We start from the raw sequence: 72,089 nt of genomic DNA on the forward strand, positions 1-72,089 counted from the left end.
ATTCTTATAATTCTTAAGTTTATCAAAGGAAGCTTTTCCATGGAAAGGCTTATAAAACAAGTTACTTTTGTACTTCAGCCTTCATTTGTTACTGCTTAAGATCTTCAAGAAAGTTTAGCAAGAAAATTATAGGCCTCAGTAATTCTGTCGGTTCTTTGTCATTAGGTATTTTGTCATCAGACTACTACACTTTGTCATCAGGGCACGCTACATCATAGAGTCTAAGAATGTTAATATGTGAGCCATCTCACTTAGCAGGAGGGTTCTTAGTGAATGAATTGATCAATTAGGAATGCTTTCATCTGCAAGTAACAGAAAGATGCGACCAGCAGGGTCTTAGTGATAAGGATGTGGAATTATTTTACATGCCGAGGAGTCTAGAGATTGGTAGACCAAGAATGGTGTTATGGTTCAAAGATCAGAGTCCTGGGGCAATTTGCATCTTCCTATTAGTGTGCTAGGTTCTCAGTATTACGCTGCTTATCGCATAGTCACAAGGTGGTTGCTTATCTCGTAGCTCTGGGACATTACATCCTCATGGTAATCACATTCAGAAAAGTTGTGGTAGGAGAAAAAGATGCTGTGTTCACCAAGCTTGCTCTTTATATCTCAGAAGGGAAGCCCCCAGTAGACATCCTTCACGTCTCACTAATCAGTATAGGACATGACACTTCTAGACCCTTTTGCTTCATCCTTAAAGGAAATGATCACCACGCTGACTATAGAGCAATCACATGAACTATAGAGGAGCTGACTATAGAGGAGAGAAGCCTGCATTCCCGGAGATCAAGATCTTGTTTGCTCTTAAACATGCAACCAGGATTCTTTTAGCAGGTAGGAAGTGCACCTGTGTTTGTGCGTGGAGCCACAGCAGGGCTGGCAGTTAGGCAACAGAGGGCCTGAATGAAGACTTTGGATAGGATAGTGTTGGCTAGCTTTCCTGGAAGGGACATTTAAGAGATGATCTGAATCCCTCCAACCTGATATGTTAGAGGAACAGGATTGTATCCAGGGTGGCTGGGGACGATGGTAAATGAGGCTGACAGGTCGGCAGGGCCACGGTAAGAGTTTAGATCTCACTCTCAGTAAAACGGGAAGCCGTTGGGGGTGTTTTAAGCACAAGAACGACAAGATCTGATTTAGGTTTTCAAAAAGATACTTCTGGCTTCTGAGTGGTTAATGAATGGAGATGGCAGGAGAAGCAGGGAGATGGATTAGGAAGCTATTCCAGGCCCCTAGGCAGTCGAGGGTGGAGGTGCGGGCTAGAATGACATGGTAGCCAACCTCCACCTTTGCCCCCAGTGAGCCCCTCCTCCGGGGACAGGCATCTCTCCTTTTACTGCACTTTATTGTACTTTGCAGATATTGCATTTTCTTAACAAGCTCAAAGTTTGGGGCAGCCCTGCATCAACTGAGTGTATCAGGACCATTTTTCTAACAGCTTTTGCTCACTCTGTGTCTCAGTGTTACATTTTGGTAATTCTTGCAATATTTCAAAATTTTTCATTGTTATTACATCTGTTATGGTGATCTGTGATCGTCCTCTTTGACGTTACTATTGTAGCTGTTTGGGGGCACCATGAACCATACCCAAATAAGACAGAGAACTTCATCAATAAATGTGTGTGTGTTCTGACAGCTCCACCAGTCATCTGTTTCCCATATCTGTCCCTGTCCTCAGGCCTCTCTATTCCCTGAGACACAGCAATATTAAGACTAGGCCAATTAATGACCCTACCATGGCCTCTAAGTGTTCAAAGAGAAGGAAGAGCAGCGTGTCTCTCACTTTAAATCAAAAGCTAGAAATGACTGAGCTTAGTGAGGAAGACACATCAAAAGGCAAGACAGGCCAAATGCGAGGCCTCTTGCCCAAAACAGTTAGCCAAGCTGTGAATGCAAAGGAAATGTTATTGAAGGAAATGAACTGTGCTACTCAGTAAACACATGAATGGTAAGAAAGGGAGGCAGCTTCATTGCTGACATGGAGAAAGTTTTAGAAGTCTGGTTGGAAGCTCAGATCAGCCACAACATTCCCACAACAGCCTAACCCAGAGCAAGGTCGTAGATCTCTTCAACTCTGTGAAGGCTGAGGGTGGCGAGGAAGCTGCAGAAGAAAAGTCCGAAGCTGGTAGAGGTTGGTTCATGAGGTTTAAGGAAGGAATTCGTCTCCTTGACATTAAAGGTGAAGAGCAAGTGATGATGCGGAAGTTGCAGCAAGTTATGCAGAAGATCTAGCTCAGGTCATTCATGAGGATGGCTACACCACAGGAGAGATTTTCAATTCAGACACAACAGCCTTCTATTAGAAGAGAGACCATGTGGGATTTTCATAGCTAGAGAGGAGAAGTCAATGCCGAGATTCCAAACTTCAAAGGACGGGGTGAATCTCTTGTTAGAAGTTAACATAGCCGGTGACCTTAGGATGAAACCAATGCCCATTTAACATTCTGAAAACCCTAAGCCCTTTAGAATTATGCTAAATCTACCCTGCCTGTGCTTTGTGAATTATACCACAAAGCCTGGATGACAGCACATCTGGTTTATAGAGTGGTTTACTGACTATTTTAAGCCCTCTGGTTGAAAACATGGTTTACTTAATATTTCAAGCCCCTTGTTGAGACCTATTGCTTAGAAAAGAAGATTCTTTTCAAAATAGCACTGTTCATGGACAATGGACCTGGTCCCCCAAGAGCTTTGATGGAGATGGACAATGAGATTCATGCTGTTTTCATGTCTGCTAACACCACATCCATTCTGCAGCCTGTGAGTCAAGGACTCATTTCAACTTTCAAGTTTTATTATTTGAGAAATACACTTTGTAAGGTTATAGCTGCCAAAGACAGTGATTCCTCTGATGGATCTGGGCGTCAATTGAAAACCTTCTGGAAATGATTTGCCATTCTGGGTGCCGTGAAGAACATTTGTGATTCATGGGAAAAATGTCAAAACATCAACCTTCACAGGAGTTTGGAAGAAGTTGATTCCAACACTTATGGATGACTTTGTGGGGTTCAAGACGTCGGTGGAGGAAGTCTCTGCAGATATAGTGGAAAAAGCAAGAGAAGTGGGATTAGACACAGAGCCTGAAAATGTGACTGAGTTGCTGAAATTTCATGATGAAACTTTAATGGATGAGGAGTTGCTTCTCATGGATGAGCAAAGAAAGCGGTTTCTTGAGATGGAATTTACTCCTGCTGAAGATGCTGTGAAGACTGTTGACGTGACAACAAATGATTTAGAATATTACATAGACATAGTTGATATGCAGGGATGGGCTTTGAGAGGATTAACTCCACTTTTGAAAGAGGTCTGCTGTGGGTAAAATGCTATCAAACAGCCCTGTGTGCTACAGAGGATCTGTTTGTGAAAGGAAGAGTCAATCCACGCAGCAATCTTCATTGTCTTATTTTAAGAAATTGTCACAGTTACCGCAAAGCTCAGCAGCCACCGTCCTGATCAGTCAGCAGCCATGAACATCAAGGCAAGACCCTTCACCAGCAAAAAACATTACAACTAACTGAAGCTTCAGATGATGGTTAGCATTTTTCAGCAAATAGAGCATTTAAATTAAGGTATGGACATTGTTTCCTTTTTAGATCTAATGCTATCACACACTTAATAGACTACAGTACAGTGTAAACATAACTTGTATTTTTGGGAAACCAAAAAGTTTGCATGACTCACTGTGAGAGTCACTTTATTGTGGTGGTCTGGAACCAAACCCACAAAATCTTCCAGGTAAGCTTGTATTGACACCCTTTCACGGTCACCTCCCACATTTCATCAGGGTTAGTCAATGTGACCAGTAGAATGTAGCATATAAGTAATATTCTGTTGCTTCTGAGATTAGGTTATAAAAGACTGTAGCTTCCATCTTGGTCTCTCTTTCTTGGATCTCTCCCTCTGAGGGAAACAGGCTACCATGTCGTGAGCTTCCCTAAAGAGAAGCCCATGCAGCGAGGTACTGAAACCTCCAGCCAGCGGCCAGTGAGGAACTGAGGCATGCCAGCAACTACCTGAGGGACCTCGGAAGCTCATTCTTCCCCGGCTGATGTGACTGCCACCTGGCCCACAGTTTGCAACCTCATGAGAGACCCTGAGCCGGAACCATCCGGCAAAGTCCATCCCGGATTCCTGATCCTCAGAAACCACGTGAGATAATAAATGCTTATTTTCGTATGTTCTGAAATCATTTATTATGCCAAACAGATGATAAATAAAGGTGGTATCAGTGGAGATGGAAAGAATTAGGATTTTAGAGAATTTGATGCTGAGACAGGAGGAGAGGGGGGAGAGGCACAATCATTAAAAGAACGACACAGCAATTAGCACCAAGATGGTGGAAGATTCAACTCCCAGTAGACCTTGACTTGCAGTAAACACTCACTGAAATACAACAGCTGCTCACTGCCACTCCCGCAGGTGCCCTGACAGTTTCAAGGCTGCCCATAAAAGGTCAAAAAGCGGGTGATGGTACAATTCCTGGGAATCCCAGCCCCTTCCCCAAAGTATTTGGAATAATCCTCCCACTTGTTAGCATATGAAGTTACTGGGCCGGTAAAACAACCCCCTACACCTCATGGCCCATCTCCCCTTTCCTAGCTGACTCTGCTTTGAGGCTGCCGCTCTCCCTTCTGAGTAAGATGGCCTGCATTCTGTTTATGGAGTATCTCTTTGAATACATCGACCCTTACTCAACTATGGTTCACTCTTGAATTCTGTCCTGCATGAAGCCAAGGACCCTCTCTTGGTGGGGCACATGTCAGGGTCTCAACCAAGACCTGGGACACGGACATCGTCTCACACCCCATTTTCTTCCTGTATCAATGCCAAGGGATTCAGCAAGAATTCCTATATGAAGAGTGAGAGTAAAGAGTCCGATCCAAGTTAGCTTCCAGAATTTTCCCTTGTGCAACAGTGGGGTTTTAATGCTGTTTACTGAGAAGAGGAAATTCAGAGAGAAGAGTAGGTCTGGGGAATGTAATTAAGAGTTTGGCTCAAGTCATGTTATGTTAAGGATGCTGATTATTTCTCAGATGGGCAGTTGGCTATGAATCTAGAGTTCTGGGGAGAAATCAGAAATGGGGAAATAGATTGAAGCATCTCTAGACTATAGGTGGCATTTAAAGGCTGTGGAACTGGATGCGGTAACTTAGACCCAGCGCACAGAGAAGAGAAGGGTGCGGGGAGTGGCCTTGGGCCCCTCAACATTGCTGTTTTTATTGGGAGCATTGACTAGGGAATGAACAGTGAATATCTCTATTAAAACACAGCTCATCTTACAAATTAAAACTGAGGATACATGTTAAATGTTAAGTTGTCCGTGCTGGGCCCTATTCAGTATTGGGCATTCCTACTGAAGAAAGCTTTTAACTCTCTTTATGATGTGGCATTTGTGCACAGTGGGGGGTGTCTTAAGATTATTATGGGATCTTAACTCTTCAGCTTCCTGACACTGGCCATACTTTCATTTGCAACCTTCCTATTGTGTGACCATAAATTTACAAGTTAGACACGTGTAGCTGTGCCTGGCGGCTTCCAGTGTGTCTGAATTTCCAAGGAAACATGTCCCATGGTATTGGCTTTTTATGAGTGTGGAGGAATCTAAGGAAAGGAACTTCCATTTCATATTATACAGCACATTATAGCTCGGTATGTGCCTTTAAAAATAGATTTGCTTTACGTCAGACAACTTGCTTGTTCTGAGTTTTCTGGATGTGTTTTCACATACATATATACTTCTGAGGACTCTTTTTATAAATGATGCAGTGTTCCAGAACCCTGTTACCCTCAGGCTCCTTGGAAACAGGCAGAAGAGGTTATCCTTTGCCTTGAGGGTTTACTTACAGAAAACTAAATGCAATCTCATTTGCGGCCAAGTTCCATTGCACTGAAAACGTTTAGTCTTCAAGATGCAAAATTAATATAGCAAGATACAAAATTATATCTCCAGGGATCAGAAGGAGGTCAGAAGGAGGCACGTCCATCAGACCCCACAGAGAGAAAGGATGATGGCTGGTGACTGAGTCCCTTGTGTTGGTGAAGTAATGGGACTGAAACATACCAGGACTTCTTGAAAGTCACGTGTGAATAGGATTTATTCCCCCTTTGCTTTCAGGACTGTTCTTTTCCTATCTCAGGGAAGAAGGAGTTCCCGGGGTAAAAAGATTCCTGATTCCATCTTAAGCTTGCCATTTGAATACCCCCACCACCATGCCCTATGTGTCAACCATGATATGCCACCAGCAGGTGGCAACAGCGAGTGCAATAGAGCAACAACAGAAAAACCACGCCAGGTCAAGATCTCTGCAGATAACCGGGAGGGGGGCATGGCATTGTATGCTGAAGACAAAAGACTGCTATTTATTTAGTAAGAAATGTGTTTTAGCACTCTATCTCTCCTCTCAAAAAGCCCATTTTTCTTTCTTCCATCAACATAGATTTGTACCACAGCTTGGTTATTCTATTAACCAGAGGAAGGTTCTTTTAACAGCCTGTAGATCTTTCCCTTTACGTCAAGGGAAGGGTGCTTTGCCAGCGTTTGTTGGAGTTCTCATTTTCTGACTTGCCTGCCCCTATGGGCCTCTTAAAACAACTTTGAAAGCAAGGGGCAAAGAATAATGTACTAGTTAGAAGACTTAGCAAACGCTAACCAATTTGACCCTGTTAAGTGAAGTATCAGAGAGCTAGGAAGGGATGACTGGGTTATTGCCAATACGTAAGAACAGCAGAATCCATTGGTTTTTAAGGCTGGCAGCAGGTGTGGTCAGTGAGGTTCACTGGCATTGGCTCCCCACTGGTTGATGAGAAGTCCCACTTCTTTATGGGTACCATCTCGGAGAGGGGGAACTGTACCCCTGCAGTGGCCTCTCTGAGTTCAGAGCTATTGTCATGACAGCCAATACAGCAGAATGGATATTATTGGGCTCAAGGTCTCTCTCAGGTCCAAGGAGCAAGGTAATTTGAGTAAAGGTCAACTGGGGGTGAGTGTTCTCGAGGGAACATCTGTTCTATAAGGATGCAGACCCTGGGAAGGGCATCCTTTGCAGGCTGTGGGTGGGACCACCCGTAATGAATAAGGACGTGCTCGCCCTGTGCTTGGGTCTACTGTGAGCTCCAAATTGTGATAAACTTAATAAGTTAGTGAGACCTCAACCATCCTAATGCATCAAGGAAAACAGATACAGAAATGTGAGAATGTGGTTGCAGGCACAGCCTTATCAGGGCAACTCTAAAAAGGACATTTCATGTTTCCCTGAAAGCAGATGTGTGACAATTTTGTAGAAACCTCTTGCCTCCATTCCACTTCAAATCCGAACCGTCAGTAGCTTCCTGAGATGCAATTCGAGTCTCCCATGAAGGCTCTTTCCACTTCACTTGCTCTTGAAGACCAACAACTTGTCATGTTTTTAAGGAGGTGGGGGCTGTACTTACTGCGCTACCTGAAGAAGCTCGTTAGAGGAGGTGGAGCTATGGCTTTGGTTTTCCTGTAACTGACATTTAAACCGCTTATAAATCACAACATTTCTGCATTTCCATTCAGTCATCTGTCAAATAGTAAATATCAAGGTAATGACTCTGCCTTGGATACACTACAGGATACATAACCGTAACTAATTATGATCATTACCTATTCATGTGCTAATTGTTGGACCATGTGGCTTGGCACTTCACCCATCTCTCTTGGAGAAGAGCCAGCGTACCACCACCACCATCACCTCCAGGGTCCTGTACCATCTCGCTTCCTGACCTCTGACCTCTGACTCTCCTTTCACGTGTTCATGTCACATGTCACCACACTGGGCTTCTTGCTATGTCTTGAGTCTGCTGGGGTCTCTCTGCCTGGACCGCTCTTCCCCCAGATGTGCACATGGTGAAATTTCTCACCACTTCCCATTATGTGCTCAAATGCTATCTTCTCAGAAAAGTCTACCTGGGCCACACTTTAAAAAATTGCATCCTGCCCCTACTCAAACTCCTAACGTTACTGATAACCCATGTCTGGTTCTACGTTTACCTATTAATTATGATTATTGTCTGTCTTCCCCAACTAGAATCTAAGTTCTATGAGTGCAAGAATTTTTGTTTGATTTTTTTTCTCAATGAAATATTCCAAGTAACTTAAAGGTGTCCCACATACAAAGGGATTCAATTTAATATTTGGTAAGTAGATGACAATACAGCAGTCCTGCAGTGAGTTACACACACATCACACACACTCATACACACTCACACACACTTCCATAAAAGATTTAGATTTGTTTTAGATCTTGATGAAATTGGCAAATAACTTATTTTGTATTCCCACTGTAAAGGTAGCACAAATAAAACTACTTAAATATGCATTTAGGTGAGGTGGCTAGGTTTTTCTCCCTGTAACTATTTTTGTAAAAGGAAATACTTTTGTATTACAGAAGAAGTGTACTACTTAATACTTAATGCAAGTATTTTTGGGGAGTATTACCTTTCTAGTATGAAATGACTATGAGATTGTCAGTATGACTATGAAAAATCAAAATATAGGGCTATTTCACAAGATAAATATGGTTTTTTAATGCTTTCAGTATACAAAGTAATAGTAAGCAGGCTATTAAGCTATTCCAAATCAAAACTCTGAATGGATACATAAAGATCAACTATAATGAACATACTGTATGCAGTTGGGTAGTTGTAAGTGTGTTGGAAAACAATTTGCTATCTTAAGGAAATCTGAACACCTCCCACTCCACTTTTGCTTGCGTTATTCATTTGTTTAAACAATCTGTTTTTATAGGAATGATAGAAAGATAATAGAAAGGTAAATTGTAGAGACGCAGACAACAGACAAAGTTGTCTTTGAATTGTCACAAATCATAAATCACAAGGAATCTTAATTAATGATATTCTTTTTCTCCTGAAAAAGTGTTACTTCATAATATAAATGTCAGGTATTTTGCTTTGGTGGTTACTTTTGCCCTATTCATATTCACACGTCTTTTATCCAGAATCCTTCCAAATACGGCATTCAGAAAATGACTGAGCCACAAAAAGTGTAGGTTTTTGTTTTGTTTGCAATGGTTACAGAGGTGAGGGAGGACTTCTCAGCTCTACTGAGTTCATCCGATACCTGGCTTGATTTTCTCGGTTTGTAGCTGGGCATTGTGTCTAAGAAGCCCAGCTACTTTCGCTGGGTGCTTTGCACCTTCTCCTGTTTGGAGGGGGAGGTTCTAGAGTTTCTGTGTCTTCTGCAGCTGCCTCAGGGTGGCCATCTGGCCTTGGCTGGATCACTCTCGCAAGGCCTATTTGCCCAAACAGGGCATTACACAATTGCACATTTACAGGTGTTAGAAAGTTCTTCCTCATCTACAGCTAACATCTGACTCCCTGGGGTTGCCCCCATTGGTGGTACATCTGTCTAATGATGTAATAAGGTCCTATCTACCTCTTTCTTCCCCCACATGTCAAGATCCTTTTCTCAATAAAGTAAGAGTGACATTATTCCTTAGGTTTTTCTTCCCCCAACTAAATATATCCATTCCATCAATATGTTTTTAAAAATATGGCCATTGCACAGAAATAAACCCACACACCTATGGTCAATCATCAGCGAAGAAGGCAAGAATACACAATAAACAAAAGACAATCTCTTCATCAAGTGATATTGGGAAAACTGGAGAGTGGCATGTAAATCAATGATGTTAGAATACTTCCTCATGCAATACAAAAATCAACTCAAAATGGCTTGAAGACTTAAATATAAAACATCACACCATAAAACTGCTAGAAGAGAACATAGGCAAAACATTCTCTGACATAAATCGTAATAATGTTTCCTGAGGTCAGTCTCCCAAGGCAAAAGAAATAAAAGCAAAAATAAACAAACAGGACCTAATTAAACTTATAAGGTCTTACACAGCAAAAGAAACCATAAACAAAATGAAAAAAAAAACCTATGGAATTGGAGAAAATATTTGCAAATAATGCAACTGACAAGGGCTTAATCTCCAAAATATAAAAACAGCTCATACCACTCAATATCAAAATAAACAAACAACCCAATGAAACAATGGTCAGAAGACCTAAATATACATTTTTACAAACAAGACATACAGATGGCCAACAGGCCCAACATTGCTAATTATCACAGAAATGCAAATCAAAACTACAATGAGGTGTCACCTCACACCAGTCAGGATGGCCATCATTAAAAAAGTCTACAAATAATAAATGCTGGAGAGGATGTGGAGAAAAGGGAACCATCCTACAATGTTGGTAGAGTGTAAATTGGTGCAGCCACTATGGAGAACAAATGGAGGGTCCTTAAAACACTTACCATATGATCCAGCAAGCCCACTCCTGGGCATACATCCAAAAGAGACAAAAACCCTATTTTGAAAAGATACATGCACCCTCATGTTCATATATCCTTCACTATTTACAGTAGCCAAGACAGGGAAGCCACCTGAATGGCTATCAAGAGATGAATGGATAAAGAAGATATATATATATATATATATATATATAATGGAATACTACTCAGCCATAAAAAAGAATGAAATGACACCATTTGCAGCAATGAATAGACCTAGAGATTATCATACTAAGTGAAGTAAGTCAGACAAACAAAGACAAATATCATGTCACTTATATGTAGAATCTAAAAAAATGATACAAACAAACTTATTTAAAAACCAGAAACAGACTCACAGACACAGGATACAAACTTATGGCTGCCAAAGGGAGAAAGGGAAAGGGATAAATTAGGAGTATGCGATTAAAAGATTCACACTACGCTATAAAAATTAGATAAACAATAAGGACCTGCTTTATAGCACAAGGAACTAACTTAAATAACCTATAATGGAAAAGAATCTGAAAAAGAATCTATATATTCTGAATTACTTTTCTATACACCTGAAACTAACACAACACTGTAAATTAGCTATTCTTTGAAAGAAAAAGAAAGTGACTAGTTATATGCACGCACACACACACACACACACACACACACACACACACACACACACACACACACACACACACACACACAATAGTTCATGTCATCATTTTTTGGTGGTTTACCTCTTTCTTACATGTGATTTTGTACTTCATGCCTCCGGCAAGAAAAATTCTCTAGTTGGTAAAAAGTCAAAGGGAAAAGGAAGAGGAATTTGCTTTGCAGAGGTTTTTGTCCAGGCAGCTTCTCAGGGACACCCATCATCTGTACAATGAGGCACAAGACTATCTCATGGTGAAATCTATGCGGGCACCCGGTTACTGCTGTTTCCCCTTTCAGGTCAGATTCTAGACATTCTTACTGACATCATTGGTCCTCAAAACATCCCTCAGCCTGATCATTGCTTCTACTGTTCTAGGGAGGAGAATTCTGAAGTACAGATTGACCAAGAACCTATTCAAATACTATGCACATCTAGCCAAGAATCAAGCCCAAATCTTTGTACCTACATGGACAACTGCAAGGGAAGGCAAGTGGAGTGTGTGTGCCTGCAACAGAGGACTGCATTCCTGTCAGCAGTGATGACTTTAACCCTTAGTTGGGATGCCTCAACTTTTTAAAATTGATCAAAAGCAAGGGGATGCAGAGGAAGTTCGCTACCTTGGCAACGTCTTTGATCCTCAGTTGACCTCCAGATCCTGGATTGCTTTGAGAAATAGCTGAACACTTAGCAATGATTAACAAGATATCACATACCCTTGCTGCGTAACAGGGAAAAGCTAAACCAAAATACAAAACCCTCTAACGAGACATCAACACAGCATACTTAGACCAAATGTTCCTCTTTGCTATTTCTGAATAAGCCAAAGTAACACACGGTTAATGGGATGTTTTAGCTGCGGAGACAGCATGTTTTTGCACCCAGGACTTTGAGACTTTTGGATTTGCGGACATTACCCTGACCACTTTGTTCTGTAGGTTGCTATCCTAAAGCTTCAAATACACTTTTGAGGTGATTAAAAAGGTGCTGACCCAATTGAGAGGTGCATTAATTCCTCTGTTTCAGAGTTTTGAGAAAAGACACTAGACATGGGTTCCTGCTTGGAAATTTTAGTTCCTGATATAAACATTTAAGACCTGGAAGATGCCTGAGCCACCTCTGTCTTGTCCAAACCAATCTTTATTTTCCTAAGAGTAAAGTCTCAGTTTACTTAGGACCATGTGTCAGTTTGCCTAGGTCAGTCCCAATGTATGCCTGTCATCCCTGTGTAATTATAACAGCACCTCCTCTTACTCTCAGAGTTTCTGGTTTAAATGATAAATTATATAATAATGAGAGAACTGAACCTTAAGTTTTGAAAGAGCTGAACAAGTTTTTAACGAGATCAAACTAAGTTTATTGCAAAGTTTAGAGATGAATCCTTCTAACTTCCCGACCAGGGTTAAACTTGTCACACTGATGCCATTCGCCATCAGCGTCATCTGGAGATTGCTGGAAACAGTCAGGAGATGCCAGAGTTCCTATGAGAGCATCCAAACTCGATCCTGTTTAATTTGCTACAGTGAGTGATTGTGGAAGAAACTGAGATGGAAGGTGGCATCTAAAGTTTACCGTGATATGGAGGAGGCATCAAAAAAGTCTTTTCTACTGAGGCATTGACTTCAGAGAGTCTCTGTTTTCAAGCCACTATGAAGGAAGATTAAAGTTTACAATCAATTGATCGGAACTAGTCCTGCAGTTTAATCACACAATCAAATCCTGAACCAGAAATCTTCCGGGGAGGGATGAACTGCACCACCCTCTTTCATTTGGAAAAAAATACCTAACTGGAAATAGATGGGAAACTAACAACAGGGTAAGAAAATAGAGGAAGGTCAATGAGTTTAAAATCATAAGGAATGCATCATGTCAGTCAAGGAAAATTTTGTCTCAACAACTGCTTAAGCCAAGGTTGGAAGAATCCAGCTGGTGAGAATGAAGTTATGCATTGATAAGCACCACAGAAATTAGACTCACCAGGACCTTCTGAAGGTGGAGTTAATAAGAATTTCCAGGAGTGTAATTTCACGTACTTCGAGCTTTCCAGGAATAATTAGATCCAAATGATAAGACAGGAGATTCTTATTCCCTGCTTTTCTTTAGCAACAACAAAATGGGAAAATACATGTTAAAAACAGAATTCTGTGCAAGTAGAATCACCCTTGCAACTGGAGCAATGGTGTGGTGAGTCACCATTTTAAATGACTTGTCAACTCTCAGAACCCTGTGGTTGCTATGAATGACAGCGCCTTTCCTGGAGCATGCCCCGGAGATAGTCTGCCCCAAAGAGCACCGTTTTTTCCCTCTGCCTTTTAAGAGGCCAAGCATTCAAAATGCACTTTTCCTTTGTGCACCTGCAGTTCTGAGTCAACAAAAATCACCAACCCAGGGTGATAAGCTCCATATAAATAATTAATGACATGGAACTAATTACTCCTGCATTAGGCCACCTGCACCCTCAAAGCTCAAGAGCTCCAGGTGTGAAAATTGCAGGGGCAACTAATTGTGAGCTGCATTTCATCACGTAAACCCCGCAGAGGGGGCCCTGGCTGTTTCCTGCTCAGGTGTTTTCAGGGTTCAGCAGGCCGAGCCTGGGTGGGACCAGCAGCATTTGTAACCATCTCAGAAGGTAAACCAGACGACACAGTGGCTCTTGAAAACCGAACCCTTAGAGGCCACCAGGAGGTAATAGGGATTAGGTTTAATTAGAGGAAAATATGCCTTGAAGGATATGGTTGGAAATTGTCCCTTGAGGTATGTGAAACCTCCTGTTACAACCCTAGTGAGAAGGCTACACTCGGGAGCTCTGGGGCTTCTGTTTGATTATTCAGCTAGAAGATTTCAGCATTTCACTCTCCAAATATGTGAATTACTGTAGATCTATACAGGGGAAGTGTTTATTTTGGTGGGGGTTTTGCTTTAGTGCATTGGTGTTCTTCCTGTGTGTGTGTATATGTGTGTGCAGAGAGTCTGTTGGAGATACAGACTCTCCAACAAAGATCTTAAAATCTTTTTTTAAAGAAATCTAAAGTGAAGAACTCTCTGCTGAGTGAACACGAGGAGAAGCTCTAAGGTTGCCTTGTAGTTATTATTATTTTGTGTTGGCTTTGGAGTGAGGAAGAAAAAGAAAACAAAAACATGATTAAACTACTACCAATTTCAAATTCACATTTGATTCTATTTGAGGCAAAGCAGAGTCTGAAGATCCATCTCTTCATGGGATGATAAGTTTCTTACCAATTATTATTCCCATTTCATGGTTTGAAGGTGAGATGAAGAAAGGACCACTTATGAAATGATAGAATGAAGGCATCTAAAGGTACTTGGAAAAAAAAATCCCAGCTGGGTCTGTCCACCTGTGTGTCTCCCCTTCTGCACAAACACACACACACAAACACAATTTGACATGAATTTAGTCGTAGAATAGAGTGTTTATTGTTTTCATCTTGTAAGTATAAAAATTGTAAAAAACCTGCCTCTTTTTTTGGCTTAACTCCCTTATCCATGTCTTTTCTGCCCCTTAACCCTGCAACTGAGGTTAACAACATACAGTATTCACTATACTCACTATTATATTTGAATGTATATTTAAATAAATAGTGGTCTCTAATATTTTTTTAGTTAATAGACTTTTTTGAGTAGTTTTAGGTTTCCATACATATTGAGTGGAAAGTACAGAGAGATTCTATATATCCTTCAGCTCCTTTTCCCTGTGGGTAACATCTTGTATGAGTGCAGTTCATTCGTTAAAATAAGGAGTCAGCTCCAGTACATCATTATACATTGTTATTAACTGAAATCCATGGTTAGTTTCTCTCTTGTGCTGTACAGTCTTTGGGGTTTGACAAATATGAAATGACATGTATCTACTATAATGGTATCATACCGAAGAGTCTCACTGCCTTAAACTCTCTGATCATGTGTTGACAAAAATTGGATCTATGTTGCATCTTGCGTTTCTCTCAGTAGCTTTGAGTCACCTGGCTGGGTGGCTGTGTCTCACCCCTGTTAATGGCTGTGTTGTTTTTCACGGGATGACTCTGCCCTGGTTTATTCAACATTCCCCCACGCGGAGTAGAATTTGCATTATATCCTTGTGCATACAATGCTTTTACACCTACAGGACTAATTCCTAGGAGAAGGGCTGCAAGGTCAAAGGCTATGTGCACTATTAATTTTAATAAGCATTGTCACATGGCTTTTAAAGATATCTACATCAAGGGACATTTCTGTGAGCCATGTGAGTACTTTTTTTGGGCTCCAATCCCCACCAGGAACAGAGTTTCTTTGTTTGTTTTAACAGCTGGTATTTTTAAACACTTGGTAATTTTCATTTGAGAAGGATACATAATGTGCTAGTTACTTACGCTGGCTCTGAATTCTGCTTGGGTGAGAGGTCTGGCTCTGCCACTTACTGCTCAGCAACCTCTGGCAATTCACTCCACCTCCCAGCGCCTCCGTTTCCTCATCTACAGGATGGATGGTAATGACTCCACTACATCATAGCCTTGACTACATGACAGGGCGATGAGACAAATGATGCACATGATAGGCTTCACTCATGCCTGCCTTAGACAAAGCATTCAATGAATGATAGCTTTTATTATTAGTGTGTTATACACTCATCATCAGACTTTTGGAGCAATATCCAGGAATATTGATTCATTACGTATATTCCTGGATGAATTATAGAATTTTACCAAACCTGACTATAATTAGATGTGATAAAAAGCAGGTGCAAATGTTCCCTTAATGGCAAACCACAGAATATAGTGCCCGCAAACAGAAGGCCATCTCTGATCACCATTTCTCTGCAAATGTGCAAAGAAGAAAAGAAATTAAATAAAATCCAGGATGTCATAGAACCTTGCTCTGTACAAGCATAAACCTTTGGAGTGGAAGCTACCACCTTGGCATATCAAATTTATTCAAGTGTTATTTCTTCTTTTCCCATATTTAAAAATTCGATAGAGAGGGGAGCGTATAGCTCAAGTGGTAGAGCGCATGCTTAGCATGCACCAGGTCCTAGGTTCAATCCCCAGCGCCTCCTCTAAAAATAAATAAACCTAATTACCTCCCCCTGCCCAAATAAAATAATTAAATAATATAATAATGAATAAAAATAAAAATATTAAAAAATAAAATGAATATTAAATACTTAAGTAGTATATTTGTCTTCAGGTTTTATTTTCAGTCCTCTATGTAGGCAGTCTGCAGATTGTGCCTCAGGGTACGTTCTGTGCTCCCTATGATTCTTTGGGCCTAATACTGTTTCCCTGACTCTTATCTTATCACATGCTGTTTCTGCTACTCACTCACCAAAAATTATTCCTTACTGGAAGCTGGGAGCATCTCTGGGAAGAGAGGAAGGAAGAGGGAGTGGAGAGGCAGGTGGAGGGGTGGGCGGGGACGCGTCATCCTTCAGGACCCTCTGGGCCGATGGCAGACAGGTGTTCTACTCTAGTCCCAGGTGGGATGGTCCCACACTCAGGGGTAAGGCCTTATGAGAGGTTAGACTGTGAACGCCTTGATGGGGCAGCTTCTGGTCTGGTGCCGGTCAATGTCTAGTTAGGCAGAAAGCTGGTTATACTGGATAAAGGCCTTGAAAATCGTGAGGGTTTCTGCTTGTTGTCTGGGGGCCTCTGGTCTATACAGAGGCAGGAAATGTGGCTCATGAACTGAATGACCACCTGGGAAGCACACCCTGCTACTTGGGCCCTCAGTCCTGAACCCAAAGTCAAGGGATGTGTTCTGCCCAGGAGTTTTCATTAGCCGCTGTGACTAATGCCACATGTTGAAATATCCAAGACCTTTTCACTGTTTCATGGGATATGTGGAAGTGAGTACTCTAATCAAAATTGGTATTGACTTGAAAAATCAATAAAGTGCAGTTTCTGAAAAATAAAATTGAAAATTAGATGTGTTTCTTTAAAACGTCTAGCTATTTCTGGTATGACTCCAAACCCGAAAGCAGTATGTTATATTTTAAATTATTAATTCAGGGACACCCACTGAATGCCCATGGGATGTGAAAAAAAGGGCAACCAAAGTCTAACAGGCCTGATCTAATTCCCCTCTATGCTTACCACCCAGAATGAGAAACACAGCGTTTGCTAATAATTTTAATACATATAAAGCTCTGAGCAAGTAGTATGTTTGACTCTTAGTGAGTGTGAGAAGAAGGAATAACTTTTGCTTAGAAGATCAGCAACGGTGTCACGTGGGCAGAGAAAGGGGCCAGACTTTGAATGATGGGTATGATTCCAGCGTCGTCAGTGAGAGCGATGATGAGTGGGAAGGCTGAGGGTGAGGCATGTTCTACAGAGAGTGAGTAGATTGCTTCAAATCCCAGATGTGTGGGGCCAGTCTTCATTTCAAATATTCCCTTTCATTGTCTTTTCATCCAAATTAATTCGTGAATCAATAAAAAGGAAAAGCCCTTGCATCTCCACTCTGGGCTGACAAAGTTGGTTCACCCGAGTCCAAGAAAAATGCAGGAAGTAACTCTTAAATTGTGGAGAGACTGTAATGTTCAGCATCTTAAGCAACAGTAAAAGAAAAAAAAAGTAGACTTCGATTCTGGAGTCCACAGGGAATTATTAAAATGTTTTGAGTAGGCATGATGGTGGAATTGTCAAAGATGAGACAGTCCCTAAAAAATTCACAGGAAAAAACAAGACTTTCCAATCATTTATATGGAAGGGACCATGAAATGGGATAAACCTCACTTTCCTCTGTTTCTAAGAGTATAACTTTGGGAAAGTTTCCTTATTTTTTAAAATAAAAATCCTAATAGAATCCATATTATAGAGTTGCTTAAACAAATCTGTGATCTAAAAATTGTAGTTATGTTACTAGGAAAATATTTCTGACAAGAAAGCCTAGGTATTCTCACTGAGCTGCCCAAGACTGTCCCACTTATTGGGGTCAGCATATCAGAGGTAGAAATTAAAATCAGCATGAAATAGTGGGTAGGATTTTGCCTTGTTTCCCCGTTTGTAAATTGCCTATAGACTTGCCTGGATGGTTTATAGAAGTTCTGGTGGTGAAGGAAAGAGAGTACAAAGAAAGAACAAGAATGCTAGGGTGGGACATCCTGAGCCAAGGGAGAGAATTATCACCAGGGAAATGATGTGTGATCAGGGGACGGGAAGCCGGCGGAGGAAACCTGCCCTGTGTGTGGACTCACTACATGGCTTATTTTGGAAAAGATGTGGAAAATTACATGCAGAGTTGGAAAATGACTGTCCCAGCTATGATTCACTGAAGAAGTCCCTCTCAGCATCATCGACCCTGGCATTTTTTCAGAGGTCAAGTTTACACACAGTTTATAAAGTTGTAACATGCGGTTGAAAGTTTCTCTGGCATATTTAGAAATGTCCGGGAGGGCACTTCTCACCATTTCCCTCTGCCTGCCTTTGGCTTATGCTTATGTTTTAATGCAGTAAGTATTTATTGTGCTTAGAGCAGAGAAGGGCTTTAGTTTTGCAGGCTATGGAACCGCAAATCTGGAGCCTTCCCCCATTAGTTCCTGATGTGTCTGCCGACTGGTTCTCACCTGGTCAGTTTTAAAAAATGAAGAAATGTCTGCACCATGGACTCTGAGAACACCGTTCATGTGGCACGTCTCATGGGTCGTCTTCGTTTCCTGGGTCATAAATGAGGAGAAAGTTTTTCAAATGCTCTGAAGGAAAATCCTCAGGTTGGCTGTATTATGGAATCCCACCTGGCTGCTTCTTTTCCCTTGTGATTTGGTACCATGTAAAGGAAGGTCAGTGCTCCCAAGGACCTGTCTCATCCATAGGGAATTCCAGTGGCTACCATGCTCTTTCTTAATATCTGTGTCTGTTTAATATTTGCTTGTTACCCCTGGAGCTCATCAGAATGAATCTCTTCTCTCTTTAGTATTAAGAGAGAATTGATTTGGACTACGTTGTTTCCATATTTTTCCTTTTGGTTTTTCTTTTACGAGCTAATCCTACCGTAGTCTCTTTAGTAAATTCTCATGTGACGTGGTCACGACTGTTTTCTCTTTTCTCTTTCCAACCCCTGAAGTCTGATCTATCGGTCACAGTCTAGTGCTATGTCTTCAGGATAACTTATCTTAATAGGTATTCTAGGCTTACACATAGATGAGCAAATAATTAAAAAAAGTTAGTTTCCCTCTGAAAATGAATGTGTTGACGTGTGGAGCTGATAATTTCAATGAACTTGAAGACTTTCTTAAGGAAAAGTGTTTTGGCACAATTTGGAGGGTTTGCCCCTCTGCTTTCCAAAGAGGTAGCTGGTGACCAAGTCAGATTTGGACATGCTTCAGATTTTATGAAAAAGGAATTTCTAGCTTTGGGGACAAACTTGTTTTGTGTTATTAATTCTCTTACAGCAGTATCAAAGCCTACCCCTTCATTCATTTGTTCATTAAACATTTACTGACTGCGTGATACACGTTGCGGGAGAGAAAATGGTAAAGGATGAAGGAAGTTACCAAAAGCTCTCCCGATTTCAGATGGTTTTGCTCTGCCACTGATACCACCCATTACTCCATTCAAAGTGCTTTCACATGCACTATGGTATTTGAATCATGGACTCTGGAGGAACAGAGAAGATGGGGTCTCGGTTGAGAGCTGAGGTACTTGAACCCCAGAATAATAAAGCCATTTAGCTCTGCTAACAGCTGGTGACTTTGAATCCAAAAATGATGTGAGGCGGTTTAAAAATCACAAATAAGTTATTCCTCATATATTTGATAGACTATGTCACTCTCCATAGGGCTTAGAGACTCTTTCTGGTGTTAACTAGAGAGGGACATCTCTTAGGGAAATGCTTCAAGGCCATTATTAAACTTCCTGATACTTCTGAGATCACAGCACATATTTATTATAATTTAGCATCAAATTTATCTGTAGGATATTTTTCTCGCCACCGCAACGTTGGGAACAAAGACAAAAACCCAGAGGGAATCATAAAATCTCTTGCAGCAGCCAAACAGATGTTACAAGTTCTATAATTGAGTTTTAACAAGAGGACTTTGCAAATTCAAGAAACAGCTACATGTTTATGCATTATCCTTAAGATAGAAGAGAATAATTTAATCAGTTTTAGAAAGATGGCTAACAGGTATATCTTTCAATGATACTAATAGAGAGAAATCTTCAGTTAGGTGGAAAAATTACTAAATAGAATGACATTGGGTACCTGAGCTATTACTATGAGCTATTTAGTGGAGCATGAAAAAGTTGGATTTGAAATTGAAGACAAATTTGGAAAGAGACAGTGATTAATAGAGGCCTAGGGTTTTAGTTTTTTTTTTTTTTAAAGTAATATTGTTAAGTAAAAGGACATTTGAATGTAAGCCTTGAGAACGTGCCCCAGCCCTTTGAAGCTGTAATTCAGGCTCGCGGCTATGTGATGCATGTCTTCTACCTCCTTTCATTACCACTTCTGGACCCCATCATTAAGCACATTATTTAGCAGTATAGGTCAAATTCTTTTCAAACAAATGCCACTAAAATGCACAAAGATTCCCAAGTGTCATTGATTTTACACGGCGTTGCATACAATAAAATTTCAGAACGATAAAATAACTTGGTTAAACATGAGAGTTTATTGTATGAGAGAATTTGGACTGTGCCCAAGTTATCTGAAGTTTAATACTGTTATCCACCTGGATTGAGCCTAACTTCCCGTGAGCTTTGGCACTGAGGTAGGGGGTCTTGAGCTAATTAGTCACTTCTTGCCGGAGGCCAGGGATTAAATCAGGTTTCCAAGAAACTGTATAATTCCATAGATCTGTTTTCAAAGTCTTGTACCTCTCGTCAGTGTCACCCATCTGCAAAGTTACATGGTATTTTTCCACCAGTATTTGACTGCCTGGGTGTCAAAGGAGAAGAACGTCTGGTTGGATTGATCTAGGGTTTGGAGGTGCAGAAAAAAGGACAAGGCAAGAAAGGAGTTAATAGGTAAAGTGGAAGCTGAAAGGCCAAACCAGGATAGCTAGGCTGCTTGGAAAAGGAAGCCAGGAGGAGGCTCTTGGAAGGCAGGGAACGGGGAGCAACCAGGCTGGAGGAAAGACTGAGGAAGATGGAAGAATGGGTTCAGAAGGAAGGGTATTTGGAGGTAAAATTTCAGAAGTGGAGCAATCTTGAAATTCAGGCTCTGGCCATGGAAATAGATTGGCAAATGCAGCAGAACTTTAAGTCACGGGATTCAAGCAGATGGAGCATCGTGGGTGTCTGATAATAGCTGCGTCATTTACTTGCATGTTGCCAGCTGATTTAAGAAGACTGCGGCCCGGGTACTAAAGACTTCAGTGGATGGAGGGAGTATCCTGGGAGCCAATAAGTATCCACCCTGCTGGGGGATGAGGAGTGATGGAGTTAGGTGTCATGAAGCTTTGTGGGGAGGGAGTTTCGCAGGAGGTTGGAAGGCGTTGAGGACCAAGAAGGATGTTGCTGTTGAATTTGCCCACAAGTGGCTGGAGACTGGTCTTCCCTTGGGAAAGTGGCAAAGGGGAAAGGAGTGAGCTTGTGAAGGACAGCTGTTGCTTAGCAGGGGGACACATGTTTGATCTCCACTTTCCTTCATCATTAAGACTCTTAGGGTCTGTTTTCCACATTCAGACTTCTTTCCAGTGTCTATGGCAGAGCGGTCAATGCTACAACCTGTTAAAGGAAGAGATACAGGGGCTCGGTTTTAACGCCTGGTTGGAAATCAGCAGCCGGAGTCGGCAAGCCTCATCCTTCCCCAGAAATGTCCCCCAGCTGTGAGCTCTCCAGTAATCACACGTCGGGTAATGAGGTTTGCTTTTATCTGTACTAAATTTCAGTTTTAAGCTTTATTAATGGACTTTCATTTCGGCACTTGTGGGAAGAGGGCATGGAAGAGGCCTCTTAAATTTTCTCTTGGGTCTTTAATACATCTTCCTTCCAAATAGAAAAATAAAAAGTGTGGGGAGGGTGCAGCTCAAGTAGTAGGGCGCTTGCTTAGCATGCGTGAGGTCCTGGGTTCGATCCCCAGTACCCCCTCTAAAAATAAATAAACCTAGTTACCTACCCCCTACCAAAATAAAATAATACAATAATACAATAATACATAAAACATAGTTACTTTAAAAAAAAAATAAGAATGGGCTTCCTTTCTTCTCCTGTAACGCCCTCTTCATCCATTTCACCCAGATGCTCCCCCTGCACTGTTCCTGAACTGAAGGGGCGCCACTGATGAGTCCTCAAGCTTCTCTGAGCCAGTTTCCTCGTTTTTAAATTGATGATAATCGTGTTATTCACCCCAGAGGGTGGTTATGAGTTATAAGTGGGGTAACATTTGCAAAGTGATGAGAACAGGGTCCAGCAATAATCAGCCTGATGAAAAGTGTCGCTTAAATAAAAATTCTGTGTTAGGAGTGCAACTTGCTGGGAACTTGCCCACGGAAAAAAGTAGCATAACATTGTTGACGAACGCCGTCCCCTGTTAAAGATGCAGGGCTTCTTTTTCCTGGAGCTCCCTGCTGTGGCTCCGCAGCTCTGTGTATCTCCAGCACAATCTTGTGAATAAATGCAACCTCGGTTATCAGCCTTGTAGCTTCCTCTGCCTCTGCCACCGAGGGCCACTATCTCTCTCCTGTCTCACACTTGTTCCAGCCAAAGTCCGTCAACGTCTGAGCAGCGGATTAGGAAGCCTTCCTCTGCTCCGGTGTGTTATCCCACAGCCTCCCAAGCCTAGTGGTTGGGCCATTGAAGGTCCTGAGCTGCTCTTAATTGTCAACCCACTTCCTAACCAAACCTCTAATACAATTAGCTCTTATTTGACTGTCTAAATCTTTGGCTTGAAGCACCCCGGCCAGTTTGGGTGGGAGCTTTTGGTATGAAAGACACCCTTTTCCTGGGAACTCGGCCCAGACAAACCAATTCATTTCACACTTTTTTTTTTTTTTCCCCCAACTTACTACCGCTGGGAAGCAAATCTTTGTTACACCTCGTCTGTTGGGATCGCAGCCAGCGAAGCAGATAGATCCATCTCTTCAGTGACCAGGTCTCTTCATGCTTGTAATGGCTTTTGAGTCACACCTTTGCTTTGAATACCAATTTCATCGCTTCCCTCGCTTGTGGGCAGTTCCTCTGGGCAGAGCAACAACTTGGAAGATGACACTAGTGTCCCTCTTTGTGCCATTTTATAACCTCAGCATTAAAGATTGTTAAGCAAACAAGCACAGCCTGGAGTTTTGTGCTAACATTTTATGACTGCTGAATTCAGTGACCTTCTACTGAGGCTTTGATCTTAATTATTTTAAATATCATAGGGTCTGATTCACAAGGCAGTAACGGCGGGTCATTATTTCTGGCATGATTAGTCTAGGTTAGAAATTAGCTTTGAGGCCCCCCGGCTCTGTGCTCCAATACTTTCTGAAACGGAACACCTGTGTAATGGCTGCACAAATCGTTTGGTTAAATCAGTCTCTAATTTAATGAGCTCTGACTTCACATTCGTGTTGTGATCTTTCAGGGTTAAATACGCACAGCTGGGAGTTTGCCATGTCGTGCAACAGTCTGCACACTCAACTCACGTCACTTACTGCTACCAATTTGTGTAAGAAATCTTTGCGTGGGTCAGCCTCTGTAGATTGAATATCAGCCTTTAAAAGGAGAAAAATAGAAATCCGCAGAAATCTACCTACGTAAAGAGCACAAATAGAACGTCCTCATGATTTATCCTCAGAGACTTTGGATGAAGTCACAAGCGAATATGAGATTTTTAGTATCTACCCCAGAGGTCCCAGATTGTACGTGGCCAATGGCCATTTAGTAAGTTAGTCTTTTATTTTGTGGTCTCTGGACCATCACATCACCTGGGAACTTAGAAATGTAGCTGCTCAGGCCCCACCCCAGGTCTGCAAGATTAGAATCTACATTTTAACAAGATCCTCAGATGATTTGTGGACACAGTGATGCTTGAGAAACACGAATTAGTTCATTCTCCTTAAACTGCTATTAAATTCTGCTTCCATTGTTGATATTTAGGGCGCAAAATTCCTAGAGAGAGCAAATCAAACGATGCTAAAAAAAAAAGTCAATATAATGTGGATCCAGAGAAACATCAGAAAAATCCTGAATCCAATCGCATCTCACCAGGGCCATCCTACCATCTTTTTTTTAAGCCCCCATCACCTCTTGCCTAGATTATTGCAAGAGCTTCTTAAGTACTCTTCCTGTTTCGCCCTTATTCTGATCAAAATTGATTTTTCCCACTGCAGAGCAATTCTTTGAAAGCTTGAGTTAGATCTACCCCTCTCTGCCTAAAACCTTCCATTGGCTCCTAACGCCACTCAGAGTAAAAGCTACTGTTAACATGCAGATGTGGTCTGCTGGAACGTCTCATGTCAATGCACATTCTTAGAATCATGTGGCGTCTTCCTGGAGTGAGTGGCTATTGGACATCACGTGGTGCCCACTTCCTTAGTCGTACTTTAATACAGAGGTACTTTTCACTTTCCCTAAATCTTGGAAACTATTAGAGTGTGTGTGTCACTGAGTTTCCCTCATTGAGCAAGAGAAGGAATTGCTACTGGCTGCCCAGTTCTCCTTTCTCAGGATTCTGGGAAATTGGGTGTGGCACATGTTAAAGGGAGTGAGAACGTCTTGGATGTCTGGTGCCTGGAATCGGTCAGTTGTTTAAACAACCACCTGGGGAATCCTTGTGTGAGGCTGATAAAATTGCACTTCTTGCCCTTCCCTCTTGCTGTACAATTTTTCTTTCTTTTCTTTTTCTCTTTCTTTCTTTTTCTCTTTCTTTCTTTCTTTCTTTCTTTCTTTCTTTCTTTCTTTCTTTCTTTCTTTCTTTCTTTCTTTCTCTCTCTCTCTCTCTCTTCCTTCCTTCCTTCCTTCCTTCCTTCCTTCCTTTCTTTCTTTCTTTCTTTCTTTCTTTCTTTCTTTCTTTCTTTCTTTCTTTCTTTCTTTCTTTCTTTCTTTCTTTCTTTCTTTCTTTCTTTCTTTCTTTCTTTCTTTCTTCTTTCCTCTTCTTTTCATTCCTTCCTTCTTTTCTTCCTTTTTCTCCTCTGTTTCCCTTCATACCTTCCTCAGGTTCCTTTGAGAACTGAAGCATACTTTGAATTGCTGACTATATTCAAACGTCCTCATATTCCTTTTCTTATCTTAATGATAATTTGAGTTATTGTTCATATTTCTAGATATCCCCTAGCACTCAAAGAGCAAGAATTTTTCTGCAGCAATTTAATGGATCTCGAAAGAGGAAAACCCACATCTCTGCTCTGAATCTTCAACTGTGTTTGAGCAATGCTACTCATTTAGTTCATCTGGAAATACCTGTCTGTGACTGATATCATAGGTCAAAGTTTTTGCAATCAGGTTTCATAAAAAAAATCACTTGAGATTTGTGCAGGTTGTATTTTTTCGTTGATGTTAACAAAGATATTTCTCATCCCGCATGTTCTGGAATCTTGACAATGTATCATCAAGAGGTGAAGTCGACATTGTCTCTCCTTGGAATCTGGATGGGCCATTGTAATCATCTCAAGGAATAAATAACATGCAAGCAACCACTTTGTGATTTCTGAGGCGATGGCATAAAAATGTGTACTTCAGAGCATCTGGGATGTCCGTGCTGTGAGGAAGCCCAAGCAGCCCATGTTGAGATGAACCATGGCCCCCAGCCCCAAGCTAAGATCCCAGTCACCAGCTTGCACAAACTGAGTGAGCCATGGGGTCAGCATCCCCCCCAGTGCCTCCTCCAGCCCCACAGTGGAGTCTCATTGAGCAGACATGAACAGTCCACACCAAACCATCTCCAATTGTGTATTTGGGAACAAAATAAATAATTGTTATTGTCTTAAGCTACTAAATTTTAGGGTGACGTCTCAGAAATAGGCAACTGATCAAAATATATATATATATATTTTTTATACATATATGTTAGAAATTCATCTTTGGATTTAGCCAAAGAATTTGAAAAACACTTAATAATCAAATAGTGCAACCCACTGATTTTAAAACCACCCACAAAGAATAGCCGATGTCTCACTTTTTCTGAAGCATTTGCTTTGTCCCAGAGCCAGAATTTGAAAGCAAAAATCTCTGGAACTCTGCCCAGGATTAGATTAACTTTCTAATAACTTATCACATAAGGAAATGACGCACTACTGTGCTCAGGCCCATTTCAGACTCCTAGAAGAAAGGATGGATGGCCCCTGAGAGACTTCGCATCAGGGATGAAAGCAGTAAGTGTGAATTCCAAGTTCAATCACAGCCATCCTGAGGGAGGCTTTAACGTTGTCAAGAGGCAAGAAGTTCCTTAAAGAAGGGAACGCGTCTTCAGGGAGGGTAAGATGAAAGATAGCAAGACAGCTGCTCTTCAGGGCTGGTCCCCAAAGAACTTGGAGGACAACTAGGTTGAGAGAAGGGTGGTATATTAACCATCCTGACAGTCCTCCGTAGCCCAAGGAGACGATCTGTTAGGAGACGTTCTAGTTTTAGGAACCTATGGGCAGAGGCAGTGCTCAAGGCCAGGCCACCATAAGCAAAGTCCATCCACGTGGAGGGAAAGCTCTCCCCCAGCGTTTGCAGTCCAGCCTTCCTTGGCCAGAGACCAGTCAGGATCAGGAGCCTGTCTGAGCTGTGGTTCAGAACAGCACTCCCAACCGGAAGGAGAAATGAATGGCCAGCCCGTGAGGAAGCCAGCTAGAACGCACTTCCCCCAAGGGGGCTAATTTGTGTTATTACTGTTGCTCTATTTATTGCACAATAGTCTTCAAAATATTTTCCAGGCTCTCAAAAGCAAAATGGAAAAGTATATTGGTCCATAATACTGTCAGCTCTTTCCCAAGGTGTTTGCCTTGGCTGTCATTCTTTTCTTAATGCTCTTCTGATGTCAACAGAAGCTCTCAATCACTCATTGATTTGTCCCTGAAAGTTGCATGGACTTATATTAATTATAGATCCACAAGACTTGACAGAGGCCATCCCTTGGGGAAATGGGTCCTTCTGCCAGTGTGCAGAGCAGGTGGAGGCAGGAAGCAGGCTAGAGGCAGGTGAGCAACAGAGAGGGTTACCTGGTGATTTTACTGCAGGAAGAGGCACAAGAAGGGGGTCTGAGAACACCAGGCAAATGCAGAAACAGCCCTAAGCGCAATCTGGGGCTGTTTGGTACCCCTGCAGAAGAAAATAAAAGATGAAAAAAGTTCATGTATATATTTAGTTACTGTTGCATCTCCAGAAACTGGGCAATGCCTGGCATGTAGTAAATATTCAGAAATATTTACTGGAAGAAAGGAACACATACTAACCCTACTGCACCCCCAGCACATCGCTGGGGTAAACCAGGCCCTTGGCCATAAGTTTTCAGTCCCTGCAACCATCTTCCAACATCTCTTTTGTTTCTTTCTTTAAAATTATTAGTGATGACAGCAGAATAAGAACTCTCTTTATCAGAAATTCTTGTGAATATATCAGGGAAGAATACAGTCTTTTAGTCATTCTCTAATTGATAAATTGGATCTTCCAAAGGCAGTGGGCTAAAAACTATGCATTCTAAGGCATAAAAATCAAGCAAAATGTTCCCAGCCCCCTTCTTAAAGTAATGTAGATTATAATCAGGCACTATTCTTTTGAGATCCTTAGCCTGTGTTGGGGAGGCTTCTTCCTCTTGTTTCAAATGTCCAAAGACTAGGGACCTGCCCCACCTCTCACCCCCTTAAATAAAGAAAAACAAAAATTAATTCACTGGAGAGATCTGTGGACATGGCCAGGTTACAGCTTCCCGGGGGCAAAGGAAACCTGACTCTCTCTTTAATAAGCAGATGGTTGACCTTGGTGACATCCACTTACCACTTTTCCTTTCTCATTTGAGGCCCTAGGAGGTGGGTTTCCTCTCCTCGCTAACAGATATATTGTGAAATTCCAAGCGGGCACAATTTCAGGAGAGACAGCAAGGTATTAAAATGAGGCCCAGCATCCCCTGCTTCACATTGTCTCACGTGGAATATTCACAGGTCATATTCTTGGATGAAGCCATCCTGGCCTTGTGCTTCCATATTCCAGGGATGAGTGTCCTTTTAGGAAGCTCACGTTGTCTCTGGGCCAGGAAGATTCTAATGTGTAGGAGTTAGTTTTGTGCTCACGTTCCCTCTGAAGACCTTGGGTTTCAGCTATGGCACATTCTCTGCCATTCCTTAGAGGGTCCCCACAAGATGCAACTTCATTGCAGCAGTGTAAACAGATCAGTTCACCAGCTTTTATCTCACTTTCCTTCATTCCTTATTTCTGTCTCCTGGGATCATTCCTACTTCCTATGGGATCACCTCTCTAATAAGCTACCTGTACCCAAGTCTGTATCTCAGGCTGTACTTTTGGGAGAACCAAAACTAAGACAGATGGTCACAAGCAAGGGCATGGATAGTATTGTAACTTTTATATGAATCACACAGGCAGTGGTTTGCTCTTTCTCAGCTCCCCCCACCCCAAATCCCCTGATTTTTAGCATTTGCTGAGTTCTGTAGTGTAAATATTTCCATCATGGCCAATTTCTAGCCACTAACATGCTATCCCTAAACTCAGAGTCTATGAGATCTGTGCCACCAGCTCCCCAGATGCAAGCTGGTTCCAGCACATTCCTGCCAGAGCCCAGATAGATGCAATTCACAAAACTGACCATCAAGAAATACCAGTTAAGAGTGTGGATCTACTGAATGTGCTGTTTTCTGTTAGATGCCAGAACACATTGCACTGCATTACTGCTTTATTTATTTTCTGCGTTAAAATGCATATTTTACCCAGATACCTATATTCAGAATGTAAGTCACTATTTGGAACTATCTTTATATAGCATCATGTCATCTGCATATGATGACAATTTTACCTCTTCTCTTCTGATTTGGATCCCTTGTATTTCTTTTTCTTGCATGATTGCTATGGCTAGGACTTCCTTGCGTAATCATGCTGCATAAAAAGCAGTTACTATTTCCCCAGAGAGAAGCAGGTGATACACTCAGTTTAGGCTCATTTGAGGAGAGTTTAGTGAAAGGGTTATTTATAAAGGTAGAGGCAGGGTATAAAGGCGGTTGGATTTGTGCAATAGCCTTTGGTCTATGTTATTAATCCAGGACACTAGGAGCAAAAAAAAAGATACCTCTAGGAGGACAGAGAGGGCTGCGTGAAAAGGATCAGGTGACATAATTTGTGTTGAAAATTTGCAAATGACACAGCTGGTCCACAATAAGTCACCAGGAGATTGCAGGGGTAATTACTCCTTTCAATCTCCTACTCAGGCCACCCATTGGCGAAGCCATCCCTGCCCTTGAGACACTTCCACTCTGGTCCTCGTGGGGGTCTGTCCACTCCTTTGTGCCTCAGAAGATGAACCACGTTGGCATTAGAGCATGATTTCCCCAAAATGAAGAACCAACTGAGGCCACAGAGAACTAGGTTACAATCAAGTTAGGTGGCCATGTGAAATCATACTGGCGCTTGGGCTGTTTGGAATGATCGGGGGAAGTGGACTCAAATGCCATGCTGATCCCTGTGCTGGGAAAGCTGTACTTTAACTAATGAAAGTAGCACAATCGAAGTTGGAAGAGTGGAAATTTATGAGGCAAGTATGCCAGGGAACATTCTGAAGGAAATCCAAGGGAAAGGTGTCTAGACAATCTTAAGGAGTGGCTGGACAACGCCGTCAGTTGGTGACACAAATAACTATCCGTAAAGTTAGCGGCTCAAAATGGTTGCCATAGATACTTCTGGAACGGAACAATAGGGTTTCTAGCAATGCTTTCTTTCCAACTTATTAAAATGTTTGACAGAAATCTTCTCGATTTTATTTTTTAATTCTTGACTACTGACTTGCAGAAAGCCCTGGGTTTTAGAATACGGGACTGGGAGCAGTATTCTACCCTGACCTAGATTTTGACCTCATTTTCCTTTTCAATCTTTGGTCAACAGGTTTCAGGGGAATTACAAAGTTCGAGACTTGAATTTTGAGCTTCAGCATTGCTTTCCAATGGTGAGAATTTGGGGGTAGGGCGAGGTGGAAGAAGGGTTGCTCTGAGTAAGAATTTTTTGAAAGATATTCAAAGAAACAAACAAGTGCCAGCAAAGTTTAACTTGAAGTCCTTGGACTCCTGGCAGCTGAAATTTCTATTTGAGTTTCAATCCATATTGCTTGTAGGACATACAACATCCTGAAGCTTTAGTAGTGCTTGCTTGACTGTCATAACCCACAGCTCCTCCTTCCTGGGACCACAGCTTTTACATAAATAACGTTTTTCTTGGGGTCGCCGGGAATGTGGTTTAAGCTCCTCTTTTATAACAAAGAAGAAAGAGAAGATGATTACATGCAGAACGAAAGAGCAAGAAAGTCGATCAGGATGCTTTTGGTTACAATTAAGAGAAGACCCAACCCAAGCTGGCTTTAACAATTTGGTATTGGTTTTCACATCTGGAAAGTTCATCAGCTGCAAGCCCGGTTTGTTCAGTGTTCAAGCTCTTCGTCTCAGTGATTCTCTCATTTCAGTCCTTGTCTGTGTGTTGCTTCTGTACTCTTGGTGCTAAAAGAGCTACCATGGCACCACATTCACATCCTGCATCATCACCTGGAGCAGAAGAGGCACTGTCCCAGAATTCTCAGAGAAGTCCCAGGGGAAGTTCCCTATGATTAGATAGACTTAAGTTCTGCTCCCACCCCCAGATCAATCCTGTGCTCAGAGCAATAGAACGTATTTTCTCCACCCTCAGTCTGTGCCTCTGGGAGGCATGAAATGGATGGTAGAGAGACCACCATGCACCCTTGCAAAGAGTCAATGTGTAAGAGAAAGAAAAAAGAGAGGCCCAAAGAAGAGTTTGACAGTAAGAAAGCGAATTTTATTCTGCAGCTGGATTAGGCAATACCGAAACTATTTGAATCAGAGACAGTATCACTGAAATAAGTTCAGTTAACTAAGTCAAACAATAAGAAAAATTTTAGTCCTATCACTTATAAATTATGAGGTTTCGGAGGGTAGGTTTATTTTTCCGAGTCTCTGTAAGATATAGATAATTATTACTATTGTTCAGGGCTGTACTGATAATTAACTAAAGTCCCTGCAATAGGACCTTGCATAAAATAGGCACAAAACATACGGCAGAATGAATGGCCAAAATGATAACATAATCCATTATTACTCTATTCAGTTCATTTTATGCCGGCCCAAGGTGGTAGTTACTCGATTTTAGAATTGTTTTGATAATTTTCAAAGATAGTGTCTCTCAAGGCTTTGGAACAAGTGGAGAGAGAACTAATATTAGAACTAATCATAATATATTTTATTTAATATCATATAACATGTAATTATTATTCATTTTCTATTTCACATAATTCCAAGCAGCTAATTTGAAGGACAGCACTCCCTTGAATATTTAAACTGAATAATGGTAGCTTATACGGTTTGTCTTGTTGCTCTATGGCTCCATATCATAGTCATTGTGAAAGGTCAATAAATGAATAGTGTTATAGTGATGGTTATGATTCACTGATTTGCGGTAGTTATTACCAAAAGATTAACTCTTAAAATGTACTCATTTGTTTACACTACCATAATTGTGCCGATGGCCATGACTGGATTCGGGGTGGTGGCGGGAGGTGGTCCACGGATGGCAAAGCCCCGCTGGGTTGTAATTTCAGTGACACTTTCAGTGGCTAGTCTTCAACAACCGTATTCTCATAAACTGCTTTTACAAACTCTGGGGTCTTTATAGGCAATATGTCAGACAGAAGCTGTACATCATGGCAGCATTGAACGTATGTATTTACTTTCTTTTTTAAGTCTTATTTTTTCTAGCTTTATTGAGATAGATTTCCCATACAGCACTGTATAGGTTTAAGGTGAACAGCGTAATTATTTGACTTACATATATTGTGAAATAACACGATAAGTTTAGTTAATATCCATCCTCTCACATATATACAAAAAAAGAAAAGAAAAAGAAATGTTTTTCATTGTGATGGGAACTCAGGATTTATTCTCTCTCTCTCTCTTTTTTTTTTTTTTAAAGCATTTTTATTGTTTTTTTTGGGGGGGGAGGGTGGTGGTAATTAGGTTTGTTTATTTATTTTAATGGAGGTACTGGGGATTAAACCCAAGATCTGTGCATGCTAGGCGTGCACTCTACCACTGAGCTCTACTCTCCCCCCAGCATTTATTCTCTTAACTTTCAGATATAACATACAGCAGGTTTAACTATAGTTGTCATATGGTATGTTTATAACTGGAAATTTGTATCTTTTGACCACCTTCATCCAGTTCCCATTTCCCCAACTCCTTGTTTCTGGTAACTGCAAATCTGATCTCTTTTTCTATCAGTTTGGGTTTTTTTGTTTTGTTTAGTTAGATTCCACCTATAAGTGATATCATACAGTATTTGTCTTTCCTCCCATAATTTTGAGGTAGGTTGTGCTATCATCTTCTTTTTGACAGAGGAACAAACTAAAGATCCAGAATAAATGTAAGGAGACTAAACTCTTGTATATAAAATTATTAGCTTCACTGTTTAAAACAAGTATATAACAACAATAAAAATCGACTAAGTTAGTAATATATATTATGAGAGACAAACATAAAATGAAGTGATAAAACAGATGGAAAAACTGAGAAATAGAAAAACATCCCCTGGAGGCTACAAGGAGAAAACAGACAAACATGTGATGATAGAAGGATATTTTTACACACTTTGTTCAGAAACTGATAAATCAAGCCAACAAAAGATTATTATTGATATGAAATTTCCAACAATTAACAAGCTTGATATTAACCTTACCCTCCAGCATGGCTGTTGCTTCTTCTCTGTTATTTTTTCCCTTTAAACAGGTTTTATTGAAGTATGCTTTACCAAGAATAAAATGCACAGAACTCAACTGTCTATGGAGTGTGAATCTCTCTAAATAAACTAGATTTCACTTTAAAAAGTAATATTATAGCTTAGTATTTAAAGGAAAACACAAACTTACTGAAAATCTGTTGCTTTGGGTTTTGCCATTTTTCAACTCTGATTCTTACTAGGATATTAATCTATATCCATCAGTTTCTATTCAGAGGAAACCTTTAACAGTTTTTACACTTACACTATATAATTCTGATAAAAAAATTCTCTTGGATTCTCAGATGTTTCTATTTAAATACTTCAGCAGAAAAGCTAGTGGGAAAAGTTAATGAGGAGGAGGAGGATAGTAATGTTCTTAAAGTGTCTCTCCTTTAGATAAGGAGAAAAATACTGAGTACGAAGGGGAGAAATCAGTGAACACCTTGGTCCAGGGATCAAAAATAATATTGTAGGCAGGTGGACATTGTACGTCCTCCAGGTGTGACATCCTGAAAAAGATTCACATCAGCTGCAACATTGTACCTGGGAATGTGGAAACAGAATGGCAACACCAAGGAAACAGAGAAGCCCCAAAGGAGGAGCATTAATTGTTTTTTAAAAGGACCATATTCTTCAAAAATGTCTGTCCTAAAGATAAAGACTGAAGAGGAACTGTTCCAGATTAAAGCAGACTGAAGGGACTTCCGGTCAGCCGGCACTACTTGGAAAGGGCCAGTTTTGCAAATTTCTTTCCAACTATATGTTCAGTGATACCATTTTTGACAGCTTGAGATTGGTTACGGTGAGAGTGTTAACATCACAGAAATGGCAATTGTTACAAATGGAGGTATTTACCTACCTTCTTTGGAGTGCTGATTGTTAAATATTTACCAGCACGGCACTGAAGGCTTGACCACTAAGCACAATATATGTGATCCAAGACTGGATCCTGAACTGGACGGAAAAAAATACGACAAAGGACATGGCTGGGTCAGCTGACAAAACTGGAACACAGGTGATCAAAGAGGAAGAGGATTGTATCAATGTTAAATTTACTAGAATTGGTAATTGACTGTGGTTATGTCAGAGAATATTTTTATATATTCATTCTTAGAAAATACACATTGAAATATATTTAGGAGGTAAGGGCCATGATGTATGCAACTTACACTGAAGTGTTTTAGAAAAGACAAAGAGGGGAATTAAGAAAGCACGTACATAAAAGAGTACATGATTAAGCAAGTGAAACAAAATACAAACTATATATAAACTGGATAAAGATTATACGGGTTGTCTTTAACTCTTCCTGCAACTTTCCTAGAAGTGTAAACTTATTTTTAAATAAAAGTTTAAAAATATCCTGAAAGTGTTTTTTAAAAGCAAAGCTCCACCCTGAAAATAAGTTTAAAAATCAGAAGAACTGCATATGCATTTGGTTTCGTAACATCTCTTGTTTAAGTCAGGGCATTCTTCCCCCACATGGAAAAGAAAGGGGATTTTATCACCTGGAAAGTTTACCTCCCTTGGTAAATTCCTTATTTTGGCAGGTTTAGGAAGTAAGGAGCTCTATGTCCTGGCTGTTGTGGTTTTCGTATATCTATGCCACCTGGATCAAAGAATGTCACCTGCATTGGGCAAACACTGCTACATGAAACTCAATCCACTGTAATTCATTCTCTTGAAATCTTTATAAAGAAGTTGCAAGGGAAATGCATGGGTAATTACTGTTTATGCTCAAGGACCAAATTTACCCCTTTCATTGGGTTTGAAGGAGATGGTAATGAGCTTCTTTTGTGGCCCTGCCAGTCACCAGAAGACAGCTCTTTTCAAGCTGAAGGCTGATTTAATTCTTTCTCACTGAACAGCATTTCAACAAGGTTGCCCGGGGAATTTTATTTTTGTTATTTTTTTTTTCCAGTCGAAGTAGTATAGACGAATGTTAAAAACATCAAACTGTACAGAAAGGTACAAAATGAAAAATAGTAATTATATCCACTCCCTGCACCCCTAACCTCTTCACCATTCTTAACTCTTTCTTGTATACTTCTGGGGGGAAAGGATAAACACACATACCTCTATGCAGCTCTTACTGTATACAGTATTTTACACTGCATTTTCTATAATATATTCTACTACCCCCGCTCCAGTAATACAGCTGGGACACCTTTTCCATTAGGTTGAACCATATGAATTTGCTGATTTGGGGATATGATCTAATATCTTAGGATATAGATGTCACTCATTTTTTTGAAACAGTGCTGCAGTGGTCCTTATACAACAATATACAGCAAGGTATCAAGTCATTCCCAGTTGCTGGATATTCAGTTTGTGTAACATTTTTTTTTGAGGGGGTGCTATTTTTACAATGCTAAAATGAAAATATATGAATATATGGATACTTTTGTGACTGTATCTGTTTGACGAGCTCTTAGTAGAAGAATTTCTAGGTTGAAGAGAACGTACACTTGGAGGGAATTTTGTCCCATTTCCTTCCAGAAATGCTGTACCATTTACAGGGACCCCAGCAGTACGGAACACTGCCTCGACACTACCATAACTCAGGAATTTTAATTTTTCGCCAATCTTATTGGTGAAAATTTTAGCTTTATTGTGACTTAAAAAAATAAGTGCTTTTGAGCATCTTCTTATAGCTGTGTTTGCTTTTTGTATTTCTTTTTCTACAAAAGTTGCTTTTTTGGGTATCCTTTAAAGATCACTGTTTAACGCATTCTTACCGATTTGTGGGCGAACTGTGTAAGTTCTAGAAATTAGCTATTTGTCATGTGTTTTACAGGCATTCAGTGAGTATAAGGAGCATGGATAAAATGTTAGCATGGTGAAAGTAATTTTGCAACTCTGTCACAGCTTACGTGGAGTTTTTTCTTTTTTGCAGTTTGATTTTAATTTTTAATGTGATAAAAGTTTTTGTTAATTTTGTAAATAATTTTTACTGGTTTATCAGATTTAATATTATTTTTTCTTTATGGCTTCTATATTCCTTGTCTGACTTAGAATGACTTTGCCCACTCCAAAATTATTAAAAATTCATCCTTATTTTCTTGTAAAATTTCTAGGATTTCCTTGTCTACTTTCAAAGAAGCACATATGTCCCTGTTATTACAGGAAAGCTCTGATTATAAATATTCGATCTTATCATCATGCTGTTCCACCAGAATTAAATTTAGAAAAAAGAATAATTATTGCCAATAACTCCTGTTACTACAACAGAGCTATGTCATGGTCTGCGTTAATTACGCATCCCTCAAAACTGTTTAGGCTTGTTCCTCTCGCTGCTTCCTGACTTGTGTTCCCAAAACAACTTTCCAATCACTATTTCAGTTTTCTGGAAGGTGACTCTCTGGAGTAGGAGTGTAGCTTGAATCCCATCTGTAAATGATGAATTTGTATTTTCAGACAAACAGAAGTTTCCTGAAAACCAGGCTTCCCTTTGGTATTCCAGGCTGGCAGAGATGAGACCTCGATTACTCTCAAAACTGGAAGTAGGAGTGACTTAGAATCACAGGTTCCTAACTTAGGTTCCCATCTGAAAGATGGCTCAGATATTTGTTCCAATAAGCCAAAAAAAAAAAAAACCCTCTAAAAAAACTCTGGGGGTCCAGGTGTTACTGAGTCCAAACTCATTCTGATCGCAGCCCAACAGACTAATAAATTGGAAGACGAGGTGTTGGGGCAAGGAATAACGACTTTATCCAGAAAGCCAGCAGATGGAGAGGATGGAAGACTTATGTCCTGGGGACCATCTTCCCCAAGTCAGAATTCAGGCTCCTTTTCTACTGAAAACGGGAGAGGGGTTGGTTGGTTGCTGCAAGCTTCTTGGTGTCGGAATCCTTTGTTCTTGCAGCTGTCCACCTAGGTCAGGTCATGGTGTCCCTGTAAACCTCCAACAGGACAAATGTTATTCTCTGTTCTGCAACATTTTATCTCTATATGAACGGAAATGTGTTAAACCCTTAAAGATCAGAGCCTTGAGAATGGGCTACCCTGTCTATTTCAGGCTCTAGGCAACGTTCTTTTGCAGAAGGTGCAGAACCAGCGTGACTCAGCACAGGACACAGAGCTCGGGGTCAGAGCAAAAGGAACAGATCCAATATGGCGTCAGGTTTGCTCCTCCCTATTACGCAGGTAACAAGACCTTCCCAGGGGCAAGAACAAGTTAAGGCAACAAAGTTGGGGGTGGCGATTGTAGTTTCTGCGCATTTTGTTTGTTTGCTGGCTTTTTCTCCCCCAGGAGTTCATTGGATCTAGGCAGCCCAGCTTTCATTTAAGGAAAGGTTCGTGGGCGTCTTGTGGGCTTCACTCCATAGCCCTCTGCACTAAGATCCATGACTTACAAAAACAACCTTGTGGGATGCTAATTCGGTCTTGGGTTTCTTTTTCATATCCAATACTGCCAACTTGGCCTTAAATGGGTGCCAGATGCACGATGGTTTTGTGATGGGATACCGTTAGGAAGTCTGGGTTAAGTTTGGATGTGAGCTGGCCGCTGCTCCTGGAGTGGTTTCTGTCACTGATGACTGCGGCACAAGCTTGGGAGCCTGAGGGCTGGCTGGGCCCCTCGGCGAGAGGTGCCTGGCAGGAAGGGTCACTGAGTCCCCGGTGACAACTGCAGTTCTCTGGTTTGTCTCTCCTCTCTGATGGCTGGACTTCTGAGTCCTGTGAGAACTTGAAGAGTGTTTGCCTGGGGGAAGGATGCAAAAGTTTCATCAGAGCGCAGTACGCATTGTGAAAGGCTTGTCACGTATCCCGGGCTAATCTGCTGATATGCACGCCTAGGGCGATGTTTCCTTTCCAATTTAGGGAGGTTGTCATTTCTGATGGACTTGGAAACTAACTAACTTAACTTCTGAGTCTGAATTGAAGACAAAATGAGAGAGAGAGAGAGATATCCAGTGGGGGCAAATTAATAACTAGGAAGTTTAAGGAAAGGAAGAGATGGTTTGAACTGAAATGGACTCTTGGAAACTGAACTCTGTGGGCAAATTTTCCTGTTCTAGATACAGATTTTACAAGAAACAAACTCCAAACACTGTAAATGCACACTGTGATTATTTACACTTTCTTCTTTTCCTTTCTTTTCTTGCAATTAAGTGAAACAATGGTTACAATTTGATGCTTTGTTTCTCACTGATTTTAACCAAATCTGTGGTCTCTCATGCATGACTGTGATCAGAGGTGTATTATCAAGTGATGTTTCAATATTGTACACTTTGGAAAATGAACAAAATTCTGAATCAGTGGCATTCTAACATTTTCAAACCTTGAAAATCCACGTTCTGTTGGTCACTGGGCAGACTTAATATTTTATTGCTGAAATCTGTTTGCTTCCTCTGCAAGTATTCAGAGCAAATTAGTTAGCACTAGAATATTCAGTGGGGCTGATCATAATAATTACACGTGGAGGAAAAGCATAGATGAAGGTAGTGGTGTAGCTTGTACATTATTTCCCTAATAAGGTGTTTATAAAAATGCAGAGCAATGAAAGGGGTTTTTACATTGGATAGAAATGAGGCATCGAAGCCCAGTTTGTTTTCAGGATGCGGCCGGTAGGGACTCCCATTTCCTGTAATAGGTTCACAACCTCTTGCTAACAGCTTACCTTTCACCCACGGCTTGTGGCTTTACTGTCTAGAATGGTTATTTGGTAAAGGGAGCACGTCCTTGTAGACTGGGAATAGAGGTAAGAAGATAATCCGTTCCCTTCTTTTCCCTCTCCATTTGATCAGACACTGGTCCTAGAGCAGAGCTGTCCACGATGGTGCAGATGTTCTAAATCTGCTCCGACGTGGTGACCCATGGCCCCACGTGTGACTCCTGAGCACTTGAAGTGTGGCTAGTGTGAATTAAAAAAAAATTGCATTTTAAATTTTATGCAATTTTAAGTAGTTTAAATATAGATGTGGCTAGTGGCGGCTGCTCTGGACAGCGCATCCCTGGAGTAGAGCTTAAATAATTTCCCCAGTGAGGACTGACTTGGAGAAAACAGCCCTCACCAGCACTTCCTAAATAACATCACAGGTGAAAAACATTCAAGTAAATGTCGACATTTTCCAGAATTCAGCTTAAGTAAGATTTCATAGGACCCCGGTGGCTTTAGGGAAAAGCCCTTGATTACATGAAGAAAGGAAGCTCTAATACCACTTTCTAAAATATTCAAACAAAAATGCACAATTTGAGAAAAAAAAAATCTATCACGTAGATCTTGGGGATTTTCTTCCTCTTTGCAACACATCTAAGTTATTCTGATGTGACCTGACATCAGGTCAGGTGTTAACCGGGAAGTTTCTTGCTCTTGCTTGTCCCAAACTATCTCAGCAGAAAGCTTACGTGGCGAGATTTATGGATGTGATGTCCATAAATCTTTATGTTTTGATGCTTGGCGCATGTTTTCTTTTAAATCGCAGAGAGGTGGCAAGAGTGTATGAAATTGTTCTCAGAAGAATATTTTGTAGCTGGCTTTGCGCCACAGCTCTGGGAAGAGCTAAGCTTTTTGCTTGTATGTGAGCACCAAAACCTATTCCCAAATGAGGAATTTTTAAACATGTAAACTAGCAGTCACCAAGGAGCATGATCTGTGTCGTGATTTTACCATAAGGCTCAGAATATAATAAAAAGTGATACGAGGCAGAGAGATTAAGAGATATCAAATGTCTGTGAGCAAATTTACCTGCAATAAATTAAGTTCGACTTCCTGAAACGGATTTTATTAATGAACCTACTTTGTCATATGGCTATGCTCTTTTTTCTTGGGAAATCATTGTTCAAACATGATTTCCAGTGTGTGTACATAGGTATAAAAGAACACTGGACTTTGTGACTTCTTGGCTGTGTAACAAGTTTCCTCCTTCCTCAGTTGTCCAGGTGTCTGTTAAATCATTTGATGTGAGATCAATTTTATCTATCTACCTTTAAAATTTTAAATTTACTAAACACATTTAAAGTCATCTTCTTAAATATTCTTTTAATAATAATAAGGCAGTAGGAATACTTGCAAAAGTCATTGATGACAGAATTTTAGGTCCTTGGAGATTAGCTGAAAGTAGTTTATTTAGGAAGTGCAGGAGTCACTGGTACGGGGTGGGGAGGTGACAAGGGAAAGAAAGTGAATACAAGGCAAGGTGACGAGCAGGTACCCACTGTGGGCAACTGGAGCCCCTTCCTTCTGGGTCACCTTGGAAACTGTGCGGAATATGCCTCAAAGTCGTCCCGTCTGAAAAGCGAGGAAGCCGAGGTATTCATCCACCAGCCCTTGCTGATCACTGCTGAGCACCGCTTCCCACTCTGCTAATTTGCCAAGTACCACAGTTAACGGCAACTCAAGAGCAGAGGGGTCTTCTACGGCTCTGAAAATGCTTGCAAGCAAGCGATGCAAATACTGCAGTTAGAAAGAGGAAGACGCACCATGCACTGACAACGCTGAAGAACGTAGGTGGAGCAAAGGCATCATTTGCTACATGGGAAGAGAGGGGTCCAAAAAGTCCAAAGAAGAGTCTTGTTGGGTTTCCTGTTAATGGTCCTTGGCCATGCTTGCGATCAGTGCTGCCATTCACTCCTGACTGGTGGCCTTGGACAAACCACTTCATACCCCTGGGCCTCAGAGTCCTCTTCTGTAAGATTTGGGCATTGACTGAAAACGCTATAAAGATGTTTCTTTTAACTCTAATGTTGTTCAATGATTGTCACTATCCTCTAGGACCTTGGTGTTTAAAGTGTGGTCCGCAGACCAGTAGCCTCATTACTGCCATTGAGCTTGTTCGAGATGCAGGACCTCAGACCCCAGGCCAGAACTAATGAGTCAGAATCTTCATTTCAGCGAGATCCCAAGGAGCTTCATACCCACACTTGGAAGAGCAGGGGGCTAGACAGTTGTTTCATCTTCTCCTTTCCTCTGGAGTCAGCCGGTGGCGGGACTTCTCAGATGGAATGGCTGTCCATCTGGAGCTAAGCTGGTGTCCTGCAGGAGGTCTGCCGCTTAAAGCCTTCCTCCCAGCAGCCTCATAGAGAGCAGACAGTCTTGTCCCTAGGCTGGCTCCTGCATCTGGAGGCAAGAGAGCACATTCTCTCCCAAGACTTTGTTTAGCTTGGTGATTTCACGATTCTAAGAGCAGACGGGGAAGAGGGCGCTTGGACCCACAGAAGGCACGACAGCTTGGGACCATCCCTCTTCATTGCAAACTTGATCTTCTCCCCAGTTTTTGGCAAAAACCTGTGGACTTTGGAAATGCTAAATGGCAGGATGCAAAAGTAAATCTACATTATGAATTCGATGATGTAAGGATCATCTCTACCAGCCAGGGTGTTATTACTCTGGAGTCAAAAGCTAAGAAAGAAGGAAAATAAAATAGCTGATTTGATCACTTAGGGACTCACAACCATCAGTTACAGGCTCCTATGTACCTTTGCATTCTTTCCGTGGTTCACACCGGTGTCCAGACTTTTCACTTCCAGGCACCCCTGGTGGTCACATCTGTCTCTGGCCTCAGAGAAGCGTGAACACAGCAACCAGTGGAGTTAGGATTGATGTAAGACTCTCCTTCTGCGGAGGGGAGTCCTTCCAAACTGGGAAACTAGCTACACGGCTTGACAGGCTGTGTCAGGCAGCAGTTCTGTTGAATATTGTCAAAAGTCAAAAATACAAGACCGCTTTAAGGACCTGAGGGCCAATGCTTATTGCCTTTTGAAATCCACTGGGTGTAACCTCTATATTTTGCTGAAGCAAAAAAAAAAAAAAAAAAAAAAAAAAAAGAAGAGGTGGTACCAATGGGTGGCAGATGCTGTTTGAAAGGGAAAAGGTCAGGCTGTAACAAATGACACAGAGAATGGGGAAAATATTTCACAGATTTGAGGGGGTGCTAGTTAGCACTCCCCGAAACCAAACCAGTGCATTTCTGTTATTTTAGTCACTAGAGAAAAGGCTGGCGGGAGCTTGCCATGTCAGTAAATGGGCTGAAAGGCCATGTCAAGTGTTTGCCTTGTGAGTGGGTCCACAAGTGACAGGGCCCCTGGTGTGTGGAAGATGCTCTCATTGAAAAGCGAAGGTATTGTCACACCCCAGTTCATCCCTCCACTCTGCTGCCCCCAGTGGGTGAGAAGGGGAAGCATACGGATGATGGAAAATGTTAAGTGTGACAAGAAAGACACACACAGAAGATGAGAGGAGGAGAGTGAGCAGGGATGTGGCGCAGGAGGAGGTGAAAACAGAGAATGCAGACCAGAGAGACTCTGGAGAAAGCATTGTCTCTACTGAGTTTCTCAGGATGCTTAAGAATTGACCAAAGGGAAGTAGGGAGGGAGAAAGGCATGTAAGACAGAGGAAACCACAAGAGCACAGAACAGAGGTAAGAAACACCTTGCAAGGAATACGAAGTTCAGGACTGAGAGAATGCAGAGCACCTCGCAGGGAGAGGTGGGAAACAGAACTTCAGTATCGGTGCGGGTAATTTTGGGAGGGCATCCTGGGTCTTCCTAAGATGCTTGTAGCCCATGGGGACGCATGCAAGCTTTAGGCAGAGGAGCTGCATGTAAGATTCGGATTTCAGGTAAGTCATGCTGAAAGCTGGGTGGATGATGAATTTGAGGAAGGGGGCTGCTGTGGTGAGAGCAGGTGAGTAATGGTGAAGAGCTGGTGGGGAGCGGCAACGAGGCGGTGTGCTGGCAGGAAGGAGGAGAGCCAGCTGGGAAATCTCCCTGAGTCAGGGTCAGCAGGACCTGGGGATTGACTGGATGTGAGGGTGAGGTGCTGTGGGAGGAGACGGGCTGGTAAAAGTGGATTCAGTTTTCTAATGTGGGTGACGGGGCAGACATGGGTGCCAACAACTGATCTGTCAACTGTGGGCAATAAACCAGACTGAAGGAAAGACACTGGGCTTGATGTGCCCTTGAAATATATCCTCCAGAAACCATCCAGAAGGCTGTGAGATAATGTAAGTTGAGGTTAGAGAAGCTGTCCGGGTAGGAAAGAGAGATGTAAGAAAAAAATCAGCATTCTGCCAAATCACCCGTGTGTGAGCAGTGTTGGGCTAAGAACCAGCTTGTAGAAGAAGTCAGAGCCTATGAAGGGCACAGAGGAGGAATGGGGAGGGGAGAAGGACAAGCAGGAGTTTAGTATCAGGGACAGGAAAGAAGTAGTTCCTAGAAAGCCAACATAGTTAAATTGAAGAAGGAGCGACTGAGACTGTAGACATGCCACACGTGATAAGCGCCTACCCCCTCTGCTGACTGTTCCTCTTGTTCTGACTCCTCTCCAGCCTGGACCACTGCATAGTCTCCTCTGCATTCTTCAGAACTCAATTTACAAGTGTCACCCCCTTAGAGGCAGGCCACCTTTCCTAACCCGATGCTCCGCCCATCTAAGCTACAGGAGGTGACTGTCCACTTGACCTCGGTCACTGCGTGCACAGTACCTATGTGCTCACTTCCCTCTCTGTACTGCACGCTCTTCAAGGTTATCTGATTTGCACTAGGGCCCCACTTTTTCAAGCCCTCCCACACTTGGACTTGACTCTGTGTCTTCATGCGTCTTATTTGGGCCAAAGCAATAGTAACAAACTGAATGTAAGCAGAGGCTTATTTTTATTTTATTTTTTCTTTTTTTGGGGGGTGGGTAATTAGGCTATTTATGTATTTAAGTGGAAGTGCGGGGGATTGAACCCAGGATCTGATGCATGGCTGGCATGCACTCTACTACTGAGCTGTCCCCTCCCCCACTTCACTTTCTCTTTTAGATTCCTGCAGGGTGTTGAGTCCAGGCTAACCTGCTGGAGGAAAAGAGATCGCTTGGAGCAGAACCAAGTCATCCTAACTAAAGCCACCCTATACCATCCAGCCCCTGGCTGACCTCATAGCTGACCTCACATGTGCTGTTTCGGAGTGATTTTTATGCAGCAACACCCAATACAGTTAGAAGTCATGCCTTACGCAACTGTTTACTCTAGCACATAAACCAAGTCCTTAACATGTAGTGAGCGATCCGTGAATATACGCTGAGCTGAAAAGCAGAGAAGAGGTGGAACAAAAATTCCAATCTATTGCCAAGCATTTTTGTCTTTCCTCTCTTTCTACCAAGCATCATGACTCTGCCCCAACTCTCTCACTTACTTTTACCTCTGGGATCCCAGGAGCTGAGACCGGAGGGGTGGCTGTGGGAATTCCAGCATGCACAGTGTGGTCTGACATCCACAGACGGCGGAGCACGGCTTCCTTCCTTGGCCCGCTGCCCCACGCGCGCGGGGCGAGCGGAGCAGCCAAGCCAAAGTGGCAGCCGCGGTGTGGGAGCCCGGCTCTGCCGCCGTAAATTACCCGGGGGCAGGAAGGAGCCGAGAGAGTCAGCGGTTTCCACTACCTCGTAGTTCATTTTTGTTCTTGTTTTTCAGTTAGCAATCTGTAAAATTTATTGCAAAATTAAGCTCCCTGCTCCAGAGTTAATAATATTCCCGGTGCCAGGAGGTGTAATAATTCACAAGAAAGGGCAGGAGTTGGAGGGAGGGAGACTGATTCAGGAAGCGGACTTCCGAGCCCTATGTGCTGCTGCCTTCTCCCTGCTGCTAAAGGTCAGGTAAGTAGAGGGCTAAGATTACAGCCTCGGAATATCCTTGGAGGGCTAGGATGTCTGTTGGGTTTGAAATTTAAAACAAAAACTGTTTCTTTTGCATGATGGATTCCTTTTATCCTTCCCACCTCTGTTTCCATTTTAGCATAAAAATAGAAACACTCGATTTCATATTTTGTTTCTGGCATGACAAGGAAGACGTACTGTAGAAAGCTTGGCCCAGTGTGAGCTTCCTATGGTGCGTTCGAATAGCCGAACATCAGTCCCTGAACTGGAGGGGCCCCTGGAGATTGCTCTTAATTCCAACGTCTTCATTTACAGACGCAAACAGCAAGTCTCGGTGTAACTGATGATTGTTCACGTCCTGCCCAGCTACCTCCCTGGAACTAGAAACGAGATCTGATTTCCAGGTCATACACCAATGGCTTTACTAGACATTCTGCTACTGAAAGGACTTCAATTTATCACTTCCGTCTTCGCCGAAAATATATATAGTATCTTTAAAACCTGTCTCTTCATCTCCTATTCTTTCATTTTTCTTTTTGTTAAATGATCGCCACAGTAAGTCTAATTATTATTGATATTATAATAAGTTATTATTATTATTTCTTAAAGAGTCTAATTTATGGGTCTGATTATCCCAAAGGACCATGCAGCCACATTTTCATTCCAGCTGCGAGGCAGCAGGGGTTATCATTAATTCGCTTTTAGTTACTTATCTTTACGAAGTATTTCCCTGAAAGACAATGATTGAAACGTTATATTGGGTTGCTCCTCGTGGTCTCTTCCTTGAAATGCCTGCAAAATCACCTTTGCAATCTGGGCTGCAAACTTAGTGTTTGTTTCTTGGGGGACAGGGAGCAGTTGGGAATTAAACTCTGCAAGTTAAGTGTCTATTCATTTCTTGTTCAATATCCCATTTGCTCATTTAGAAAATTTAGATGGAATTTCTTTCTTTCAAATCCTCCGTGCATCTGTGTTGGTTGTCGGAGCTTTTGCCATCGCTCAGGGCTGGCTATGAGGCTTAGAGTAGAAGGAATTGCTTTGATGTTTTTCAAAGTCAAGAAAGAATTTTACACCTCTCTGAGTATCCCTTGACTGCAGGTAAAGAATGTACCTTTCTGGAGAGGTACCAATTAAAGTTAATTGTATGTGACCTGATTGATTCACGGAGCGCTTAGAGTTTCTAATTGAATTTGCTATTGTCTTCGTAAAATGAAGATTTGGTTTAGCTGCAGGTTGTGGATTGGAGGACCTGGCTGCATTCTCTATCTGAACACAATGATACTGTCAATAGTGTCCATAATATGACCTAAAGGAGGCTGTACAAATCCATCCTTGTCACATAATTCCTGCTCTATTACCCTTGTAGATCATGGATGGGTTAGGAGAGCTGTTTCCTGACTTCTGGGAGGGAATGCCAGTCCCACCTCTTAAGAGCTGATACTTCTTCCCAGTTCTTACATGGGAGATAGGGGGTGAGAGGGCTAAGTGAAATTTTTGTAACTTGACCTGGGAAGACCTAGGAAGGCAAGAGGAGCCTGGCTTTAAACTTCACCAAGACCTTGAAACTCAGCCCAAGCTGATTAAAACTCGTGAGTATGTGAATCTTTTCAAGGACACTAATTGTGTTACATTGTGGATGGAAACCACTAAAGTGGGTGTTTTGAAAGTCTCCAACTTGGGGTGAGTTTTACTTCTAAGATGATTAAACATCTGCTCCATTCTGAGATTGGGGTGAAAAGTCAAGTGAATGAACAGTTGGAAAACAAATTAAATAAGCATAGGTAAGCAGTCAATAAGATGGATACACACTCTGGTGATGTTTATTCTGATCCAGTTAAAATTAAATGCCTGAACTGGGAAACATCTTTTCAGTTCTATCTACCAGCATGTTAAAAAATAGATTTAAAAAATTGGGTATAGTATTTATTGCATATTTCAAGTGATTTCAAAATAGGAATTGTCTATCTGCAAAGAAACTTAAGTTTACTGTCTCTTTGTGTATGTATTTAGTGAGCACTTGATGATCTCCAAGGGAAGCAAAATGAAACGTAAGGCTCTCATCGCCCTTGCAAATTAGTGTTTAGAATTTCCTACTCAATTGCCTTCCTTACCTCATATGCACAGACAGTATTCATCCACCCACCTACCAAGCACCCTAGACATTAAGTTTCAGCATCAGCCTTTCAGAATCCGTGTTATGCAACGAAGAACAAAAAGAGAAAAAGGAAGAATTTCTCCAACTGTCCATCCTCCCCTCAATTTGCATAAAAACAAAGTGTCTGCAACTGACTGTGCATGGAGCAGACGGAAAGGCAGTACACAATGTTGCGGTGAAGGGATGCGTTCTGAAACTCGACTGCCCGAGCTCGGATTCCTGCGGTACCACTGAGGAGCTCCATGACCTGGGGCGAGTTATTTGAACTGCTCGAGCCCCAGCTGGCTCATCTACAAAGTGGGATAATTCCATTTATCTCAGGGGATGCGGATGAAACAAATCAATCTACAGGAAGGAAGTCCTTAAAGCAGTGCCTGGCTGCTCTCACCCTCGCGTGCACAGCATGCACATGTTTCTCTTACGATTCCCTAAGTATCTTAGGAGGCTCTTATTTGTGAATTCAACTATTCATGAAATAAATTGGTTTTTGGTTATGCAAGATTTACCTAATTAGAGAGCTCCAATTTGAGGTCATTTGGTGCCCACATGCCACCCTCTCCTTGACGTCAAGCATAATTTTCCTTGTAGCTTAGTATATTGCCCTTCTGCCTGTAAAGCACACATTGAGAAGCCCCAGAGAACCACTTTGGGGATTTTAAAATAATTTTTTTTTGGCTTTTCCTCAGGCTTAGGTAAGTTTTTATTATTATTGTCACCACAAAGGAGAAGAAAGGCTGATGTCCTTGATGGAATAGTTTTAGTTAAGGAATGAATGGAAATTGACTGGCTTTTGGCTCTCTGACCCTTCATATCTTGCCTTCACATGACCCTTTAAAATAGTCAAATTCGATTTTTCTGGAGTCCTTCTAATTGGGAAAATGTTTAAAAGACCTTCTTGGAAGCTCATTTCAAAGTTGTGGTACTCAGGGTGATGAGGTGCTCCTGGGGTGGGGCTTTGTTTTTGGGGTTAAGTCAGAAATCAACAAGTGTTCAGCTTCCTCTGGTCCTCTTGACAATCCTGATGGGGACAAGTTATTTCTTAATTTGAAGCTTAAATAAGATAGAAAAAAAAAAAAAGAAAGGAAAGGACAAAAAGGAAAGGAAAGAAGATAAAAGAATAGAAAGGAAAGGAAGGAAAAGAAAAACTAAGTCCTCAGATTTTGAAGAAATCCATCTTCACAGGCTAAAGTCTGTAGTCTTAAGACAGATGGACTTTGATTCAGGGCCTCTGTGTGAGGCCACAGGGTGGATACATTCACAGGTTTCTATGTCATGGGACTTTTAATTTATCACACAATCCAAAGTGGACGAATAATCGCCTCGCCTTTTTTTTTTTTTAATGTGTGAACTTTTAATTGTTGATCTAAAACATTGTTTTTCTTCTTTAGAGATGGATCATGGCTCCATGTGTTGCCTCCATTTTGAAGTCTGTCCTTTGTAAATACGATATTATTGTTTCTGTCTTATTTCAATAGCCTCCAGTAATTTCATCGATTTATTGGAATACTTGCCATACGTGATGAAAGGTTTCAGAATAAGAGCCTGTCAATCCTCGTTTGCTTTTCCCTTCTACAATATAAAGCTAGAACCCTCTCATCAAGAAGGTGTCACATCTTCATGGGTGTGAGATGATCAGTTATTAATAATGATAATTCAGGAAGAGACCGTTTACATGCAGAAGAAAAGAGAAAAATAAAGTGTAAAAATAAAGTATTTTAAAAGAGTTTATAATGCCTTCCCCCAAAAGATGTCTTCTCCAAAATATCTATCTTTCCCATCTGACTCTCCCCTCTAGGTCATTCTGTCTTAGAAGCCAGAGAGAAATTCTCAACCGCTGTTCATGTTTGGGAATTACATAAATGTATTGCATATTAGTTGGTAAAGCAGTCGCAGGTTTGGAGAGGACTGACTCCAATTTTGAAAGAAGTTCTGCTGTGGGTAAATGGCTATCAAATAATTGTTTGCTGCAGAGAAATCACTGGTGAAAGGAAAAGTCAATCCATGTGGCAAATTTCATTGTCATATTTTAAGAAATTACCATAGCCACCCCAACCTTCAGCAACCACCACCCTGATCAGTCAGCAGCCATCAACATCAAAGCAAGACCTTCCACCAGCAAAAATGTTACAAGTTGGAATCTTACTTTCAACATGATAACTTAGTTAATGCATAGAGTTAACAGTAGAAAGTTGAGGATAGAAACTGATAATTCAATTAGAACATAATAGGCGTAAAGGAAAAAATATTAGGAAATATAAACCATTTTTGATAACATTGAGCCCAAATATTTCAAATTAATTGTTCAGAAGGTTGGGAATCTATTTCCTACTCATTTTTCTTCTGTCTGCCTTCTATTATATCCACTCCAACTATTGGATTTTATAAATATCTCACTCAAAGCATTACCTTTGCATTGCAGATGCTTTATTAATGTTGTTACGGCGAGCTGGGTGCTAGCTGCTGATTCTGAATGCTCACCTGTGGTCCATGCTGATGGACAAGTACATCAATGAAGAATGTCAAATCAAAACCAGTTGAGTCTCAAGTAGAAGAAAGACAGGATAATGAATTATGGGTAAGTTAATACCTTAGGAAGCCATATATCATAAAACCTATGGCATTCGGAAGACATCATTATTCCAGAAGTTTAAAAAAACCTACATCCATCATTGACTATTGCTTACAATCCAAATGAACATATCAGTGAAAAAACTAGTTCTACAGATCATGGAAGAGCCAAGAAGCTAAACATTGGATATTGAAACGACCCAGATAATACCAACAACAGGAAGCCATTACCACCCCAAAGGCTGGAAGAACAAAGAGACAGAATGGCATTACCAGAATTCTGGGACCAGGTTGACCCAGGAGAAGCTGGAACCATAGTGGGCTTACCTTCTAGGGGCTGGAGTGGTAGTGGAGGTACAGCCACTGCCACGGATGTCACCTGAGGCAGGAGGAGTGGGCATGGGGACAGTTTTTCCTTCGCACTTCCCCTCCATTCTTTCACCAGTGCCTCCTGTCGGCTGAACCCAGGAGGAAAAGTGCCAATACGGAAGGCTAGGATGCAGATTCCACAGAGGTCAGCCCCACCAGGAGGCAGAGCAGACAAAGAGCAGACAGGGGCAAGGAATGGATCTGAAGACGAGCCTAGGACTGGTATAGCTCAAGGAATAGCTGAATAACCGAAGTTCAAGGACCTTAGAGGGAGGCAATTTCTTCGGAGGCCCCTCTGTGAATAACTTTGAGCCCCAAATTCAAAGTCACTGAGCTCTATCAGTCTGATTTTCAAGAGAGAGAATCTAATTTGTTTCAAGTCTTCACCCTCATCGCATTGCTCAGGATCATACCAGTATGGCAGCCTGGCACTTAATTCCCTGTGGATTCCATTTCTGAGGAAGGGGTGACACACGGCGGGTATACACCCCACACTTTGCCTGTCTGTAGATTTCAGTTAGTTAATACCTTCTTTAGGGTTTTTATTTTTATTTTATTTTTATTTTTAACATTTATTATTGATTTATAATCATTTTACAATGTTGTGTCAAATTCCAGTGTAGAGCAAAATTTTTCAGTTATATATGAACATATATATTCATTGTCACATTTTTTTCTCTGTGAGCTACCATAAGATCTTGTATATATTTCTCTGTGCTATACAGTATAATCTTGTTTATCTATTCTATAATTTTGAAATCCCAGTCTATCTCTTCCCACACCCCGCCCCCTTGGCAACCACAAGTTTGTATTCTATGTGAGTCTATTTCTGTTTTGTATTTATGCTTTGTTTGTTTGTTTTTTTTTTAGATTCCACATATAAGTGATTTCATAGGGTATTTTTCTTTCTCTTTCTGGCTTACTTCACTTAGAATGACATTCTCCAGGAGCATCCATTTTGCTGCAAATGGTGTTATGTTGTCAGTTTTTATGGCTGAGTAGTATTCCATTGTATAAATATACCACCTCTTCTTTATCCAGTTATCTGTTGATGGACATTTAGGCTGTTTCCATGTCTTGGCTATTGTAAATAATGCTGCTGTGAACATTAGGGTGCAGGTGTCATCCTTAGGGTTTTTAAATCTGTATTATTCTTAAGTGAGATTAGCCTACTTTGGGCCATATTTGTAAGATTTGGCTATCCATGTTATGCAAGCAAGATGCCATTAATCAGCTAGCTTTGCATATTTTTGGATCAGAGGATATAGTGTAGGAATTAGCTTTTCCTATAATTGTTTAACGGAACTCCACAGTAAAATAACTCATCAGAGCCCCATCTTAGAAGCAAGTCTTTTAATAAGTCCTCAGTTTTACTCTTATTTTTGATTTTTCCTTTGCCAACATGTTTAACTTCCCCAACATCATTTATCTTATAAATATTTTCAAGTTTTACACATGACCATGTGAATTCTTTCTGAAATTTAAAAATATTCTCTTAGGCATATCTATGTTTTCATACCTTCAATATGTAATATTTATTAAGAGTTCTTAGAATTAAAAATAAATCAATTCTACAATTTTTTTCTATTTTCTAGCTCACTAACAGAGGAGTTTTTTTCCTCCTGTCTAGGCATTTGTTTGACTAGTTTGCCAGGATTTGTCTATGCACAAATCAGTCTCTGCTAAACTTGGTGAACAGCTTCAACTTCCTTGCTTAGTTTTCCCCTTAATTAAACCCACACATTTAAAAAATGTATTTTTGTGTGTGATTGCTATGTTTTAATTTTATCAGTTTTTCTATTGAGAATATACTTAAGTTGTCGGTTCGATCATCATTCCTTTATTTTTAATTTCTTTTCCTTCTTGCCCTCCATATTGAGGAAAATTGTGCAAATTTGTCTTCCACTTGGGTAACCAACTGTCCCAATTAGCTGTGGATTGACAGGTTCCACAGATGTGGAACTTTCAGTGCTGAAAACTGGGGAAGTCCTAGGCAAACTGAGACAGTCTGGTTACCCTAACTGAGTGTCACAGATTCCATCTTTCACATCCTCATGTCACTATTTCACTCTCTCCAACCTTCCAATGTGAGTTTTAATTATCTTATTTCTCAGAAATATTTCCTCCCCCTGTTCCTTGCCTCCATGTCCTCCCTTTTCATCTTGTCCTATAGTTCTTGACGCCAGTCTGCCAAATTCTTTTTGTCTTCTCTTTTTTTTAATTTTATTTTTTATCAAAGTATAGTTGATTTACAGTGTTAGTTTCAGGTGCACAGCAAAGTAATTCAATTATACATATACATACATATATATATTTCAGATTCTTTTCCATTATATGTTATTACAAGAAATTGAATATAGTTTCTTGCACTATACAATCTTCTGCTCATTTTCTTTTTAATTGAAGTATAGTCAGTTTCCAAAGTTGTGTCAATTTCTGGGGTACAGTATAATGTTTCAGTCAGGCATGTACATACATATATTCCTTTTCATGTTCTTTTTCATTATAGGTTACCACAAGATATTGAATATAGTTGCTTGTGCTATACAGTAGAAGATTGTTTATCTTTCTGCTCATTTTTTTTTAACATTCTTTTCTTCTATCTAATAGAGATGCCCACCAGTTTTGTTTAAATGCTGTTTTAGTTTTTATAGTAAGTAATTCTCAGGAACGGTATCTTTTGAAATTCCAGCCTGATGTTCCTTTTCTATTAGCATGAATCATGGGAAATAATCCTTGTTAAGACCAAACATAGTGAAATATCCAAATTTCCTTAAGATTCAACACAAATATTATCAGGTAGTCATTTTCTTAGACCACGTTTATTCCTTTTATTCATTCTTGAGAGGCGCAATTAATGTTTGCTTTCACCAAAGGCAAGGGATGTGGGTTTCCCTTGACTTCACCCATTGTCTGTTTGGGTACAGTCCTGTCTCAGATACAAAGATGGAAGATATATGAACATGGTCTAGGCCAAGCTGTTCTGTTTCCTCTCCCCACAGTCCAGGCTCTGCTATACCGTTCTTTTCTGGTTACAGAAGAAATTACAGCCCCAGCATGTAGTCCTTCCATTGCCTCTAATAACTTACTTGGTGAGTTATCTTTCTGCCTTCCACACCTTTATACCAACTTTGGTTTTCTTTTTTTGGGAACCAGAAATAAATGCAGAAATGTAAGAGTTGTCCTAAACTTAGTTTAGCTTCCTTAAGTACCAGAAGCAATATAACAATAACAATAACAGTAACATTCGTTGAGCACTTGCTGTGTGTTCAACATTGTGGCGAATGCCTCATGTAGGCGATCACGTTATCCACTTAGTGGCCCACATTTCTTGATAGTAAAGAAAGCTCGGGTACAGATAGTACCTAATTTATCTGGATAAGATTTATCCCTACCTTTTTTTCCAGGCAAGCAGGTGACTTACTGCTTTCATCTGACCAACGTCACCAATATTCCAGTTAGTGACAATTCCTTTCACATTCTAGCCCCAGGCTGCTCATCAATTGTCTTTACGAATGTCTTTGAGAGTCGTAATACTTTCAACTGTCTTTTCAAATATTTTGAGGCCAAATTGAAACAATTATTCTTCAGCGTGTGTAATTGTGTAACTGTTTTGTTTATAAATTGGACTCCCAGGAGCCTTTAAACACACAGAAATATGTGTTTTAATATGTGTAATAATAGAAACTATGATAGCTTCCATTGCAAATAGTGGAAGACAGACTTCATAAATAATAAAATGGCCTATTGGTTCTCATTAATGAAAGGTCAAAGTTAGGATGGGTGTCCAGTGAAATTTCACCCTGGTTCTATTTCTCTGTGATTCTCTTTGACTTCTCCCTCACCTGTGTTTACTTCTTGTTCTCAGACTTGCTTCTGTAATATTGGAAATTCTGTGTATTAAATTCTGAACATTAAGTTATGCAGAAAGAAAGGGCTGTTCTGTCAAATCCTTGAAAAAATGTCTTAAGCTCTGCTCTACTTCTACCACCCCTGAGTCACTCTTTGTTTCTGAGAAGGATCACCTGGGTTTACTCTGGGATTGTAACGGCAGTCAGTGGTTCCCAAACCTCTTGGCTGCTACCGACACGAGGCAAAGGGAAGAGACTGGTCCCTGTGAAGACAAGTTCATGGTTAAAGATTTATCTGCATTTTCTCAAAGCAAGAAGTACACCACATTTGCCAAGACCATATCTCCTCCTTCTGAAACAAATATCCAGTAGGTGGTTTGCTCTTAAAAACCTTTATTAAAATGTTACTGGGGTCAGAATAACTTGTTCTTTGACTTGGAAAACTCTTCCTTCTTTGACTTTGAGTGTTCAATTCTTCCTTAGCTGGGAAATCCCACCACTTCAAGGGCCCTTTCTTGGTCTCACCAAATCATAGCACGAAACAAATCACATTGCCCTTATTTTCTGTATATCTTACTTCTAGTTTTAGGATATTTACTACCCATCTCTGTGGTGTTATTAGAACAAGACGTGATCTGGCACATTGTTTTACATGATGATTTGACATTAGCCTTCTCCTTCCTGTTAGGTTAAAAGTGTGTGTAAGGAGTGAATCTGATAGATCCTTGCTCTCAGCACCTTTTATTTTGTGCACACAGCACATGCTAAATAAAAACCCATTAAATACAAGGAATAAAAATATTTCACTGGAATGGAAAAATTTGCTCCAACACAATCACTACCTACATAAGTGTCTCCTATCTACTCTCTCATCTCCATCCAAATTACATACTCAGCCTTATCTCTTCCCTCTAATTACACCCCCTCTTGACCTGTAAATGATGGGAATACCTCGCTGACCTTTGCTGAACTGGTTTTAAGTTTCTCTCCCGTTTGCAAATCTAATGCATTGAGAGTTTTTTTTTTTTTTCCTTTTCTTTTCTCTGTAAGCTCTTGGAGGGCTGTGTCAAAGTCTATTTCCTTTGAGTCATAATATTACCTAGCATGATATTAAGCCCAATAAGGATCATAAAAATTGGTTTATGATTATGTGGTTATTTATTATTTATATGGTGTGGTTATATAGTGTGACTCTGAACAAAGTCACATAAAGTGAAGTACATAATATCAAGGAATGCACCTTAAAAAACCTGTATTAATTTGAACCTTATGCAAAAGAGCAGAAGCACAGAGAACTAAAATAGCAAATATTTAAATGCACTTCAATATTTTGAAAAGCAAAACAAATTCTTCCTCTTTTTATAAACTGTATACATAAACATCCATAACAATACTGAATCAAAACAAAATTTTAACTCGGACAGGAAGATTTTTGCATGCTGAGAAAAAGCTGACTCTTAAATCTCATTCCTGAAACTAGTCTTCCATTTCAAATTGGAGAGGTCTCTGTGTTTTTTATTAAAGTTTTTAAATACTTCAGACCTATAAATAACATTTTTTTGAGATTGATTTAATCTTTTAGCTTTTACTCCCATAGCAGCGAGACTGTTCATTTGCAGTAGTCATCAGTTTTTCTCTCTTTGTCCAACAGACCTCTCTGAATTGTTCTGGGGTATTTTAGGAAGACCGGCTGTGATATGAAGTGTGCTGTCTCCTCTTCCATTTCCCTTTAGGGCAAAATGCAGTGAAACAAAATATAATTGAATTACATAAAGGAGTTAGGCTACAACTATGTAAAACCTCCTTATATTTGTCAGACTATTGAAATGAATGAGAAACTTCAAGGGTTTAAGCAGTCCATTGGAGATGCTGGCATTCTGAATTTAAGAGTTGAATGCTTTGAAATCCTGATGTGCTAACCATTGAATGTTAACTCAAACCAGAGGCAACTATCTAAATTGAAGCTGGGTAATTCTCAACCCTGACACTATTCTTTGAATGTTGGGTGGGAATTAATGGATGATATATTTTCCACTTCAGGGTCTATCAATATGAGTTTTTTTTTTTAATCAACTAATTTGTATAAAAACTGCATTGAAACTAATCTGGACTGATTACCTAGAACATAGTAGAGACAGCTCCCACTCACGTGAAACTGACCAGCTATCCCGCTGTAAGAACCGTGTTAACCCCTCTGAACATGGAAAGCTGATGCTTACGGAAAGACTATTTATTGCAGATCTGCTCTTCTGAGACTAAATTAAAACAATACCGAGCTCAAGTTAATTCCTTACACCCTCTGAGATGATATTAATGAGACGATGCTCAGGGCAGAGTCCATTTACAACAAGGCAGTTAAAGTCACTCTATTCTCAAACCGCAGAGTGAATCTCCAGACTTGGTCTTTGCAAACATTCATTTGAAACAACAAAGTGTGCAAATCCACCATGATCAGTCTTGCCCTTGAAACGTTAAAGTCTATGACATGAAACAATAGAGTTCATACAGATTTAACAGTTTAGGTAATTTCTTTATGTGATTACTGATCAGTCAGCTGATTCCACAGGCTGGTGGTGGGGCTGTGTGTGTGCGAAACACAGAATACGGACCCTGGGGTAAAAAGAATGCCCCTTATCAATTGTGGAGGTCGCTTTCTCAGTTTAATGAGCTGTAGTAGGGGAAGAACAAGTTTTGAGGGAGGAAAGGAAGCCTTTAACAATAAACAACATTTATTTAGCTTTTACCTGCTTTCATTACTGTGCTTTATATGGCTGCATCCTCATACCCTTGTGGCTGAGGACCAGCAGATGCCCCATTTTGCGGAGGAAGAAACTGGTACAATCACACGTCTGCAGAACTAGTGCGTGGCAGAGATGGGATTCAGACCCAGGCTGTCTGACTCCAGAGCCTTTTCCTTAGGTAGAGGTGTTCCAGTAACAGCGACTTTATTTCCAAGCAATGGAATGTACACTGCCTTACACAAGGGCAGAAAACCCAGCTGGGGTTAACTGAAAACCAAAATAGAGCGCTGGAAAGCTGTTAGGAGCCCAAATATCTTTCATCACATCAGGTGTCTCTCTCCAGCTCTTTCTTCTTTCTTACTTCCTTCAGTTGCTTTTCTCTGCTTTCAAATTTCCACATGGTCCAGCTCTAGCTCACCGCAGTCTACGCGTTTCTTAATTAAAATTCTCAAGAGCCAGTTGATTCAGCTCATCATTCATAAGTTACTAGACAGACAATGACATGCCTTGTTAAGACGTCCAATGTCGATCCGTAAATGAGAGGAGGCAAAAGACGCATCAGCCAGATTAGAGCAGGCAAGGACCAGGCCGAGGATGGAGACCCTGCAGGCATGCAGCCACCCTCTTCCCTTTGGGCCTTCCATCGGCTCCTGCTGCCTTGGTTCTTTGCAGCTTGGGGGTTGCCCCCATCACCTGTGTAAGGACCGAAGCCGAGGAAGGAGCTAAGTCCTCAGGGCTCGTCTGTGTACAGTGGAGGCTTGTAACATGTTACATCGCCTGGAGCTACTGTCACTTTCATTCAGTTAGTCTTGGCAAGAGAGAAGTCATGTTCTCAGTGTTGGTCCTTTACATTTGGGTGAGAAAGCTGGCCCTAGAGGGTGAGTGGGAAGTAGAAAGAAGAGCTCTTAAGCTCTTTAATGAGAGAAGAAACTTGACGTTGGGTTCATCCCTGGGGATGCTAAAGGATCCAAGTATTGCAATGAGGTCTCTTCTGCTCTTAACTCTATCCCCTGCCCCTTTCCGAGGGGATTCATGCACTTCCGTGCTAACACTACTCCTCTCCTGGGGGTCCCTCAGGAGGATTCACACTTCTTCCTTGTCCCTGCTCTTCTTCAGAGAAGCCTTTTCCAATTACCCAAAGTTCTGTTATTCTAGAATGACCATTGCCTTAAAAGCTACCGTTCACTTTTCCCAACATCATGAGAAAATCATTCCATGTAGCCTCAGTTCCCCCAAGTACAACATTATTGTGTTACGGTTCCAAAAATCAGCCTCTGTGTCTTCATTCTGGCCTATGGTCTTGCTGGCAGAAAAATACTGGTAAACATTATAGATCTTCAACATCCTTTCTATGTAGTTGAGGAAATTATGCAGTCACTCCTTTGCCACTCTCGGTTAGCTTTCTCAAGTTGGCTTTAGAACTTGTTGGCTTGGCCTCTGAAGAATGGAGAGTTGGGAAAGTTTGACCTTGCTTACAATGAACTTTCTCGGGGCAGGACGTTTAAAGCCAGACCCCTGCTTCTCACAGCAGTCCCTTTGGGCAGCTCACAGACCAGTGGAAGCCCCAAGGTTTGCAAAGTAAAGCCAACTCTTGACCTAGCAAGATCAGAGCTAGGATCACGGCAAGCAAGTTTGGCTGCACATGCTCTCTCTAATTTCAAAGCAAAGCAGTGTGAGGAGACAGCTTGGTAGCTGTTTTATTTTCTCTAGAGTGGACTCATGTTGTCAATGGCAGAAAGCCGTGAACCACGGAGAGAAAATAATGCTAACCAGAGCGCTAAGTAAAGAAAACAAAGATGGCTGCACAATTAGCAGCATTATATATGTTAGTGGTAAGTAACAACAGATGTGTCTATGGGGAGTGAAGCATTCCTTGCAATCCATCAGAAACCAAAGCCCTCGGACACCACAAGCCATTACAGTTTACCTTGGGCTTGGAGAGATGATGGCTGAGCCCATTGGTTTGGCAAAGTCGGGATGCTGTTGAGAATATTCCAATCTACCTGTGTCATCCTTCCCGTGCTGCACACTTGTGCTGAGTTCACATGGAGATGTGTGCTGTAAAACCCGGTTCTGTAAAGACATGCACTGGCCATGAGTCATTAGCAAGCATGCGGAGCTAATTGGCAAAATACTCATAAAAGATTTTGAAGGTGGGTTAATTACAATTCATTACACCGTAAACTGTCCCCAGGCTATTGTTAAAAAATGCAGGAGTTTCAGGGCCCATTATTTTATGATTCATTTTGCCATGTTGTGAAAAACAGACTCTAAATCAAACTACATTTATTATAGGTCAGACCACAAAATCTTTATTGGTTTTTCCAACATTCCACCCTCGTTATATGAATTCATATGGACTGCACATTTCTGTCCATTGGCAAGAAAGCATGAAATAAAATTTATGATATTTTCTTACCTTATCCTCTGTACGGCCTTAAAAATCACAAGATCTAATTGCTTCCCCTATTTCCCCAAGTTCATGAGAAAAATAAGTATTTTGAAATCAACCCCAAATTTGTGATGATTGGAAACAACTAAAGGATAATGAAGTCTGTCTTCTAGAGGAAGTGTTTTAAAGAATAACCCAAGAAGCATCACTCAGAGGAAATATATTAAAACTGTTATTCACCTCCACCTAGAAAAATGACTAGAATGCACTTTTCAGCTGGGAGATCATTTGAAGTTCACTGGCTTCCTAAGTGTTCATCTTGTTCTCCTTGTCCCCACCTTCGAAAGTATCTTAAAAAAAAAAAAAAGACACCATTTATTTCTTAAAAAACTGTGATGCAGTTGCCTCCTGTGATTACCACGGACTTGGTCAGAATCATGTAAGGTCTCACAAGTGGTCATTCTGTACCATTATATGTAATTGTTCGTTGATTAATGCTTTCAATTACGTCCGTTTTCACTGTGTGACCCAAACCACCTTGACAGTGACAGGCTGCCATGCTCATTACTAGGCTTGAGCAAAGAATAAAATGCTAGGTTCACTTCCAGCTCTCAAGAGTTCAGCAGCTCATTTGAACCTTATCTGAACTGTCAAAAGTCTTGACTCTGCAAAACCCCATGTTTAGGGAAGGGGAGGGGGGTGTGGTGCAGCAGACTTGGGGGTGGAATGGGGGGTTCGCTGTTGGAAGTTGGGCAAGAACGAGTTTCCTTCTGAGTGAGCCGGTACTTCCTGATTCTGGCTGGGCCAGAAATACCGCAAAAGTCTTTCTTGAAACTTCCAAGATCTTGGGAAGGCCTTCCTCCAGGAAGTTTGCCGCCTCTGCATGCCTGGGTTTTGGCCAGGGCCAGACACAGAAGTATGAGGAAGAGGAAACCGTTTAATAGAAACTTACCTGGATACTTGAGAGTTGTCAAAAAAGTTTACCTCTAACAGAATCAAACCTGAATGGTTTGGAACAGGGTCAGTGATCTTAACCATTTCCATCCCTTGTAGAAAGATGGACCTAGAAGGTGACATTAAACATTCCTAGGGCAATCCACTTATTTTATAGAGGAATTCAGGATACCTCAAGGGGACTTGTGACTGAACCTACCCAGATGTGGACCAGAGTGAAGTCCAGAGAGCCCGTGGGGGAGTCAGAAGGAAGATGGAATGAACCAAGCAGATTTCCAAAGACTTGAGTTCTGACTTTGCCACTAACGAGTGGTGATGAAATGACTTGGGCAAGTCATTTCCCTTCTCTGACCGTCAGTGGATTATTTCAACCACAAAGTACGACATTAACCACTTCTGTGGGATGAGAGTGCCCCAGATGGATGATTTAGACCCAGCTGGATGGTGGGGGTGTCAAATAAGGAAGAGGAATCACACCACCCAGGAAAGACTGGCAAAGGAAGAGAAAACTTTGAATGAAAACATAAGGAACCTGATGAGGAGGGTTCATTCTGCACTGGTTAACTGGCAGATAATTATTACTACTATTTTAAAGATTGGAAAAGAAGTCAAATTGTTTGATGTAGTTTTCTAAAATGTCATAATAAATTACAGTTTAAGGAAATTAACAAAGCAACCTAAAGAGGGGGGCAGGAGAGGAAGAAGTGTCCCAAAGAGGGAGACACTAGGACAGATTCATTTCTCAGATTGGGCTTCGTGGGACATAAGGCAAAAAGTATGGACTTTCTCAACCAGGGTGATCCGCAGTTTATCTCTTGAGAGTAAGCTTTTGTTTAAAGAAAGTTTTCTGAGGCTAAAGAGAATCTTGCCAATCGCTGAGCTCGCAAGAAGTCAAAAAAATTAGTGGCACTTTTATGAGTTCACTTACTCTGACTCCTTAAACGATAAAATCCCGGTGCTTTGAGTGGGTGAAGTTCTGGAGGGGCTATCCATTGCAAAATACCATTGAAACTTGCAGTGTGCCCCTTCTGATTGGCAGGTTAACTCTGGCACTAGAAATCTCTGAGCGGGGGTCTTCAAGGGAAGAGGGACCAGCCTTCTTACAGGGGTAACACATTCCGGTGTGGGTCGTGGTTGGGGAAAGTCAAAGACCAGGATTCACTGCCCTCCCACCTGCCCTGCAGTAACACTGGCCTCCAGAGGGATCTGATTACAGTGGAGGCGTTGTGGAAAGGCCGCCATAATCAGTAGCTCAAGAGTGTAAACACTGCGAAGGAAGGATATCCAAGGAGAGAGAAGCAACTAACAAGCGCAATGCCAAGATAGAGAATCGTGGACACTGATCAAGGCGGAACTGGGGGGCTGGCAGGGGGCAACGCTGACCCTGGAGTCTGTTAGACAATGCTTCCTGTGCTGATTTCACAATGAAAGCAGGAGACGAGGGAAACCTGTGCAGAACACCACTCATATTAAGATGCTTCCCTTTGCCAGGCATGGAGATGACTGTTTTTAAAAGCACTGGGAGACAAGATCATCTTTTCTTCCGACAAAGGGCCTTCCCAGCTCCAGCTGTAAATCTGCTTCCTCTGTAGATTTGAAGGCATGAAGGCTTTAGCCACCACCTCAGCTGGCTCCCTGCTGGGGATGCCTCAGCTGAACAGAGCAGAGTGACCTGCCGCTTTCCGAGCCAAATGCAGAAGACAGCTGGCTCCCAACCTGTTGTCCAAGGGAGCCAAGCAGAGCAGAGCTGTCAATGGATCACCTTGGCTGGTGGGAGGGGGAGCCAGTCACCTGTCAGATGCACACTTCCCGGCGTGCCTGCTGCGACGGTCTTCCTACCACCACCACCTTCTCCCTCCGCAGAAAGCCAGCCACCAGCGCCCCCCCGAGTGCCTTGTCCAGCAAATATTTTGATCCCTAAGCAAGTTTATTTCTCTCTCTCTCTCTTTTTTTTTTTTTTTGGCCAAAAAAAAAAAAAATCCTGAAAAGAAAAGTGATAACGTCTTTATTTGCTTCTTCAGTGAGGCTGTTAAACACAGCACACCTGCTCTTTTGTTTTGTGAAGGAAGGAAGGGACCTGGTGTGGACCTGGTGTGTGAGGTGGATGTGTATATTTATCTGTCCTCTGGGTCTTGAGAAACTTGAAATTTGTAGGCAGAAGGAGTGGCCCCCTTCCATCCTCAGTCCTGAGTTAAAATATTCCCATACTGATTCCCTCCTTTCTGGGTGTGCTGGGTCCAGGCTGACCCCAGGGAGAAAGCACTGGAAAACAGACCCTGAAGCTCTGGGTGTGACTTGGAGTGGGTGTTTTGCAGGACCCGGACTGGAAAGGCTTATCAGCAGTCTGGCCTGCCTGCCTCTGGAAATGCGGCCCACCGGATTGGCCCTTCAGCTTTGGGACATAGGCCCTGGCTTAGGAGATCAAAAGAACTAAGTTTAAGATCAACTCTGTTGCTAGCTCATTTGAGCCTCAAGCACACCTTTTCCTTTGCTGGATTTCAGTGCTGTCATTTGTAAAATGAGATGGTTCGACATCACCTTCAAAATGCTATGATTTTCATGAATTTGGCCATACTTAACTTTGTGGAGCCAGCAGCCCTGACCTGAAGCCCGTGAACCCAGCAAACCTATTTCAAGTGAGTTTCTTTCTTCACGCAGGAAACAAAAAGCACGCAGTGTGGCAAAGAGCCCAGGGAATAGGTCTTGTTTTCAGAAGAGAGGCTGGAGATGACAGTGGCGTGCATGCCGGGCACATTCCTTCCCCGGAACCACAAAAAGCCTCCATATATTTGTTGTTGCTTTTAATTGCAAACTTTTTTAACAATCTGCCCTTTAGAAATGATTGCCCCTCTCTGAGGATCAGATCACAGCCTACTCAGTTCTCAGAGAAAATTAAATGAAGAATGCTGAGCATGGAATCTGTGATTAGGACGCCCGGCTAAGGAAGGATGATACATGTACTTTTCCAAGTGGGTCAGCCGCGGCCCCGGGTCTTCGCAACAGGGCAGCGGGTGATTCACACTGGCTTGAGAGCCTCCTTCCTAATGCTGGATTTACGGCTGGATTTAGGGCTCAATGTTGGAGGTAAATCTGAAGGAGCAGAAAGGGGCTAGAGAGGGAATTGGCAGTCCAGGGAATTTCCATCAGAGCTTTGCAGAAGCAGGAATCCATCCCACCTTTGTCGATGACTGTGGTTTGCGAGGATCAAGATCAAAGGACTCACCGTGGGCAGAGCCATGACAAATGCGAGGCTCAGTCTGGTGAAACCCAGCATTAGCCCCTCTCAGGCTGCCGTCTAGACTGGGAGTGGGTGCTCGTGCCAGACCAGGCTGAGTGGGTAGCAGGGTGCTCCTTCGTGATGGGGCGGAGGAGGTATAAAAGCGCTATTGTGATCCCCACGGGGAAGTCCACAGCCAGGGCCACCCTGGCGAGGCCAACGTGGTTGTTAGCTCCAATCAGAAGAGCAGTTTTAGTGGGAAAACGGGGGACATGGAGCAGGCCTGGAGCTAAGAGGTTGACAGAGATGCGGCACGTTTGTTAGTAAAATCCTACCTCCTTGATGTGCATCTGCCCCTCACCCCCGCCCCCCATGGCCTTGGAAGGTTGCTTCAGAGCTCTGCTAATTTGCAGGCCCAAGACAACTGGAGGCATTTGAACCGACATTCACCAAGAAAAACAGCTGTTGGGATTTTTTTTGATGTTTCACGTGGTTTCTCAGAGCTTCAGCTGATGCTCTAAGACAACCCAGTTAGCTGATGAGGGGATATTCTGGGCTCCGAATGGGCAATAGCACGTTCCACGTTGTCTGCTACATAGCACGTCAGCGCTAAGCACCGTTTATACCTTTATGTGTCCCTCAAGGACACTGGCATAGAAAATACACCAAAAAAGTAAATAGATACCAACGACACTTTTTAAGTTTTAGTTCATGCATCATCTCATGTGGCATTAAGATTGACCTGGCGTGGTGGGCAAGGGCCTCCTACTGCACATTTCAAGAGTGGAGCTAAAAGACTTAGCAGGAGTCAGGAAATCAAGGTTTCCGTTCTGCTTCTGGCAATAGTTCGAGTGCCATTCAAGGCAAATCTCACTTTTCTTTTCCATGAACTTGTCTGTAAACTGGGAGTGCTGGGAGTGGGGTGGGGGCAGCAGTGCACTCACCTCCAAAATGATTATGCCCGTCATGGTGCCGTCACCAGACAGAATAATGAAAAATGATGGTTATCGATGCAAAGATTAACATGATATAATGCTAAATAAAACGTCAAACGTTAAGATTGTTGGCATACTGAGTTTACAGCTTTGCAAAACAACGTATGGGGAAAAGGAAAAGGAAACTATAAATTTCAGCTAAGGCTACAATAGGATAATTTTCATGTATTTTCATATTTTCTATAATATGATTCGCTATATCACTTCTTATACACCTAGATGTAAATGAATCTGTGAATTGAAAAAGAGAGATCCGCCCCCTTACCGCTCCCCCGGCCAAACAATCCCCAGTCCTACAAAGGGATTTGCAACTTACTAAAGTCTTGAGCAAGTTATCAACCCTGAGCTTCAATTTCCTTAACAGTAAAAGGGCTGTAAAGATCTTCCTTATAAGTATTAAGTCTTTAGTTTGCGCCAATTACCCTGAGCCTTTTCACTTGTAGTAACACATTTAATCCTCATTATAATCCAAGAAGTAGCTTTTATTATTATCCACCCTTTACAGATCAGGAAACTGAGGCACCAAGAGGTTAAACTAGGTCACTCAGTTGTGGGTGGAGGGTCTGGGAGCGAATCAGGACAGAGCAATTCCCCAGTCCATAGCATGACCACTGAGACAGACTGCCTCAAGGGATGGTTACAAAATTGAATCGAATTTCCTGGGAAAGCCCCTATTTCAGAGCGCTCACATCACAGGCACTGAAAAAGTCCAGTTGTTTCCCAGGCTCACACGTACATCTACTAAGATACAAAGTTGAAGACTGAACAACCGGGTGCTAAGAACATCAGTGTAAATCCATCATTTGGTTGCTAACTTCACTGGGGTTAGTCAGCTGGGGTTAGTGATTACGAAGAGGTACTTTTGGGATTCATATGGCTAAATTTAGAAATGCGTGTTTTTGTCTAAAGCGAGGTATCGTGAACGTGTTTTCATATTGTCTACTCTTCCTAGTGGTTTTCATAAACACCCGGGCTCAGAGGAAACCTGAGCCCACCATGCTCAGAAAATCTTTCAACCCTTTTCCTCCTTCAATGATCTGTCCTCCAGGACAGGGTCTGATAGCGAACAGGAGGCAGCACTACAGCTAGAGAATTGCATCCCCAAGTCTCAGTCCTTTCCTTGCATAACGTTGTTTTGTGTGGACTATTTGCGGCCCATAGAATCTTTTTTAAATTATTGAGGTATAATTGACACACCACATTATGTTAATTTCAGGTGTACACATAATGATTTGACATGTGGATGCACTGTGAAGTGATCACCACAATAAGCCTCGTTTGCCATCTGTCAACTTACAAAGTAACAGACTTTTTTTTTCTTGTGATGAGAACTTTTAATTTTTAAAAGTTTCAACTTTCAAATTTGCAATATGTTATTATTGACTACAGTCACCATGCTGTACATTACACCCCCATGACTTACTTATTTTATGACTGGGAGTTTTTACCCCTTGATCCCCTTTATCCATTTTGTCCAGGTCCCCAAACCCCCTCCACTCTACTCTCTGTATCCATGAGTTTCAATCTGGTTTTGTTTTGTTTGTTTATTTGTTCTGTTTTTTTTTTTAAATTCCTCATATAGGTGAAATCATAAGGTGTTTGTCTTTCTTTAACTTGCTTCACTTGGCGTAATAACCTCAAGGTCTACAAGTGTTGTGGCAAATGGCAATATTTTATTATTTTTAATGACTGAGTACTATTCTATTACATCTTCTTTATCCGTCTTCTTTATCCATTCATCCATTTGATAGACACTTAGGTTGCTTCTATATCTTGGCTATTGTAAGTAATTTTACAATGAACTCTGGGGTGCATATATTTTCTGAATTATTTTGTTTGTTTTATTTCTGTGAACAATGGTATTAGAATTTTGAACAGGATTGTACTGAATCTGTAGATTATTTTGGGTAATGTGGACACTTAAACAATAATAGTTCTTCTAATTCATGAACATGGTATATCTTTCTATTTATTGGTGTCTTCTTCAATTTCTTTTATCAATGTCTTATAGTTTTTAGTGTACAGATCTTGCAACTCCTTGGCTGAATTGATTCTCATTTTACTCTTTTTGATGCAATTGCAAATGGGATTGTTTTCTTAATTGGTCTTTCTGACACTTCACTGTTAGTGTATAAAAACCCACAAGATTTTTGTATATCGATTTTGTACTCTACAACATTACTGAATTTGTTTATTAGTTCTAACAGCTTTTTGTGGAAGTCTTTAGGTTTTTTTTGTATATGTATAATCATGTCTTCTGCAAATAGTCAGTTTTACTTCTTCCTTTCCAATATGGATGGCTTTTATCTATTTTTCCTGCTTGATTGCTCTGTCCAGGACAGCCAATACTATGGTGAATAAAAGTGGCAAGAGTGTCCATCCTTGTCTTGCTCCTAATCTTAAGGGAAAAGCTTTCAACTTTTTGCCATTAGATATGATTTTAGCTGTGGGCTTAACATATCTTGGCTTTATAATATTGAAGTGTATTCCAATATATACCCACTTTGTTGAGAGTTTTTGTCAGAAATGGACGTTGAATTTTTCACATTTTTTTCCTGCATCTGTTGAGATGATCATACGGTTTTTATCCTTCATTTTGTTAATGTGGTGTATCACACTGATTTATCTGCAGATGCTGAATCATCTTTATATACCTGCAATAAATCTTACTTGGTAAGTGTGTATGATCCTTTCAATGTATTGTTGAATTTGGTTTGGTAATTTTTTGAGGGTTTTTTCATCTCTGTTGATCAGACATATTGGCTTATAATTTTCTAGTTTTGTGATGTCTTTGTCTGGATTCTGTAAGGGCCAAAGAATCTGAGAGCCCTTTTGTACGAGTTTTATAGCCCCACTCAATGAGTTAGACTCAGTGCTTAGAAGCTGCAGGCTGCCAAGCTAACTTCTGAACCAAAAAGGTTTAAGTTCAAGTGAAATCTCCAAACCCAATTAGAAACGAGTTTTAGCTACTTACAGTTTCTTACATGGATGGCTCACGTAGCAGGTGACAGGCACCACCTTCCATTGAATTGGGCATCTTGCTATTTAAATTTTGTATGTATGGGGACTATTTCTAACTGACTGTGTGAATTTGGGCATGTTTTTACCTTCTGTGGACCTCTTATCCCTCTGGAAATGGAGTGGATTCTATTGATTAAACACCAAACTTCCTCCCTTAGAAAAATATTAAGATGAAGCTAAATTATTCTCACTTAAGCTGAATGATTATTACTCCCACCCATGTGAAAAGAACTGCTAGGTTGTACGTCTCTTCTTTAAAAGGAAGCCAAGCAACCCAACAGCGAAGTTGGAGGCCAGGTGGTCCTTCACCCAAATGTCCCTCATGGTAAAAGTCCATGACCTCATGTCACCTGCTCTTGGGGCTGTTACCCTCCATTCTCTTGGACAGATTTTTAACAAGAATTTAGGTTCCTAACTACATAAGACACACGTGTCGGAATTCCACGGAGGTGGAATCCCAGCTTCTTGGTGGCGAGGAGGAAACCCTTCATGAGGAGTTGGAAGCAGAGACCCTTACGAGTCTTGGTAACTAGACATTGCCCTATTCGTTCCCCTTAATTATTTGAAAAGCTCTCTCCCTCTTTGTTCCAGCTCCTCTCCCTTTAGGTCGAACCTCCCATGAATGTCATGACTCATTCATTGCATTTCTATCGAAATGATTAAAGCAAGCGTTGGCATCCTCTCGGGACCAGCCTGCAAAGTGTTCATTTATTCACTCACTGTAATTTAAGGCTTCCTCTGCCAGGAGTAATAACCCTCCTCCTCGCCAGGCCCCCTCCGGCTGCAGCACCTCAATGCCAGCCTCAGGCGAGGCAAGGAAGGGAAAGGAAAGGGTAGAGGTGGATATAATTGCTCGTAGTTTTCGTATTTTTCTGTGGAGGATGCTGACCCTTGAAAAAGGTGCACAGACCTTCAGACTGGTGTTTAGGGAAGGTCATCCTGGAAGAAGAAAGGAGGGATTGTCATTTTGAAGCATCTCTGTTTTCAGATATAGAAAAAGGGTTAAAAAAAATAATGAAAACCAAAAGCAACTTGAAGAACAGATCTGGACAAAATAGCGCATCAGAGGAGAGGGTGAGGGGCCAGCCCTCTCTCTTTCTAGACTCCTTCTTTCCCTTCTATTTAGTAACACTCTTCAGTGGATAAATGAATATGTGGAGAAAGAACCAGTGAATGTGTCCATGTTTTGAATGAATAAATGAATGAATGAGTCATAGGTCAGTGCTTCCTAAATCTGGCTCATCTTTAGAATCAACTGGTCGCCCTTTTTATAATACAAATCCCTGGGCTGTCCCCCCTTCCCAGGGATTCTGATTCATTAGGTCACAGTGGATCCTGGGGAATCTGTATTTTTCAACTGCTTCCCAAGAGTCCAATGGTCAGCCAGGTTTAGGATCCCAAAGCCTGGAGCACAGCTATAATCTGGATTCTGTTTCCCCTTATTCCTGCTCTGAATGGGGGCCCCGCACTGACTTTAGCCCCGGATTAATCAGTTCTTAGTCCCTTCCTCATCAGACCAGCTGACGCCCCTGCCTGCCCTCTTTGTGTGCTGCTGGTGAAACTGGATGATGCTTTGTAAGAATTTTTCTTGGAAACCTTTAAATTAAAATAATGGGAAGATTCCTTATCCGGCTCTATCTCAACTGTTCTGGAATTGTCCATCCACAGACAAACAAGAGTCCCTTTGGTTGGTTTGCTTGTTCATTTTTGGTTAGACACAGTGTGCTTCTGAAATCCGTCTTTATTATTCAATAAACAGATTTCGGACATTTCTAGTTTGCTAGGAGCACCGGGGATACAGAGATGAAAGATATCATCTTTTTTTTTTAATGAAATTTACAGACTAGTGGGTAAGTTGAATAAGAAAGTGATTCTTCTACAATCCAGGTATGGTGAAAGGATTCATAGGTTAGGAACGTTGAAGTCTACGTTGGGTCGAGGGGATGATAAATCCTGATGAAGAAAGAGAAAGAGTTAGATGATGAAGGAGGACTGAAACACTGCGTCTACAGCTGGAGGGGTGATGCCCTTATACCCTTGGAGTCCTTGTAACTAAAAGCAGAGCTGTGTGGGTTGGAGGGGATGGTGCTGGGCGATGACATTGGGGAGGTAGATAGAGACCATGCTATGACATACGTTGAAGGTTGCCCTAAAATTTTGGATTCTTGACTGAAGCACTGGGAATCCCATATGGATTTGGCATTAGATGGACCCAGCAGATATATCTGTTGAAGGAATGCTCTCTCATCTCTGTAGGGGGTTTGCCTGACCTGAAATTTGCCAGACTGGAGGCTTCAGGGGAACTAAAGAGAGGGGAGAGGGAAACAATGAAACAGTAGAAATCATTGCTAAACCTTGGCCATGCATGGGTGTGGCTGCATGTGGCAGGGGAAGCAGTGACAAAATAAGGGGACATTAGAATGATCCTCAGGCTTTTAAACCTTGACCGTGGAGAGAATGGTGGTGCAATTCATGGAAGCAAGTGTTTTGACTGATTTTTATTCATTTTCCTGTGATACTCGAAGAGAATGCTGACAGCGTCATAATGTGAATACCCAAATCCAAGCACGTGAGCAAGTGGTGTGTGTGTGTGTGTGTGTGCGCGTGTCTGAGTTCTTATCAAGGCTGAAAAATCTTCTAAGCACACATGAAAGAAACAGCAGAGCCAAGATGACTTTGAACTCACGGCACATGACTCCTTTTATATAAGACATGCTTGACAAACATTAATTAAATCTCCCAGCATGTCTTTGAAGTAGTGAAGGAAATATGTACAGGTGGGTAAACTGAGGCCCCGGGAACTGGAAGGAGAGCCCGAGGACATACGAGGGCAGGTGCAGCATTTGAAGAGACCCTCATAGGAGGCCCCTGTCTCTCTGATGAAGCCAGATGTTTGCAAGCAGAGGTCCTCCAGCAAGTTCTCTTAACCAGGCAGGATGAGGCAGGCTGATTCTTTACTACAGTGGCCACAGTCTCTGACCTTAGACCTGGCCGCCTTGGGCCTCATAGCACATCCTGTCCGTTCATTATTCATCTCCACCTCTTCCTTTCTCCAGCCGAGCCTCACGCTTTCAGATGCTTTGTCCTTGTGGGTGATTAGCAGTCACAAGAGTCAAAAGGTGAGAGTGTTTGCCCAAAAGAAGCAACCTTGGTTTCGTGTGCAGGGTGCTTACTGCATAGCAGGAGTGGGCACGTGAAAGAGTGGGGCTGTGATCCCGGCCCATCAGCAGCTTTGGTTAACCTTCCTGTGGGCTCTGGAGCTACAACTGCCTTTGTGAATGCTCCCAAGTCGGTTACAATGACTGGGTCTTTGTACTTCCACACTAATCAGTCATTGGATGTGGCTACCTGGGGAGGGCTGCAGCTAGAGGCTGATGGCTGAAGGCTGTACACATCAAGAACCTCATCTTCTGCTTGCTAAACTAGACGCGTCCCCAAAGATGGTCCTTGAGGCATCCCCAAAGACATTCTTCGGCAGTTACAGCTGTCGCCCAGCTATTGATTCTTTCCACTCTATTAGCTTGCCTTTCTCTCTCCCTTTCTTCCTTCCTTCCTTCCTTTCTTCCTTCCTTCCTTCCTTCCTTCCTTCCTTCCTTCCTTCCTTCCTTCCTTCCTTTCTTCCTTCCTTCCTTTCTTCCTTTTCTTTCTTTCTTCCTTCCTTTTCTTTCTTTCTTTCTTTCTTTCTTTCTTTCTTTCTTTCTTTCTTTCTTTCTTTCTTTCTTTCTTTCTTTCTTTCTTTCTTTCTTTCTCTTTCTCTCTTTCTTTCTCTCTTTCTTTTCTTTCTTTCTTTCTTTCTTTCTTTCTTTCTTTCTTTCTTTCTTTCTTTCTTTCTTTCTTTTCTTTCTTTCTTTCTTTCTCTCTTTCTTTCTTTCTCTCTTTCTTTCTTTTCTTTCTTTCTTTCTTTCTTTCTTTCTTTCTTTCTTTCTTTCTTTCTTTCTTTCTTTCTTTCTTTCTTTCTTTCTTTCTTTCCTTTCTTTCTTTCTTTTCTTTCTTTCTTTCTTTCTTCCTCTCTCTCTCTCTCTCTTTCTCTCTCTTCCTTCCTTCCTATCTTTTTATCTTTCTCTCTCTCTCCCCCTCTTCTATCTGTCTGTCTGCCTGTCTGTCAATCTGTCTATCTATCTATCTGTCTTACCCATAGCACCCATGATGCTGGAAATGAAATTAGGTGCCATACTGACAAAAGATAGACAAGTCCTGTGCTCAGGAAGCCCTCAGTCTAGTGAGGGAGACACAAAGGTAATAGAGGAACATAGAAACAAAATCAGCTAAGAAATAGCTAAATGCTTCAGGAAATAAGAGAATCAAATAGAAAGGAAGTACCAAAAGTAAACACATGCACGTATGTATATTTATACAATGCAATACAGTTCAGCCATAAAAACTGACAACATAACGCCATTTGCAGCAACATGGATGCTCCTGGAGAATGTCATTCTAAGTGAAGTAATCCAGAAAAAGAAAGAAAAACACCATATGAAATCACTCATATGCATATATGGAATCTAAAAAAAAAAAAAAGAACATAAATACAAAACAGAAACAGACTCATAGATGTAGAATACAAACTTGTGGTTGCCAAGGGGGCAGAGGGTGGGAAGGAACAAATTGGGAGTTCAAAATTTGTAGGTACTGACAGACGTATGCAGAATAGATAAACAAGACTATACTGTATAGCACAGGGAAATATATACAAGATCTTGTGGTAGCTCACAGTGAAAAAAAGTGACAATGAAGATATATATGTTCATGTATAACTGAAAAATTGTGCTGTACACTGCAATTTGACACAACATTGTATAATGACTATAACTCAATAAAAATGTTTTAAAAAAACCATATGCGCGTATGTTGTTGAAGGGACAAAGATGGGAAACACTTTCACTCTCATCCAGTGAGATCAAAGTTCTTCTTTTTGGTAATTTAATAAGATATGCAGATCCCCCATAATTTAGGAGGTTATGAAATTGACGCATGCTTGAAATTTACGGTAAATAATTGAAAACTTAGTTCTATAGAACAATCAGCCTTGTTGGCAAAGGGAGTGAATTAAAAATAATTACTCAGAGAAACTAACATCTCTTTTAAAAAGAAGATTTGGAATTAGTGGGATTGGCAACGATGCATTTCTGTGTAACATATCAGTAACATCAAGTGATTATTTTTGCCCTCCTTCACTGAATCTCTCTTTTCATTTCTGATATATTCTTCTGAATCCATTGGCCTTTATTTTCTTATTAGAAGTTTTAAATTTTTTTCCAGAAGCATTTCTCAAAGAAATCTTTGACGACAAACATATTCAGTTGCCTTACCAAATCTAATGGCCCCTTGAAAGTCCTGTTCTAGTTAAGATTTCTAAGGAATCTATTCAGAGATGAGAGACATCTAGACGTTTTGTTCATTAGCTCGGTTAACCATTGGTTTTCCATTTTATTTACTACATTTTCC

At 41.3% G+C, this 72,089-nt stretch overlaps 1 pseudogene; it reads left to right on the forward strand.

Moving 5' to 3' along the window:
- The first annotated feature begins 1,739 nt into the window (after window positions 1–1,739).
- Window positions 1,740–48,690, forward strand: LOC135318552 (tigger transposable element-derived protein 1-like; annotated as a pseudogene).
- The last annotated feature ends 23,399 nt before the right edge of the window (window positions 48,691–72,089 follow it).

Source organism: Camelus dromedarius, chromosome 18 (genome assembly GCF_036321535.1).
Source record: "Camelus dromedarius isolate mCamDro1 chromosome 18, mCamDro1.pat, whole genome shotgun sequence".
Taxonomy (NCBI): Eukaryota; Metazoa; Chordata; class Mammalia; order Artiodactyla; family Camelidae; genus Camelus; species Camelus dromedarius.